Consider the following 50,518-nt stretch of genomic DNA (forward strand, 5'->3'; position numbering starts at 1 on the left):
AGTTCTGGAACAATGTCCCACCACAGTATCTAAATGATCCCAAAGTGTGCAGTGCACTGCAAACAGAGAACACCCTGAACATCTGCCTGTATATGGAGAGATCATTTTATTTTAAAAGTGTAGTGGATCACAGATCTTTAAACAGGGAAAACATAAAATGTGGTTGATGGGTATTGAAAAACGTAACATAAAATTGTTTATATTATGGTTTGTATTCTGATTTAGTATAATATACGACCCTTAAAGGCCTGGTTGTTTCATACTTTTTTATGAGGATTCTTGATTATCAAGTGCCTTGACTAAAATTATTCCAGTCATATTTATTTATTGTCATAGTGTTTATTTGAATGTTAATTTTCAAGCACAAATGTGTGAAGTAATTCTTTTTATGTACAGAAAGTAAAATCTTTATGTTACTGTACTATTAACATTCCTTTTCCAAGACCTGGTCTGTCATTAACAGCATACCTGACTTTACTGTAAATTATTACTGCAGTTTAAAGTGCAAGAGAACTGTAAATTTAATAAGACTTTGCTCTCAAGAGCTGTTGCTAAAGAAAAGAGAAAGTATGTTAGTTTCTTTGGTGAAGAAATTATGAAATGTTCTCTCACTCTCAATTTTTGAGGTGTTTATCTGTATACAATGTTCTAATATAAACACACTAACCCAATAAAGCCCACTTTTACTTTTGAGGACTTTATTCCCCAGTCTAAAATCATAATTTGAACCAATTCTAAGGATCATAAATGGAATGACAGGGATGGGAATACATACAGGTATAGAGTTCTGAATGATATACTGTACATAGTATATCATTCATTCCTACACTGTACTGTATAGGCTAGGTAAAATTTCAATGCAGAACACAATTTTAACGAAAAACAACCCTTCAAGAAGTGTTCTGAATTGAATTCTAATGATAAATAATACAGTTATTCACAATTGCTTTTTGTGTCACTGATCCACACTCATAACAGTGCCATCGTTTATACACGTATAGCTGAGAGTCAACGCGCCTCTCTGTGCGCGCGCTCGCGCTGGATGAAGAGCTCTAGTATTTCTGGAGAGTAGGCGGGATCGGGCTGGTGCTCTGATTCTCGCCTAGGAATGCACCCGATGTCTCCCAGTAGCTCCTGGACTTCCTAAAGATGGACACCTGGATGTGTGTGTATATGATAGTGGGACTTCAACTGTCAGGGAGTTTCGCATATGACGGTAAGAGACCCATCCAAACTGTTCCTGTTGAGTCTCGCGCTGTGAGCACTGATCAATCAAAATGTGTTGAGCAAGACTCATTAAACTGATGCAAAGTTAAGCAAACATCAGAAGGAACTAAGTCTTTGTGCATCTATGAGTTTTCCCGTGCTGTTTCTGCTAGCTTTCCTGTATTAGGCACAGTATATTACAACAGAGCTCAGAGTGTTTACGTGGACGATTTTGGGTCTGTTTGCGGGGGATGAAGAGGGTAAGCTCCCTAAATACAGGGGAAAGACACTGAACTCTTTCATATGAAAAGGCACTGATGACTTGTCACCAGTAGGACACTGCGCTCCCGGTCGATCTGCTCGATGTGATTCTGACATAATCTTTTGAGTGCTTTGTCTTTAAAGAATTAGTGGCGTATAAATAATGTTATGTCTTCTGGAAGTGGGTCAGCAGTGTGTCTACAGAATCAACAAAGCTTTACTGGGATGACTGTCAGCAATGCATTTGCAATATTTCCACAGACATGTTCACCGGTCTCAATCATCCTTTTTGTACAATTAATTTTGTGATATATATATATATATATACATACATACTGGCGTTGGAACCATTGAATGAGGGTGGGCTGGACCCACCCACTTTTGAAGACCAGTAACATTGGACCCACCCACTTTAACCTCTCTAATTCAGCAAATATTTGTGTACTTTTCAGAGCGCCTTTAGTCAAATCCATTCCACATGATGAATGCCTAGTAAATTAAACTCCATTTAGCTACAGCCTTGAATTTCACTCTGCTGCTTCCTCAGATCCATTCCACTTGGCTCATTCAGAGTACATATAAATTAAAGGGGTCATATGATGCTGCTAAAAAAGAACATTATTTTGTGTATTAACATTTATGCAGATGCTTTTATCCAAAGCAACTTACAGTGCATTCAGGCTAACATTTTTTTATTTTTTATTTACGTAACGTGTTCCCTGGGAATCAAACCCACAACCTTTTGCACTGCTGACACAATGATCTACCACTGAGCCACAGAACCATTATTTGGTGTAATGAAATGTGTTTATGCAGTTTAAGGTTCAAAAAACACATTATTTTCCACACACTGTACATTATTGTTTCTCCTCTATGCCCCGCCTTCTGAAACGCGACGATTTTTACAAGGCTCATCGCTCTGAAAAGCGAGGTGTGCTGTGATTGGCCAGCTATCCAATGCGTTGTGATTGGCCGAATGCCTCAAGCGTGTGACGGAAATGTTAAGCCCCTTAACATATTGTGATGTCCTGTCCGGCCGGAGCGACGAGACATAAACATTAAAACCCATTATAAACATGATATAAACATGATTTCTAGTCGTGTCCTCTTTTAGAAGGCCAAACAAAGTAGTTTCACTTTCTCAACGAAACAACATCACACACCGCTGGTGAATTTGACGAAGGAGCGTCCGGCGGGCTTGCAGCAACAAATGACCCCTTTAAATTCCATTCCGTGTTTTCACCACTCGCTCCTGCTGCACTCCCGCGACACAGCAAAGTACACAAAGCATCAGCATCTGCTGCTCATATACACCTAACCCTGCACGATACTTTATTTCAACTTTTCGATTATTTCCTTGATTTTTTTTTTATTGAAAACAAAAGGCTTTCCGATGTGCTATGAGGTGTGAAAAGGGAGAAGAGCGATTTCGGCAAAAGGCGGAAGCGAACTCGGGTCGCTCGCATCAAAAACACTACACAATCCGCTTTACCACATACACCACTGGAAATGTTGCTCAGCAGCCATCTTTTGCAATCTTGTCATGTTAGTGTGCGGAGGTGAAGTAAATAGATGCTGCCAACCACTTTGTGTAAATAGAGACACTGTTAATTAAAAGGCACCACACTACAGCAAATGGCATATACTCCTGTAAATTTTTGCTGGGGGAGGACACACCCACATTTAGTTTGCTTCCGACGCCCATGTGTATATATATATTATATTATTATTTATATAATTATTATATAATTATAAAATAACAGTTATTTCCTCATATATAGTAATCTTTAATTCCATGCACATTTAAAATGAACACTTTATTATCCTCTCATTTAGACACATGAGCAGTTTGTTCATTATCTTCTGTGTTGACAACAAAGGGACTGTACAAATAATAATAATAAGAATAATAATAAAACTAAGCAACTTTTAGTTGTTAAGTGCTTCTCAAGGATAATATTTCTTCTTGAAGATCTGAAGATTGTGTTTATGAGTCATTTGGAGGCCAAGTCAAATTTTGTGTCTCAAATAAATTGCTTATAAAGTCTCAAGTAAAAGGAATTAAAATAGTAATAATAGAATATGATACAATGACACTGAATTTACTTTACAGAAATTCTACATGCAAAATATGGATCAGCCAGTAATAAATCATCACTGGAGGCACTTATGGATATGCTGATTTGTGCTACTCACTGTCCCTCAGGCTTTGACACACTGCTACATAGCTGTGTTTACTTCTGCCAGAATGATCTGTTATCACGTGGTCTGGATCAGATATTGGAAATGTGACTCTGATGTTTTGATATTTTTCACATTTTAGAAAAATAAAAAAAGCTTTTTTTGTGTGTTCACTGTTCAGAGCTGGAGGCTCTGTCCACTTTTCCATAGCCAGATTATGGTTGATTCCTGATGTAACTAATGTAGCCTCATATCACATATTCAGCCAATTTATATGACATTTTTAGGTATTTGTAGCATTTTAATCTACTTTGTGTTTTGGTTCATGTTTGTCTGGTTGGCTGGTACTTTTTTTGGAGTATTTTGTGTATATTAGTAAGAACAAAAAGTACACTTTGCTTCCAGCAAACATTGTTTATATTTAGATTTCTATTCAGCAGAAGTCCAAGATTTTTTGTTTAGAGAATAAATTGAAAAAGCAAAGAGACTTGCTTGGACTCGCTTAGACGTGAATTTCCTGTGCTGCTGGAAACACAATTCAAGAAGCTGAAGAGATGCATGTGTTGTGGTGGTAGAACTAATTGCTCAAAATTACCAATTCATCTTAATTTCGAGAATCATTAAAAGTTAAATCACAAATGCAAATTTAATTCAGTAAAATGTTGACTGTGTGAGGTTGTGGCTCATGTCACTGGGTTTAGGTTGTGGTTGTGGTCCAGACTACAGTTTGTAAATGCACTGGAGGTCCAATTCATGAGTACAAGACCATCAGACTCTTTATTGGCTTTATTTGCATGTGTGAAGTAAATGTCAGTAAAATAAATGACGTTTTACAGGGTTCTGGTGAATTACCCCAAATGATGTACATTGTTTATTCACAAAGACTGGGTGGCTATTTGTGTTTGTGTATTTTATGGCCTTGTGAACACAAATAAAGGCTCATGCTGGCTAAAACTTGAGCATATGTTACAAGATTAAGACAGAACATACGCAGACTGTCCATGTGCTTTTAAGTAGTTGTAAAATGCCCCCTGCTCAAACTGAAATTAAACTGTCTGAACTCATTGTTTTGACTAATTTACAAAACTTTTTTAAGTGAGCTAGCTTGCTGCATATGAGAGAAAAAAAAAAGATCATAAGTTGAGAATTTGACCGTGTTGTTGTTTCTTTATTTAAATGTTGATCTAAAACAATAGTTTCAAAATAGAAAAGGAAAGTTCATTAAGACAAACTTGTGTGGAACTTTGCAAAGTTGATCTGGATGTTTGCTAAGGTGCTGATATTGTGCTGAGGGGTTCTGGATGATTCATAGGCCATTTTGCGGTGGCTGATATGAACATAATTAGTCTGTACTTGACTGTCAGACTCTAGTGTAGAATGAGGTTAACTAACTTCCACACAAATAAGAGTTGTGAATCTGTGAGGCTGGAGCCTGAGGGATCTTACTTTCTGATGACTAATGACTGCAGAACATCCATCCAAGACTAAACAGTTTTTAAACTAAACATTGCAGAAGTTGTGAAATCCTTTGTGATCCTCAGGACTGTGATAAAACAGAAGGTGCAGCAGAAGCTAAATGGTTTCGTTAAAATAAAGTTTTCTTAAATGGAAACTCCCTCCATTTGAAGTATTTATATGTGTGTGTGTGTGTGTGTGTGTGTGTGTGTGTGTGTGTGTGTGTGTGTGTGAGAGAGAGAGAGAGAGAGTGAGAGAGAGAAAGAGAGAGCGAAACTGAGCCAAGTCAGTAAGTATTCTGGGATATACAGCGTTCTGCTGAGCCTAACAGAATGGAACAGGAAAACTTATCTGCCAAATGGAGCAAAAACACACACACCTACACACATGATCCCTGTGGAGTGTTTTCCATGATAGAAGTTGGAAAACTGTGGTCCTGTCATGATTCGCCTCTAGCTCTGCATTAACATTGAGTCTATGTGTGTGTGCTGAGTCTCGAGTTCTTGTTACTGCATCAGAGGGAGCTTTGATCTAACTTGCTGTGTGATCTGCCATCCACACACTTACACACTCACAAGAGACAAAAGAACAGAACAAGAGGGAATAAAAAAGCAAATCAGCATCAATTTATATGCATTGAATGCAGGCTCTTGTTTTTTGTGTTTGATCCCAGTCCAAGAGGGTGATCTGTGGGTAGGCCTAATGGAGTTTTCCATGATTTTCTTTTCAAAGCTAGCCTTGTTTCACGGTTCTGGATCACTTACTTTCAGATTACAGTAAGTACAAGTCACAGGAAATAGATGGAATAGAACACTGAACCAATTTCTGAACATTAAGGTTTTTGTTTTTTCTACAGTGTTGTTGATAGAAGATGACTGTTGTAAAAGAGCTTCTGTCGTGAAAGTAAATAATTAGCAGCTACAAGTCTGACCTTTGAATGAAGCAATGCCAAAATCTATTCCATCTAGTCCTTCCATGCAAAACATGTTATCCTAATATAGTGTAACATGTTATTTTATGTGACTGCCATTTTTACTGCATTGCCCTATTACACCCTTTAATTCGCATCATTACCTGCAGGGGTCATTGTTGCATTTCATGCCATGTCCAGAAATGCAATAAACCCAGATTTCAGATGTTACCTATGTAAGCCTCAGAGTACAAAAAAATAATATATATATTAAAAAACCTTCAAAATTCACCAATACTATTATAATTGTAAAAAAGTTTGGAAAATGAAATACAGTTACACTTATAAAGTTTAAAAATGTCACACTGCTAAAGATAAAGTTTGATAAGGGAAATGAGATATAAAGTTACAAAATGCTAAATAAATTCAAAAAAGTGTCTGTGTGTGTGTGTGTGGGGGGGGGGGGGATTATACAATAAATGCATACACTGCATTCAGTAAAACAGAGAAAGCAAAGTTGGAGCTATTGCTCCAGTCTTTAGTGTTACATTATACTTCTGAAATCATTCTAATATGCTGATTTACTCAAGGAACATTCCGTATTATTACCAATGTTGAAAACAGTTTAATAATTAATATTTTTGTAACAATAGAAAAGTTGCTACTGCCAATTTAACGCATCCTTGCTGACTAATACTGTTAATGTCTTTAAAATAATTTAAATAAATCTCACTGACTCCAAACTTTTGAACAGTAGTGTACACAATTACAATTTTGCTTCTGAGGTTTACAGTTAGCAAACTGAACTTAAAAATATTACAACAATATATTACAACAAAAAAACCAAACTGTGGTTTGTTTGTTCTAATATACAGTAGTCATCCAGAATACAAAAGATTCTAGTTGAGCTGAATCTGAAATTCTGCGGTCATGCCAACTCTTTCTTGCTTTTGCTGTCCTAAACTGTTTTGCAGGCTCTGGATACTGGCCATACACTGATGATGAAGATGTGCGATACACAGGTGAACACACACAAGGACATACTAAATTAAATGCACATACTGATCCCAAAACCCATTACACAGAACTTAAACCCATCTTCTCTCAGTAAAACTCTCTTACCACATGATAACACATGAGCACTGCTGTCAGAACACATACATTCACAACACAGAGGACACTACATCTCTGACTGCCTGCTTAAGGCCTCAGTCCCCTGATTGCTTCCTCTTCTTCTGTGGCTGTGCTACTTAATCTTTGTTCACATTTCTCCATGCATGTCTGAATGATGGCAGTTGTCAAGGTAGGTTTATAAGGCCATGTTTTAGTGATGTGTTTTGGTATGACTCAGTGTCTTTCTTCAGTGTATTTGTGTACGTGTGTGATTACATATGTCTCTTTCTAGGCGTTCCATGGTGTGCCGCAGTGAAAGTTAAACATGGTCATGTCAGCTGCCAGACACCACGTGGAGAACGTAATAAGAATGTTCTGGGAACTCGGTGCAAGATCCACTGTAAGACGGGCTACGAGATGCACGGCAGCAGTGAGATCCTGTGTATGGCCAGCAAACAGTGGTCAGGAAACTATGCTTGCAGAGGTCTGACGTTAACATTCACACAACTCAATTATAAAATCATATTGCTTATGACTCACTTCAATGATTAAGATGAATTAGTGCATAACCAGTTCTGTATTTTATTACATTGAATACTCATAATCACAAATAATTTATTTTTATTTACTTTTTACGTTTTTTTTTTTTTTATTTACACTACCATTTAAAAATTTGAGGTTGGTAAAATATTTGAATGTTTTAAAAATAAGTCTCTTATGCTCACCAAGGCTGTATTTATTTGATCAAAAAACTGTAAAAACAGTAATATTATGAAATATTATTACCATTTAAAATAACAGTTTTCTGTTTGAGTATATTTTAAAATGTCATTTATTCTTTTGATAAAGTCAAATTTGCAGTAGCCATTACACCAGGCTTCAGTGTCACATGATCCTTCAGAAATCATTCTCATATGCTGATTTGGTTCTCAAGAAACATTTCTTACTATTATCAAATGCTGTATAATATTTTTGTGGAAACTGCTACATTTTTGTCAGGACTCTTTGATGAATAGAAAATTCAACTGAACAACTGAACTTCTTAAATAAAAGTATTATTTCATTCAAAAATGTAAAAATACTTAAAAAGACCCTGAACTTTTGAACAGTAGTGACACTTGGACCCTCAAACTTACCCTACTCACTGCTGTGTGTGTGCACTTGGATGGGTTATTGCAGAACACAAATTCCAAGTATGGGTCACCATACTTGGCCACACATCACTTCTCTTCACTTCACAAATCTGAAGGCATATCAAGACACAACCTAGTACTACCCACAACCAACCACATGTCAATCAGAAGCTATATGACACTTGATTTTATTTGGATTGGCAGCAGTGATAGTCCATTGATAATCCATTTTCACCAGGGCATGAATTATGTTTACAGAAGTCCGCTGTCCTAAACTGGCAATGCCATCTAACGGAGGTTATAAGTGTTCAGACGGATCATACTTCAACTCCCGCTGCCAGTTTTTCTGCTCACCGGGATACACACTTCGAGGAGACCTCAGCGCCTCCTGCCAAAGCAGCAGAACGTGGAGCGGTGGCAACAGTATGTGTGTAGGTGAGTTAAATAGTCATTGAGCACTCATTAATATTTCATTTACAGATATGGATCCATAACATAGTACTTAGGTGGAGAGGCAAGTAAAGGTGTTTTCTGTCCCAGATGTGGATCCCCCAGTTATTAAGTGTCCTAATATAAAGGAGAAGACCGCTGAACCAGGGAAACTCACCGCCAAAGTGACGTGGGACACACCCGAGGGCAAAGACACGGCAGACGGCATCCTAACAGAGTCAGTGTAACAGTTTTATCCTCACCATGTAGGAAAGTAACCATGTCAACGGGCAAATTCAGGTCTTTATGCAAAAATATTTGACCGATCAATGCCACAATTGAGAATCAAGTAATTTCTAGCTGAATTCAGATTTAAATCTAATCAACCTAATTAATCTATTCCAGATTCTTGTCGTGAGAAAGAAAGAAACTTTGTTTCTTTGTTTGTGTTGTAGTGTTATACTGAAAGGAAAGCCGTCAGGCTCGCACTTCCCAGAAGGGAATCATAAATTATCATACACTGTGTCTGACCGTGCTGAGAACAAGGCGACCTGCAGGTTCAATGTCCGAGTGAGAGGTGAGTTCTTTTGAAACTTTAGCTTTCTAAGCTACAAGTTACTCATGTTTAAAGTAATCAAAATACAGTCAAACAATTCTTTAAACATTCTTAGCTAAATTATAAGCATCTAAGAAATGTTAGCTACAAATCCTCCATGTAAATAAACTACCATTCAAAAGTTTGTGGTTGGTAAGATTTGTTAATATTTTTGATTTGAAAGATTTGTTAAAGTCTCTTATGCTCACTTTTTTTTTTTTATGCTTAATTTCAGGATTCTTTGAAGAATAGACAGTGCAAGAGAGCAACATTTATTTGAAATGGAAATCTTTTGTAGCGTTATGAATGTATTTACTGTAACTTTTTTTGTGTCAGGTTTATGCATCCTTGCTAAATAAATGTAAAAAATCTTACTGAGCCAAAACTTTTCAGCAATAGTGTAATTATCAGATGATATAATGTAAGCAACTACTGATTGGAAAAGATTGTTTTTTTTACTGAAAAAGCTAAATTGTTTTGAGAACTGGTAAACTACTATTACATTACTGAAAAAATGTAATTGGTTTATTTAGTTGCAGAACTTTGCATAATGTGCTGGAATTGTGGTGGCATTGATGTGTGTGTTATGTGCATGCTGCAGTGCGTCGCTGTACTCCTCTCTCTGTCCCTGACAATGGCTGCATGAAATGTGACAGCGCGGGTGATAATTACGGGGCCACGTGTGAATTCCGCTGTCTGGGCGGCTATGAGCTGAGGGGCAGCGCCGCCAGAGTCTGCCAGTTTAACATGGAGTGGTCTGGCCTGGAGACTTCCTGTGCTCGTAGGGGAAAAACACATTAACACCTCACAAACACTTACAATCAGCTTAGCAAGAGAAATTCCCTGCATTATACATTATACATCATTATATTTAAGATTACATTGCATACCTGAATTCATGAATGATGCTGCTTATTCAGGTAAAATATTCAAATTTAATATTGTAAGGCAGATTGTTAGAATAAACGATGGCAGAATTTTTATGACAGAATTATTCATTTTATTCTTATGAGATTAAACCTCACAAATCATGTAAAATTCATGATCTTGCTCTTCCTGTCCTGCCCTCTAGTGAATAACATCATAATCATTTGTTTTATTAAAAGCTATGAATATTAATGTTGGTGTACGGTCTGCTGCTGCATTACTGGACCAGTTCTATGAGAAACGCCGCATTCTGATAATCTCCGCCCCTTCAGCTGCCAATCACTACTACAGATTCCAAATGACTAATTTACAGGTATAAGATCAATATCTGCATTTTTATTCTACATTGATTGCACACTAAGGGCTGAGAGTCTGTGTGAGATCTTGTACTTTTTTTGTAAAAAATAATAATTTGTGTGTGTATAGATAGATATATAGATAAATAGATAGATATAGATATTTTAACATTTTTTAAATTTTAAATTATTTGAAAACTACATGGTATGTGTGTTGGAGCAGGGTTGGAACAAAACTCTACAGGGCTCCGGCCCTTCCAGGAATTGAGTTTGACACCCCTGATATAGATCATACTTTAATATACAAATAATTGTAAGATTAATCTCTCTCATATAAATAGAGAGAAAGAGATGAATTTTACAATACTTTGTACGATTATACATAGATAAGCAACTAAACTGGAATGATTTGTATTGTTTGTGTGTGTGTGTGTGTGTGTGTGTGTGTGTGGTTCAGCATGCCCAGTGTGGTCTGGACTTGAGACATGTGACAGTGATTGAGTTGGTGGGGGTTTATCCAGCTCAGATCGGCCGTATCAGTCACAGACTCATCCCTCCAGGACTAGCTCTACAACTCAGGTACTTCAGTACTGTATTTCAGTCATGTGATTCATTTTCTTCAAATGCTGTTTTGTATATAATGTCAAGAACTTATGAGGAGCTTTAAGTGAAATGATTTGAATATTACACACATCATAATGTACATCTAAACTAAATGTGTGTGTTTTGTTTGTGTGGGGCAGGTTGCTGCTGCAGCTGTCTCAGAACTCATTTAACATGGTGCTGCTGGACAAACAGGGAGTGGATAAGCAGCGCTACACTTTCCCCATCACAGCAGCAGAGATCTTTACCACCATTGACACGTTTCCGCTCCGCACTGAGGAGGCCACACTACAGAAAGAGGCTCGACAGAGCTGCTAGATGTTTATATACAGTACACACGTTTACACATCTGATCCTACTGGGTATAAAGCTACCAAACTACACAAGAGAGAGTCGGGTTAGAGATGCTACAGCTTTATCACATATTGAAAACATACATCTCTAAACACGAATCTCTGTTGTTAGTCTTTTTTTATGACGCTCTACTCTATTTTATTTGCCTGGTGTCTCTATTTATGTCAGAGTGGACAGTCTACTTTTTTTTTAAAGAAATACTATCAAAGCAATATTATTGCAATAAAGGCCTGTTTGATGATTGATATTTGAGAGCATGGGACTCAGCTTTCTTAGAATGCCAGTCATGTTTATCTTGGTTCTCTGGTTTGTCAAATAAATATGCTCAAATCAAATTAAGTACAACGGAGGTATGATAAATATGTTTTCAATTTATTATATATGGAATAATGTATTAAATGTCACAGTGGTGAAAAAGGGAGAAGGCTAATATTATTGGAAGTACTTTGGCATGGTGTTATATTACAATTTCTTACAAGAAATACAAGAATTTGAGATTTAAAAAAAGGTTAAACACAAGATCAGCCACCTTTGCCACCAAATAAATAAATAAATTAAATTTTAAAATAGATTAAAACAGAAAAGTTATTTTAAATCGAAAAAATATTTGTACTGTATTTTAATCAAATAAATGCAGCTATTATGAGCATAAGACTTCTTTCAAATAATATATATATATATATATATATATATATATATTATTATATATATATATATATACATATATATTATATATATATTATATTATATATATTATATATATATTTGTACAAACTATATATATATATATATATATATATATATATAACATTATATATATACATATATACATGTGTATGTTTGTGTGTGTCTGTATGTATGTAGAAAGAGAGAGAAATATAGAAAACTGCAAATAATGATTAAGACGTGGGGGGAAAAAAAGTGTAATGAAAAAGCAACAGTTGTTTAATTATAGTTTATTCTCTTTCTAAAGATGATAAAGTACAGTACAGAACAGTCCTAAACACTGTCTTCCTGATAAGAGTGTGGAAACAGCACACATACACTGAACATGCTGTGAATCAAACAGCTTCAGACAATTTTAGACACTGTAACACTTGGATGTCAGACATTGAGCCTTATACATGCCACAAAATCTAAATTTATTATACAGTAAGTTGTCTATAAGGTCTATTCACTTGACTGATGCTAACAAAAGTATTACAGGTATTAAGGACACATTCATGGAGACATCACAGTGAAATGATGGTTCAATAGCATCAACTGGGGAATTATCTATTAAACTCGGCTCAAAACTCAATATAGGGGCTCTAAGCATTGTGCTTATGCAGTATGTATGCATATGTATGTGTGTGTGTGTTGTGTGATCCTTTTCTATATTAAAATCTTTTTTTTCTATTTCTATACACTTTTATGCTATAAATTAAACACAAATCATACATTTTTATAGATAATTCTAATTTTAGTTTTTCTTTTAATTATTGGTTTCGATTATATTATATTATATTATATAGTCTTTTTCTTTAGTGACCGGTTCATATATTATATTATATTATATAGTCGTGATAGATCAGTGGCAAATGGGGAAATCTACCTGATAGCAATGATGTCAGTGTAATATTTGCATGCTGAATTGGCTAATCTCTATGAAACATGGTGTAGAAACATTTAATGGTGTACAAATGTAGTCTTCCTACTTTATCTACTTTACATTTGTGTTTACAACAATCATTTTACCAAAAACATTGGAATTTCTTGGAGGAACTGTAAATCTAGTTTAATATAATGAATTACATTGGCCCCAGATATTGTTTTTTTACATTAAAACTGTGGTAAAACTAGCTTTAAAATATAACAGTCAGCATCAGTCTCTCTCTAACCAAATTTACGTGTATGTGACGGATCTGATATGATTATCATGTCTATATAAATGTGCTCATAGAAACGATTGATTCTCATGTTAGCAAGTGTTATATGCAGCTGCTATCTGTGCAAATTTGATTTTTTGAATTTGTGTGTGTGTGTGTGTGTGTGTGTGTGTGTGTGTTTGGAGGAAGTGCTTTGTGTGTGTGTGTGTGTGTGTGTGTGTGTGTGTGTGTGTGTGTTTGGAGGAAGTGCTTTGTGCTTTGTTCTTTCAGGACAAACGTTTCTTTGATTGTTGATAATGTTCACTGTGCTCTTTTGAAATAGTCCTTATGTACTGTTTAGAGTTATGACCAATGAGCATTTGGTTAAAAATATATTAACACCTGGGCTGGTGTGTAGCTTGTCGCACCATTTACACCTGGTATGAGATTCGTCTCTTCTCAGCTGTTCAATCACAGGTTTGCAGTGCTATATGATGACAGGTCAGTGATCATACACTGCGGCAGAAAAGTACAACTCTGCTAGCAACATGTAGCTTTAAAATCAACTGTCCAATTAAAAAAAAAATTCAGTAAGCCTAATATCAACATAATTTGAAGCACACACTTTTGAAGGGTGCTTAATACAGGCACACAACAACAAAAAAATTGTGAATGCTGCTTGAAAATTTGTTTGTGCTTAGATTAAAATTTAAATGTATTTGGAAGAGACTTTGAACAATTTTTCTCTTCCTTTTTCTTTTTAATTTTTTTATGCTTTATCAACATGCAGTACTGCATTGACATAAATGATGTATGCAGTCATAAAAATCTGAGTTTCTTTCCTTTGAAATCTGATCCCATGTGGTCACAAGAGACACATTTGAGAAACATGTTAACATCAGATGTAAATGCCAGTCTGTCTCGGCCAAGAAGGCTCTTAATGCCAGGTGTAAATAGGACCTTAGAGGTGCATATGTGTGTATATATGTATATTTTGAGAATTTAGAGTGCATATGAATGTTGGAATGAGAATCTGGGAGAATCTAGTTTGAGTACTGCCAAAGAACATAAAGAGCACTTTAAAGTGTCTAGAGGTGATAAGATTTAATGAGTATTGCCAGGGAAACATTTTTTGTTTCTCTCTATGTTTTCCTCTTGGCCATGCTGGATCGCAGCATCAGTGTGCACTCTTGCGGGACCTCAGGGTTGTCAATCATGCGTTGCCATAGTCGCTGCTCCTCCCCGTAGGCATCGTTCCAATCTACTTCCTTCCCATAACTCAGACCTGCGGGTCATAAACAGGTCAGTCAACTGCTCTGTATGCAAGATCAAAATGAGAAGAAAATCTAGTTGTGCTGCTTGAATGTCAGACACCCGTGGGGGGGGGGAATTTAAACAGTCATTTTAAGAAGTTAAATATACTTATTTTACCTAGCTCGCTAGCTTGACAATGTTTTTTGGCTGTTTGGCTGTAATTCACACCAAAGAGCCCATTTAGTGTATCATGGAGAAATATTCACAATGAAAATTGCGACAATGGACTGTAATTAAGCTATTTTGAAATATTTTTACAAAAGCAAAATATGCATAAACAATGGCTTTTACAACTAATGGCTTCCTAAAACATTTTAAGAGATAGATTACATGCAGAGATGGATGTATTGATGAATGAATGAATGAATGAATGAATGAATGAATGAATGAATGAATGAATGAATAACTGAATGAATGAATACACAAATTTTAAATAATTTTTTAATTTATTTTTTTAGTGTCGTCTCTCATGCTAACCAAGGCTGCATTTTTTGATTAGAAATGCAGTAAAACAGTAATTATTGTGAAATATTTTGTGAATAAGTTCAGCAGGATCTCCCCGGAAACCTGCACGATGACTATTTTAATATATTTTTTAAATGTATTTTAAATATTTAAATAAAATTTAATTTATTCCTGTAATGGCAAAGTTAATTTTTCAGCGGCTTTTACTCCAGTCTTCAGTGTCACATGATCATTCAGAAATCATTCTTATGTTCTGATATGAAACCTTTTTTTGTAACATCTCATTCAGAACATTTTATGGTTATGTCTAAACTATCAGTACATAAACATATCACTGTCTAAATTTACATATCATTGACTTGCAATCAGTTTAGTGTGGTGTTGTTAGTCATTTCACAAAAGTTTAACCAATCCTAACATGGGCCATTTTAATAGAAGTCTTAAAGGTACTGTTGCAAAAACAGACAGTTTCATTAAAATGGCCAGAGAGGGAGGACATTTGTCTTGTAAACTGATTTTAATGCAAGAAACCTTGAGTAACATTGCTAATTATAAATACAGCAAAAGTGCAGAATTTGGCCGCTTAAATACATAATCATCAACGAGAAAACACATGATCTGATCATGAATGAGTGAAGATATGAATAAAACATATTTGTAACAGTAAATTAGTTTTGAATACAAAATGTGCTGCACAAAGTAGTACTTCATGCATCATTGATGACTGATTAAGGAGATGTTTGGAAATAACATTACAGTGGAAACAGTATTCAAGAACATTTGGGACTAAATGATTATCTTAATTTGAGCCAGAACATTTCACAGTCAACGCATTATGTTCAAATCTGTCCTATTAATGTGGGAAATATAATTTGAAATATGTAATGATCAGAATCCAGCAGGGATAGGAAGCTATGGTAAAGAAGCAGATGGTCTAATGAAAAAAAGATGTTGGACTATGTTATTCCTGAGAGAACTTGAGTAACTGAATTTAAACACTCTCCTCCCATAAATGTTGCATCTGAAAGCGAAACTCCTTAAAATGCTTATGCAACAAGGTCAGTTGGAAAAATAACTGTCTCCACGCCTTTTCATCACTAATGTTTCACTGTGTGTCTTTAGAAAATCCTGACAGTAGTTTTTTTTTTTCTGACAGAGGGTTTGTACTGATGCAAGCTGTTAGTAAATCTGGCCCCAAAACTATTAAAAATTGTTTTTGGTAACCGAAACAAACCTGAGATAAAATAAAATCTAAATATTAGGGGAAAAAACTAAACAAAAATGAAGCTGAACTAAAAATTCCTAAAACAAAAATAAAGCAATGCAGAAATATAAAAATAATAAAATGAATAAAAGGTTAAAATAAAGTTACTTAAAAATTTAAATAAAAACTGAAATACAATATAGCAATTATTATATTATATATCTATAATATAGCAATTTAATATTGATTTCTCTCAGTTCATATACTTATTTTTGTTTGCAGAAAATGCTGAATTCAGCATGTATGCAAAGCTTGAAATACATACCCTGGATTTCTAATTATTGATCTGATACAAAATTAAAGACTGTAGTGAAAAAGGCCGAGCTAAAGAAAGACTCACCTGTTCCTGCCCCGAGCCGCACACCACCCAGGAAGACGTTGCTGGCCAACGGCTCTCTGTCCCACACTGTCAGCTCCAGACACACGCTGTCCAGATCGCTGTGCTGCAGGCCGCAGTATGTGAAGGTGTGATTCCAGCGTGGGTTTACAGCACGCTTCACCACAGCCGTCTTGTGCTTTGTGCTTTTCTTGTCATCAGGCAGCAGGTATCTGATACACAAGAAGAAAAGGAGTGTGAGTTTGCGAAGTGTAAGGAGTAGGAGAGAGAGAGAGTTTACATAGTGCACTGTATATGGAGGAGAAATTGGAGGAAATCAACTCACCCTTTGACAAACGGGTCACAGGACCCTCCTTTGACGGCTGTCAGGCTTTTTGCCTCTTTAACCAGCAGCTCCACCATTCCTCCTTTAGGGAGAGTGATGGTCTTCTTCTTTCCTTTTAGAAATCCCTTTTTCACTGAGAAACAAAAGAGAGCTTGATTAAATCAAATAGCTCAAATAGGAAATTTAAAATAAAAATAGATTTTTTGTTTGTTTGTTTTTTGATGTGAAAATGGTCATGTTATAGATAAACTTATCTAACATAAAATTAACCTAGCATTGAAAGATTAAACATTTGTAAATTTACATTATGCATTTTTATTTATCATTTACATTTTTTTTATTATTATTATTATTTTTTTTATATACAATAAATAAATATTTTACTTTTATGGTATTTAAAGTGTTTGAAAAGCAGCAATTATATTATTAGTAGCAAAAACAATATGACAGATGACAGAAATTTTTAATTAATAATCATAAATTATTCTTCCATGTAATATAGTTTACAAAACTAACTGTAAGCTGTTTATGACTGATAACTGGCAACATAATAATTTTAGACCGTTCCATAAATAACTGATTGCCATAATAATATTCAAAAAATGTGCTTTCATTTAAGTCATAAATTTTAACAACAATAACAAGGTGGAGAAATTATGTAATTTCTAATTCTAAATCACACCTTGAACTTGGTCCAGAGGCAGGGAGATATTTCTCTCTGCAGGAATGTACTTCAAAACCACCGTCAGTTCCCCTTTGTAGTGCATCACTGAGTCCCCGTAAGACTCATTCTGACACAAACACACACATTTCAGTTTCACACTTATCCATGTCAGCGCACTCCTCTTTATCTCTCGCTGTTTCTGTGTGTGTGCTCAGCTCACCCTGGGCTGCAGAGCGAACCACTCCTCTATTTGCGTGTCAAACTCCCAGGAGTCAAAGGTCAGCTCGGTCTCCCCCAGGAAGCTGTTGTGTCCAAAACGATCATGATGCCACACAGAAACCTGCAGTGTGCGTGTCTCCAGCTGAGAGTGACTGACCACGTACTATACAGAGGGACAGAGACAGATAAGAGCCTTTAAATCAATATCTAATTTGCACCTTTCTCATCAATCTCAGTACAAAAGCTTGTGAGGCAGACATGAATGTCCTCTTACCCTCAGGTTTTCATTGAACACTGGGTTAGTGGTGTTGCTCTTGATGCTAGTTTTCCTCTTGCTTTGACGGGACTTGTCTGGCAGGAGATATGTTTTAACATAGCTGCAAACACACACATAATACCAAAATCATAATACCACAATATCAGCCTGTGACACCTTGGTAGTGATATTAAACTGACATAAGAGGCAACAAATAAACAACTTCAGACAATGTCAATAATTTGTGATTAATCTCATAGTCATTGGGTTAAATCATTTGTTTCATTTTAAATGAAAGAAAAGAAAAAGTGTTTGGTTTGGCAAATTATTTAGATAGGAATATATTTGGATACTGGATTGAATACTACATTTCTGTACTATTTAACACAACTTTAACAGCATTAAAGTTAGAAGAAAGCTTCCGGAAGACATCGATCAAATCTTTGATATATATATTTTTATCAGTTAAACAAAGATATTTATTAGATCTTAATATACTACATTTGGAAAAAATATATAATATTTTAGCAAAACATGGCTTCAGGAACATTTCCACTAATTCAGAATTTGAAAATTAGAGCATTAAAGGAGTAGTTCGCCCAAAAATAAATATAAAAATGGCATAAAGTAGTCCTTACATCCTTTCATTAATTGAAATAAAATAATATTGAATTATTTGATGAAAAACTAAAACTTAAAAAAAATTTAAATTGGAAATGCTGCACAACTAAAATAAAATACCTTTATGTTGATGTACTAAAACTGATAAAAATAAATAAACAAAATTAAATATAAAGCTAAAAAAGAAAAATAAATAAATTAAAAGGTAAATACAATACTAAATACAAAAAAAAGAATAAAAATGACACAACTAAATTACTAAATTACTAAAACTTAAAATGAAAATGAAAACTGAAATTATAAAAATAAAAGCTCAAAATATTAATACAAAACAATAAATACTGGTGAGTAAATAATGACAGAATTTAAATAAATTAATAAAATAATTAATAGAGATAAATCTAATGTTAATACATTGACATCCCAAATACATGCAGAGCAGAGATGCTCTACTAGGGCTTAAAGTGAGGTGTATAGTGTGAGTGTGTGTGTGGCCTTACGCATCCGTGCGTTGTCTCCTATCATCCCCGGTTGCTAGGCAGCGGCACTCGCGGATGAGCACGTTGAGTGCCCCTGTTTTATAGCTGTAAGAGATGTTGAGCAGGATCTCCCCGGAAACCCGCACGTTGCCATAGTCCCCTGTCTCACTGTACACACTCATCATACTGTTGATGCTGGTCTGGAGGGCACATATAAGGAGAATCTTTGGGTGTGCATCTTTCACAAGCTTGTGTTTTTGAATGTTGTGTGTATGAATGTCTCTTCAGAGGTACAGAAGGCCAAGAGAAAAACTGAAGCAAACAGAGCAACAGACAGACACACATCTGCACTCAAACACACACTGAACACTCACAGTGTCAGCATCTGAGTCAGGTACATTTAGGAAACCCCACTTTCTCTCCGAGGCAGGTGTGGAAGACTAGAATAAGACAGAGAGAGAAAGAGAGAAGAGAAGATTGATAGCAAGAAAAGTAGAGAAGTAGAAAAGGAAAAACATAGATAATATGACAGAAGACAGATTGCTGGAGTCAAGAAGGAGCTTTTTCATATTTGATTATGACTATGTCATGTTTACTCACCCTTATGTAATTTTCTTCCATAAAGGTAGTGTTTTATATTTTATTTTCACATGTAATTACTCAAACATTATCTTCAGTTTCATTTTCAGCTAAATGCAGGCTTTAATTTCTGTTTCAGTGTTTTGTAATCACTATTCCTTTCCATACAATAAAACTGAATGGGAACTAGAGCGGATAGTCTCCAAAAATTACAATAAGCACCATAACAGTACCATAAAGGTAGTCCATAGGTCTTTTGAAGCCATACAATAAATGTAAATTCTGGCAAAATACATCTTGACAATCTTGACAATAGATTTGAGAGCTATTGCACAATGCAATTTTTATAAATATTGCATAATTTATGTCTGTTCATTGAAATATATATTTGGAATATATCACAATAGTTGTTTGGATCACTTTAATGGTACATTTATGGTACTTTTTGTAGTTATTTGGAGCTTGGCCACTCTAGTCCCCATTCACTTTCACTGTATGTAAAAGAGCAGCATTAACATTCTTCAAAACATCTTCTTTTGTGTTCTTCAAAAGAACATCATGCAGGTTTGGAATGACATGAGGGTGAATAAAAAAATGACAGAACCGTTATTCTGTGAAAACTCTAGTTGCTAGTTTTTTGCTTTTCTCTTGTGTTCCCTCTTCATTCTGCATCTGACTCATCTAGCTATTAGAGACTGTGTGTGAGCTACGAGTTATGTCAGCTTTTTTGAAAGAGGCCACTTGTCTTCTTGTTTGCCTGAATTATCTCTCTTTGTTGAATCTTAATGCACCACCTGCATCTGTATGAGTGGCCGGAAAACTGAGAAATAAGACAATGATGCACTCAGTAGTTATTGTGTGTTTTATCTATGCTAAATTGTGTGTATATGAGATTGGGCGATAAAAAAATGCATGCATGGGTCTGCCAGGTGGGTCAACAAATTAAGTGATCTCATGTAACTGGATATTTTGCCAGAAGGAAGAAAAGCTAATATCCATAAGGCACAAGCTGGAACAAGTTTTAGAGTGTACGGGGTACATAAATATCAGAAAAAGGAGGTAAAGAGTTGGGTTTCTGGCTCCCCTTCCATAAGGCACACAGATAAAAGTCTAAACATAGAGTATACACAAGCAAAACAAAGAAAGAGGAACAAGTACACATTTTGTTTCAGTCAGACATCTGCACAAAGCCGGCAAACACAAATTGCAGCAAAGCTGTGATTATGGTGTTTTGTGTGTGTGTGTGTGTGTGTGTGTGTGTGTGTGTGTGTGTGTGTGTGTGTGTGTGTGTGTGTGTGTGTGTGTATTTCTGTGTAAATCATTATACCATTGATTGCGCACTGCAGACGCTCAGGTTGGTTTTATAGTGTGCTGATAACACGGCATCAATGTCCTCATCTGAGTCCTAGAGCACAAACACTGCCTTCAGTGAATATTATATTGAAAACAGCACCACTTCACTCAGTGATATGATATCAGAAATATCACATTACAGAAGGCTGTCTCTTATCATTTTAACTCCCTGCCAGGAAATCATATCCTGCACACAGGAAAAAAAATTATTGCAAGTGAGAAGTGGTTTAAGAAACTGTGTCTGAGATCTACCACATCGTTCAGGCCTGGAACAGAGCGGCATCGACTAATCAGAGGGTCTTCACTGAACCCCTCAACAGGATTACTGAGGTCCACCTCAGAGCGACTGCGATCTGTGAAGAGAGAAAGCAGCTGTTTTTAACCAAAGTTCTGGCCATTTTATATTTTATAATACTTCTATAGAAATACAGTGAAGTCCAAATTCTGAGACCACTTGTGAAATAGTAAAAAAAAAAAAAAAAAAAAAAACCTTTAAAAATTCTTATAACATCATTTAAGCAGAAAGCTTAACTGAAACATTTTCAGAAACAAATTTCAGAATGTCTTAGTATTTAGTATTTTCATGGAAACCCTGATAATCATGTTCTCCAGCATGATTTGAGAAAGATACAAAGAGCATCCAGTGCTTCAATGGAAGCAAGAACATCTGATAGTCTGTATAATAATGCTAACATGGCCTGAAACAGCAGTTCGCAACCGGGGATCGAGGCCCACAAAGGGGGGCCTCAACATTACTTAAAATAATACAAAACAAGCTAATACAAGTAAAAGTATAATTCTTATTTCAAATTCTTTTTTCTTCTTTGAAAGAACAGTGTAATCACTGTCTGGAAAAACGTGGATATATGAAGCAGCCTAATTAGTGTGTAAAAAAAAAAGTGTTATTTCTAGACCTATAGAAGTCATGTAAATTAATAAAATTGTGTAACTCCACAGGTATTTTCATTCATTTTTATTAATTATTTATAAATTGTGGTAGGAATTGTGAGTAAAAAATACTGTTTTAAAAATGCTTATTTTATTAGTGACCTAGAGTGCCAAATCTTAATAGAGCAATAGCGCAGAATCTTAAATATTTCTACATATATTTCTTTATTTTTTCCTTTCTTTTTTATTAATTTTTTAGAGAATATGTATTTAAAAAAAAACAGTAGAACAAGGGGCACACATACTGTTTTTGAGGTAAGCACAGGTTTACAAATTCACAGACACTGATTATTTTTTAGATTACAATACTCCATTTACATTTTGTCTACATATATTTCTATTTTACATGATGAAACTGTTTATTCCCATGTTTAAATGAAATTCTGAAATACACATTTTCAATGTGGTCTCAGACTTTTTAAAGTTTTTAATATTACATAACTAATATGGACAGTTTTGAAGGCAAATGTTATTACTGGTGTCAACAGCAGTAATGGTATATGTCGAGTTGTTGCCATGGTGATACCTGATGAGAGGGAGGCTCTGGATATGGCGATAGAGGGTGTGCTAGAATCTGTGTGTCTCCGCCCATCCGCCATCTTTTCAGGAACACGATCACTGCTTTGTATACTAGACACGCTCTCTGCCCCATCCGGCTGAATAAACACATTCACGCACACAGACAGTAAACGCTGCTTTCTTGTCATGCACGCAAATCAGTATACATGAATGCAACTATGCTATCATGTTTTACCCTGTTTCTTGCCTCCGTCTGGGTTGGTGTTTTGACCATTTGTGCTCTCATGTTATTGGGTACTGTTGGTAACCCTGATGATTCCACTGCAACCGCTCTCTTCCTAAAACACACAAACTTAATGAGTCTTAATGAACAGACACATGCTGGCACAGAATGAAATGCTTACTGCACTCAAGTATATTCTGCCTACTATTTTTCCAAATTAATACGTGAAACAGTATGCACTATGCAACAGGATTCATTTCAAAAAGTGGGATGCTATATTGTTGTCATACTCATTATACTGCATGTTCAAAATCATGGTTGCTATTACTCCTGGCTCATTTGTCACATTGTAAATGGTTGAGTGCATTGCATTATGTGATACAGTGTTTACAGTGTTACATTTTAGCAGTTCCAGGCATACAGAAAAAAACATAAAAAGCACAAATACTAATAACTGCAGGGATTGTATCGCAGTAAGTGATTCCAAGCATAGCCAGCTCACTGGACTGTGAATCATGCCCCTCACCCTTTCCTGTTCTTCCCTGCGCTTTTCTGGGATTGGGGCGTAGCTGATCTCTCAGGCTGTGGTGTGGACGATCTCTCCATCTCTGATGATATGTGAGCAGAGCCTCCATCTACATAAACAAAAACAGATATTCATAATAATAATAAAAAAGTAAGCTTAAAATGCATGGTCTTTTGACCATGTCAGAAAATGTGAGAAAAAAAATATTGTGGATAGAGCAATATTTTGAATGGTTTAAAAATGTCTTGATGGATTTGTTTATTAAAAACACTTTAACACTTTCACTTCACAAGACATTAATTGATGGATGAGTCGTGTGGATTATTGTGATGTTTTTATCATCTGTTTGGTCTCTCATTCTGATGGCATCCATTCACTGCAGAGGATACATTGGTGAGAACGAAATATAAAGCTTAATTTGTCAAAATCTGTTCTCATAGAGAAATAAACCCAACAAAGCAAAGCTCTTGGATAGTCCGAAGGTAAGTATATAACATCATTGGAGAAGCGTTAATTAAATGTCACTGTTTTGGTCAATGATTTTGTCTGTTAAAAATATTTTGTCTGAAATTGAACATTTGTGTTTATTTTGCTGTCGCGTCCTTATATTTTCAGTTGCCAGAATTCACTAAATTTTTTTGTATATACTGAAAGATAAAAAAAGCCTGGAGAGCAAAATTTTCCATTATGTCAGGGCTGTCAGTGTGTATGTATGGCAACATTTACAGGCACTGGTTGATGGATGTCTGTGTTGACACAAACTCTGATTTGGTCTCACCTGGAGGACTGCTGAGGATTGACTGTTTGACTACATCACTGCTGGTAATGCTGGCATGTTGAAACCTCTTGGATCTCTTTTCCAGAAACCATTCTCCTGTAACCACCTTCAGCTCCCTAAATCAGCCAGTCACACGCAGACAACATTGTGTAAGCACCAATCATAGACGTGACAATTACAGCCTAATTGGTTCACCTATTAAAGAGCCTACGAACTGTTGACATTTCCTTCTGAAACAAAAAGCTGGGGCAGAATATGTACAAATTTTGTGGTGTCTTATATCTATCCACCATTACAGACCGCAGTGTGTATGGATGTTGTGTGTGACTCACGCAGTCTTCGCACACACAGTGCATTTGCAGTTGCTGCCTGGAGGCGTAGCAGTGCAGAAGTTGCAGATGCGCCGATGACAGATGGTACACACATTGCCCCTCTGCAGGATGAGACCCAGAGCACGCAGACATATAGCACACTCGCGTTGATCCGCTGAACTACGCCGCCCGGCTCGCTTCAGTTCCAGAAGTTCATTTTTCAACTTCCTGTAGAGGCACAACTGCCATCACTGTTGGGGAGTAACTAAATCGTCACCTCGGGATTATAAAGTTCTATCTGCCATTTTTGTCAAAATTGAGTTATTCACATATTATTATTCTGTAACAAATTATTTACATTATGTGATGTTTTTTGTTTTGTTGTTGTGTGTGTACATTTTGGGACTGATGTATGAAAGAGACTGGTTCCTTGTGACGAAATAATGTGTGTGTGGAAGACGCTACCTGATGCGTTTCTCCTCTCGTTTGCGGAGTTTCTCGTCTTTCTGGAGAACACTCAAGATCATCTGCCTTTCGTGCTCCAGGAGGAAGGACAAATTAAGTGACTCAGTTGTTTTTGCCATGACCATTTAAAGATCTACTCACAGAGCTCCAGGAAAACTTAGCCAATCAAACTGGCCACAAACCAATAACAATTATGCTTCATGAATGCAGCTGGACTCCTCAGTCAGAATGAAGGATTGCTTCAGTTCATCTACACATCCCAAAAAGGTCATCTGCCTGGTCCTTCAGACGATAACATTCATCTTTTGACAATTGTGGCAGGTCTTGCGATCCTATTGGTCAGTGCATTGTTAACCTTTTCACCTGTTGAATGCCTGCAAGCATAACATCCATATAAAAACAATCAGTTGTCAATCAAGGTATTTTAGGTCTAATACTTATTGTATAACTACTAGTGAATCATGATTCACATTATAACTTAGTTGAGGTCAAAAGAGTTTAATATAATATATATAACATACAGCAATGTTCAGAAATAAAAAGACACTCCCAGTAGGAAAAAATAAGAAAAAAAAAAAAAAAAACTTCTATTGAAACCAAGCTGCATTTCTATCAGTCTGCTTGTAAGAGTCAGAGAGAGAGGGTGGAAAATGTTAATGAAAAACCAATTATTACTCTTTTCCTGCAAAAAAAACAAACAAAAAAACCTTTGACTAACAAATTACTTCAGAGGGGGAAAATATTTTTAAAAGTATGACATGACTCCTTTAAAACATAATGATTTTGCCTCTCATATCAAACGTTAAACACAAAATAGTTACTAAATTAAGGAATTTAACTCAATTACATATATGTATAGAGTGCCACAAGGATCTGTCCTAGGTCCTCTGCTATTTTCAATATACATGTTGACCCTTGGTAATATTATTAGAAAATACGGGATTAGTTTCCACTGTTATGCTGATACTCAACTATATATCTCAACAAGACCAGATGAAACTTCTAAATTATCTAAACTAACAGAGTGTGTTAAAAATGTGAAAGACTGGATGACCAATAATTTTCTCAGATTAAATTCAGATAAGAAAGGGATATTACTTATTGGACCAAAAAACATTACACAGAATCTCTTAGATTTGCAACTAGACGGATGTACTGTTACTTCCTTTACAGTCAAAAATCTGGGTGTTATATTAGACAGTAACTTGTCTTTTGAAAATCATATTTTCCATGTTACAAAACAGCATTCTTCCATCTTAGAAACATTGCCAAGCTACGAAACATGTTATCTGTTTCTGATGCAGAAAAGCTAGAGTTTATGCATTCATGACCTCTAGACTGGACTATTGTAATGCACTGCTAGGTGGTTGTCCTGCATCCTCAATAAACAAGCTACAGGTAGTCCAAAATGCAGTGGCTAGAGTCCTTACCAGGTCAAGAAAATATGATCATATTACCCCAATACTACAGTCTCTGCACTGGCTACCTATTAAGTTCCGTATCAGTTACAAAATATTATTACTTACTTAGGCCCTTAATGGTTTAGCTCCTGTGTACCTAACTAGTCTTCTACCACGCTACAATTCATCACGCTCCCTAAGGTCACAAAACGCTGGACTTTTGGTAGCACCTAGGATAGCAAAGTCCACTAAAGGAGGTAGAGCTTTTTCGCATTTGGCTCCCAAACTCTGGAATAGCCTTCCTGATAATGTTCAGGGTTCAGACACACTTTCTCAGTTTAAATCTAGACTAAAAACACACCTCTTTGGCCAAGCATTCAAATAATGCATCTCATAATTTTGGACTGCACTTATATCTGATCAAATGCGCATTATTATTCTTTAGCTTGGGTTAAACTAATTAATTTTACTTGGCTGGAACAGCAGCTACGCTAATTATGTCTCTATTTGTTTCTCTGCTTTGCCACGGGATTTACATCCTGTGGTAACTAGGATTTACACAAGCTCCAGTCTGGATCCAGAACACCTGAAAAGAGATGATGCCAACCCCTCAGAGGACCTCAGATGATGCTAACCCTGAAACAACATACAGAACTACCACATTTTGCTATAAGTTTGATTGCATTCGCTGTTAATAGTGTTAATCGTCTGTTTGTTTACGTCTTTAATTGATTTTTCCGAACATTTCTGCCGTATGCACATAAACTGACAGTCATCACTGATAAGCTACTACTAAATATTGTAGAAACTTAATTTTCTGTAAAGTTGCTTTGCAATGATTTGTATCGTAAAAAGCACTATACAAATAAACTTGAATTGAATTGAATTGAAAATCCAAAATTATATATAAGAATAATTCAGAAGCAAAATCAAGCACTTTTTATGTGGTTCAGCATGACAAACTATATTATGGATTATGTTGATCTTTATTATCTGCTTTATGAATAGACTGACAGTCCGGATGTCAGTATGAAAGCCCAGCCAAACCGATGCAGCTACATCTACCATTTAGGTTTTTATCTAAAGTGACAATACACTAATTGCAGTGGCAGTCTGCCAGTGGCAATCTGGGGTGAAGTGGCTCACTCGAGAGCACAAGAGTAATAGAATGGGACAGTAATCACTGTACATCATGCATACTTGGGACTGAACCTATAACCTTTGCATTAATAGCTAAAGCTTTCCATAAATAGGGTAGATAATAGAGCTTGAAGTCAATTAAATAATGAAGCTGTTTGTTCTAATAAAATAAAAATAAATCAGAATGGATATTCTATTCTGTAAATTAAAGAATTTATTCTTACAATAAATTCAGTAATAAGCGTTGAATGACTCAGCATAGCAAATTCATTCAACACTATAATAAGTGTAAAAAATTAAGAAAATGGAATAAGAATATTTACTTCTCTTCCTGCCATGCTGTAAAAATGGTTCCAAAAATGTCCTTGACATGAGTTTTATGGTTTTTCTGATAAAATACACCAGAGGGAACATCATGCTATAAAATGATTGCCTGAAATTCTGCATCTGAAAACTATGTTTTTGCTAATTAAAACAAGTTAATTATTAAAGTGTTTTATTCTATTTATATGATATTTACAAACCATTTTTAAATTATTAACATTTTAACTTTTAACTATTGCATTTCTGTAACAACATACATATGTTTAGCTGATATTCATTACTACTAATAATAATTAGAACATTACTTGATTATTATTATTATTAGAATATTATTGTTAAAAGATTTTATTATTAACATAAAATGAGCTTATGTATGCCATTATTTTGATATTCACATATGATTAAAATTGTTGGATACAGTGAAGACAAACAAAACCATTGAGCTGATTGGGTTAAAAGGGTTCCATCCTATTTTATGTTAAATATAACAGTTTGTCTAACTTATTGCTTTAAAAACATCATGGGATACCGATTTGTATTTTTAGACAGTGCCAGCTATGATCTATAACTATTTCAATCATGTTCACAGTTGTCTTTGCTGGAAGCCCCATCGAGACGGAAGCATTGTACTGGCTTGGATCTGTGGAGGACTTTAATTTCCTGTTTGAAGTACTGATTTATGGGGTCATATCCAACACCCAGCCCTGTCTAGTATTTGCAAGAACTGGGTTAATATACAGCAGTAACTGCATGTGTGTATGCCATCTCATCATTGTTCCAGGTTTGTTTGAAATCAATACTGAGTGACAAATGGGGAGAACAGAAAATATGTGTTCCTGTGTGTGTGTGTGTGTGTGTGTGTGTGTGTGTGTGTGTGTGGGCACGACTCGCTTTCCTATATTCTGTTGTCTGTCTGACAGAATCTGATACACCATGTCTGACGGGCCAGCCTGCATAATCAGAACCTTCAAAAGCTGTTCTTCACACCATCATTTACACTTAGAAAAGTGTCTGCCATCGGTGACACAACCACACAGGTACGTCTATGTGTCACACACAGGTGACAAATTATTTGTAATGTCGCAGCAAAAATTTGCTTTAAGCTGAACTGCATGTGTGTAAGTTTGTGCCTTTGTGTGTAACTGAGGTTCTTGTTCCATTAAGTGTCTGACTCACCAGGAAGACGTGGAGCAAAATTAATTCAAATTTCTCATGCGAGAACTGTTTAAAGGGACACACACACGCACACACAAACCGTGATCGCTGAAAGAGTAACTTCAGTATTTCCACTTAGGAAAATGACACAGCATGAGCCAGCAATGTCTAGCAGCACTAATTAAAAAAATCTCCTCTCCCCCTTTCTGACATCAGTGCCAGATAGTTTTAGTATGAGTTTGAGTCTGAATGTTGGTGTGTTCATTATACACTCCTGAGAAAGGTGTATACTGCTGAGCTGCTTTAATAAAAAACTTACAGGGTTACAAAAGGTGTGGTAGCTCTCTGGAACCCACCCTCAGTACACACATTAGTATACACAAAGCCTTGTATAAACATACATCAACACACAGCTCTCTTATGTTGTCAAACAATATACAGTACCGTTCAAATGTCTATGGCCAGTAAGATTTTTTTTAATGGTTTTGAAGACAACGTTTTTAAAAATACAGAAATATTGTGAAATATTATTACAATTTATAAAACTGTTGTCTATTTGAATATATTTTATATAGTCTTCTTCAGTGTCACGTGATTCCTCAGAAATCATTCTAATATGCTGATTTGGTGCTCAAGATACATATCATGTTGAACATGTTGATTTTGCTGCCTAATATTTTTGTGGAAATCAGTAGGGCTGGGCGATATATTGCATGCGATTGTCACGTCACATGCATTTCGTCAGTAAAGCCGATTCCCTGAATACCGCTAAATCGCCATCACCTGCTTTCAAATGGAGCAGCATTTAATAGACAGAGCCGGAGATCACTGACAAGCTACGCAATATCACGTTCATTATCGAAGGTGATTCATCTGCGACAATGAACGCGATATTGCGTAACTGTCACTTTTGATCAGTTTAATGCATCCATGCTGAATAAAATGATTAATGTCTTTAAATTTTTTTTAAAAAATTCTTACTGACCCCAAACCTTTGAACAGTAACATACTTTTAAGGAATAGTTTAACAAAAAGAAAAAAGAAAAGAAAAAAAAAGAAATTGCTTTCTTTCATCTATGGAATATAAAAGGAGATGTTTAGATAAACATGCACACTGCTCTTTTTCAATGAAAGTGATAAACTCAAAAGCATCTGCCTTCATCGTTTGTGATGTAAGTCATAAGGATTTGAAATAACAGGACAGTGAGTAAATGCTTTTCTGTTCAAATTTTCAAATTGTTTTCATTTTAATGTGTAAACTAAATTCTTACATAGCAGTACAATTCCACACTGGCACATACCTGGACTAATTAAAGACGCAACACCCACAAGCACCGTTATTTCATTGCTACCCATGGCAGGCTCTAGTGAATACTAAGACACCAGACAGGAATAATGCTCCCTTCAGGGAAATTCCTATTTAATAGCTAGAAATCAACTTTATAATGTGATGTGAGTTCAAATGATTTTGGTGGGGAAAAAAGGATATGGTTTCATATTTGTTTATCTCTTTTTCACTTACTGACAAAAGACAGGACGTTTTCAGCCTTAGTGCAACCTAATGAAGAGCACTGGATGCTCATTTGGTTTGTAATTGGTTCTTTATCTGTGCATTTTTTCTTTCTCATGCTGAAATGTATTTGCATAAGCTTGTCACTTCATAAATTGCTGAATGTGTAGCATTTTCTGACAAGCTTTTTTGTATTATCCATCAACAGTACGCTAACCACATGCAAAAGAAAGTAAAATGTCAACACTTTATTGTGACATGCCTCAAAATTCAGATTTTAGGATATTAAGACACTGTGATGCCATTCATGTGTAAATACTATCATCCTGACATGACCTGAAAGCAACATTAAAGATGACAAGCATGTTGCAAGAACCATGGGAAATGTAGTTCAGTGCATAAATCTCAAGAGAGCAAGTCAACAGCTCTCAGCTCAGTAATCACTCCTCTAATGATGGAGACACATTCACCAACAACACCTGGTTTAATGGAGATTAGACTCATACATGTTTTATGCCTTTCAGAGTGGCTGCATTAGCATAAAAAAGGGATTCAAAGCTATGAAATGCAGATTAGCAAGACAGAACTGGTTCTTGGGTAGTTAGTAGCAGTGGCCGACCAATAAGAGATTTTGAGTATTCAAATTTCAAATATCAAAATCTAGACGGCAGGGTGGAAAACGCCCAATATAATGCCAATATACATGTTTATAATATTTAATGACAGAAATTACATTATATTACACAATAAAGATCTCAAAAGATCTTTGTGTAAAGAGCTGACACATACATTAACAACTTTTTAATCACCAAATGAACATGGTCTATTTCAAAGTCATCATTTATGGCAAATATATGGTTCACATATTTTAACATGCATGAAAAGGGGCAGATATAAATGAAATTATGTTGTCAGACCCAGTATGAAGTATACCATGGACTAGTGGACTAACGACATGCAATGTAATTGCCCTTCTCTCCAGCTGTGCCCCTTTGAATCTTTAATGCATGCACTTTATTTAAACACACATACATACAAATCAATAGAAAATGCCAGTTATGGAGAGTAAGATTGTGAGAGTTAAAAAGAACATCAACAATCTGTGCAGTTAATCATATGGTAGAGCACTTTATATTGTCCCTCTATCTGTGATGCTGATTAAACTTTTCAACCCACATTCTCTTTTTTTCAGGACCAGTACACATTAAAATTACAAAAAGGCTTTCAGTCTTTTTAATGAAATTGATTTAGTTTTTATGGCCCTGCTGCCACCAATGTTTCCTGTCTGTACAATTAATAGTGAATGGTTCTCTTTCTGATATAGGGAAGATATGTGACCAGTATTAGTCGCTCTATTACAAATATCATGGACATTCAGTGATTTCATGGGGGTGAAATTGCACCTCAAATACATATACTCTGTTCAGATGGGTCCAGTTGTTTTATGTTTGTTTTTTTATTTTATTGTTTAAATACTTTCATTGTTGCATATTCATATCTGCAAAAGCATCTTCTAAATGCATAAATGTAATATATTAAATCTAATATATTAAATAGAGAAAAAATAAAACATTTGCTTAAGTCTCCTTCTTCTCAGGTTTTTACTTCAGCAATCTCATGTCTCCGATTACAGAATAAATCTCAAGAGTGTCGAAAACTCTAAGATTTGCCAAGATATGCTATCAGGAAAGAAATGTCAATATAAATAAAAAAATAAAAAATAAATTCAAATTACCTGAGCTATGCTATTTATAGCCTAGCTCTATACTCATACTGTATGTTATCCATTGTCACATCAGCGTCTACTTTTATTTCTTCTAAGAAGTTTTAGAAGGAACATCTAATACTTAAATTAAACATAAATAAGTGTCCTGAGCTATGAAAGAGTATGAACTTCTGAGCAATACAAAGTTCCCAATACAATGTCAGTCAAACTGATGTGCTGTTCCTTCAGCTGCCTCTTATTCTGATTATGTCTTACTTGGGTATAAATAACTAATGCTTCGGAAAACAGAAGTGATTTACTGTATGTTGTTTCTCATAGTAGGCTACACAAAAGATGGCACATCGCATATTAAACAGTTATCAGCAGGATGTGACAAGAGGCTACACAATTGGGACACATAAGACATTTTGTGCCCAATACTTTAAACCAGCATTTATCTAATTTACACAGAAATTGACTTTCAAAAATAAACCTACCCTCTTAATATTCACTGGAGTAAAAAGTGGGACAACTAGCCTCATATAAACTGTGCAATAAACATCACCGATTAAACCTTGGTGACACTTCTGAACTTTAACAAAAATTGCCTATACAAAAATATGAAAACGACTTCAGGCTACCTCGATAAACACAAAAACGCTCTGCTGCATTGCACCTGTTCAAACACCTGGTGAGACGACATTATATGAAATACATAAAACAGGCTTGTTTGCCAGGGATTATCCTCTGACGCTGACTTTTGTGGGGTTTAGACTGTTTAAAGATGATGTAACCGATGTATAAAGAAGATACAGACAGTTGAAGAGGAGACAGATCGGGAACACTGAAGTTCCTTCGTCCATCTCACCATAGAGCCGCGTTTATTCCGTCAACCCGCACACATGAAACACACCAGGATATAAACTGATGTCCTACCTGCCGCGGCGCTCGCTCGTGAAGATCCCGGGAACTGCACTCCCGTTACATGTTCAAGAGCAGATTTGTAGTGGTGTGTTCACTGCAGCCCGAGCTCCGAGCGCGAGGCAACCCCCTCCCCACGCACCGCACTAGTCGCTGGAGATGTTCATTGCGTGGGAGGAGTTTGCGCTCCCACGGATTCCCCGTGACCGTGTACAAACGCGCGCGCGCGCGCGCGCACACACACACACACACGCAGATAGCTACGCGTCTGCATTATAGGAGTGCTAGAATCTCTCTCAAACGCTGCGCAACGGAGACTGGAGCGGAAATATTCTCAGAAGATAGATAGATAGATAGATAGATAGATAGATAGATAGATAGATAGATAGATAGATAGATAGATAGATAGATAGATAGATAGATAGATAGATAGATAGATAGATAGATAGATAGATAGATAGATAGATGTTCATTGTTTGGTTTATTTTAATGTATGTTATAGTTTTACCAGCCTCTATTTTCTGAGCCACCATTTGTTTACTATTGCATAAAAAACTAGCATACAAAACACGTATAAACTAAAGAATAGGTATAATTTTAAAGCCATTTATAGAGTCTGTGGTTTATCATAATCTAGCCTGCAAAATTAAGTGAACAAAATTTGTCTCACTTTTGTTACAAAGCTGCCACCTGGTGGTTAGTTCAGGTAATGCTCGTCTACAGAGTTGATAGACATTTAATATTGAAATATATTAAATATTATAAATTAAAGTGAGTGTTCATGTGCGCATGTAGACAGTGTGTGTGTTTGTTTGTTTGTTTGTGTGTGTGTGTGTGTGTGTGTGTAGTCCTGGTAGTCCCTTCGTTATGGGGACCAAATCCATCTTTGCATTTTTGGTCCCCATGATGAAACAAGCTCATAAAGAATGTAGATTTTTTTTTTTTTTTTTTTTTTTTTTAATCTTAATAGCAGAAAAAAATTATGTGAGGGGTATGTTTAGGGGTAGGAGTTATGGTAAGGGGATAGACAAATAGTTTGTACAGTAAAAAAAAAAAATCATTACATCAATGGAATATCACCATAAAACATGGAAACCCAGCATGTATGTGTGTGTGTGTGTGTGTGTGTGTACCTATACAGTCAAGCATTCATTTCAACAAATTAATAAGTCTTCGAATCATGTATAAAAATATTTATTACAAAACAAAAAAAAAGCTACACTTTTACAAAAAAGATTATTTACAGATAAAAATGTATACAAAATGTTATTCAAAAAGAACAAGATTACTATGTGAATCGTGTTTGGACACTAGACAGGGAATGTTTATGTTTGTGTTAATGATAGAGAAGATAACTGTGCAGGGTATGTGGTAAGCAAAGCATCTTGGTTTTGTTTAGTCCTTTTTGTCCCAGGGAACGTCGAATACACCATCTGCACAGCTGAGACAGGGAACATGGACCTGCAGAACCAAACCAGAATCAGTATCGCAGCATACAGAGGGACAATGAGTGTTTATATTTTATGTGTTTATATTTACCTGTAGTATGCAAAAGATGTTTGATGCTCTGATCTGTTGTCAACTCCAAAGGTTTCTTTCCCTCAGAGTTCCTTGACGTCCGATCAGCCCCGTGCTCTAACAGTAGCTCCACCTCCTTTGCCCCGCCCACCCTGGTTGCAGCATGTAAAGGTGTGTCAAGGCCCCGCCCACACTGCACATCAGCGCCTGAGAGAAACAAGAAGCAATGTTAAAATTCCCCCCTATTTTTTTTTTTTTTTTTTTTTACTGTAATTTTGGTATTATTAACTAAAACCTTGAGAACCTCTCCTATTTTACTACAACATTTGAGTCCTGATGCTATTTAATAATCTATTCAATAATGTAACCTATTAAATGCATACTTATACCTTCATATACATACAGCACTGTATATACTGCACTGTATATGTCTATGTAGTTTGTTTGTATTGCCTGTTCAGAATTTCATTGTACTAAGTGTACTGTACCCTGTACATATGACAATTAAAAAAAAAAAAAAAAAAATGACTGATAAACTTTGACTTTTAAAATTAAACTATTGAAAATCATTTTAGGTATTAAAATTAAGCTGAAATAAAATTATATATATAATGATCATAATGGCACTAAAAATTCATTTATTAATCCATTGAGAGTGACATGTCTGACCTGAGATTAACAGGCTCTGTACACATTCTGTTGCCTTGGATTCACATGCACAGTACAGCGGTGTTCCTATGCTGGGAACCTCCATGTCCACATTCACACCATGAGACAGCAGCACTTCAACACATGCTGTGTGACCTAAAACATGTACACATAGACTTCCGGTTTACTGATATTCCAGTGTTTGCAGTGCATTGCAAATTCACACATATCATCACACATACCTCTCTTTGCTGCTTCATGGAGAGGTGAGCTCTGCAGATGAGCTGGATGGTGGACAGAGCTGTACATCAGAATGAGGCTGACCAGGGCGGGGTTTCCACTACAGCACGCACTGAAGAGAGGAGTGGCTCCATCAAAAGAGACAGCATTGGCCTGAATGCATATATATGTTAGCCATTAATGCATGTTTATGCACAGACAATGAGCAAAATAAAGGCAGATACTGTAAATAAAGAGAAAGGTGTATACATACATCAGCACCATGCTCCAGGAGAAGTTTAGCACAGGTAAAATGGCCCCCAACACATGCTTCATGCAGTGGTGTGATTCCATCTAATGTAGCCATTCCCACGTTGTACCCCTTTACACATGTAAACATGGACAATTAATTTTCTTCATTCATAAAAGGAAGTATTTGGTTCATACAAAGTTTGTTCTTATAACAGTTACCTACAAAGTACCACTTGGATTGGTTTTTATATTGGTGCGATGAAACATTTGTAAGTGTGGTTTAAGTGTTTAAATGGTTTATTTATTTAGCTTTTCAGTTTGAAAAATGTTATGCCAGTATTTCTTCCATCAGTACCTGTGAAAGGAGTCTTCGCAGTGGCAGCAATCTTCCTTGCAATGCAGCATCATGTAGAGGTGTTCTGTCGTCCCAGGAACCTAATAAAACAGAGACAGACATTTACACGGATATTTAAATGAGGACATGATATATATTCTTTTGTTGAGTTTAAGATAAAAATAATGTTTATATACAGACAAAACCAATCCCACTCCTTAAAGAACACTTTTTGCATTTTAAAAGGATAGTTCCTCCAAAAACGAATATTTTCTTATTAACTCATCCTCAAGGTGTTCCAAACCAAACTGTTGATGGTAGCCATTGCCTTGAAAGCCAATGGGTCGTATATGTTTTGAGCATATGCATAACCCACTGAGTCACAGCTCTGACCTCAATGAGAGGTCAAATTAGCAAACATCCAGGGACAATTTCAACCCCAAAGTATAATCAAGAAAACCAAGTAAATTTATTCTAAAAGCAATCCCTATCTTTTAGAATAAATGTATCAATTTAAAGCACTTCAAACTAAACTATTCAAAACCAGTCCAGCTAAAAAATGTAAACAGGCTTATCTAGATCATCATTCCAAGCCAAATTCAATTTCCTTTTTCTATTTTCAATATATCTAATTGTATAAATGAATTGTATGGAACACTGACTTGATGCTACTTTCATGGTACATGTTTCATACTCCAGTGGTGACAATTTAGTGGATATCACAACAATGAAATATTTTAGTGTAAAAAAAATTAATGAAGTAAAAATAGTAAGAGCTTGGTCCTTGTGGTAAACATAGTATGCTTGACTACTGAAAACATTTAAGAAGAGAGAGAACACCAGAAGTAGAGGAGGAAAACTCACCTGCCATTAGTGTATTACACACTTGTCCTCCGTACAGGTTAAACCTGTGATCCCATGGCTTACTCCAGATGCTCTCTTCAGCATGAACCACAGCCATCTTTAAACTTCACAAGAAGAGACTTCGCAGGAAGAGAACAGTTGAGATAATGGAGCACAGAGAAACTCAGAGGAGTTTATATGTCCTTCAGAGAAACAAGAACCCCCCTTGGCAAGAATGCACCTCCCACTGTTATCAGTGATATGTGTTTGAACCCCCATCTCCTCAAACTCAAGAGGTGAGCATCCCCCGCATAAACACACCCCCTCAAAATGAGTCGAAGGGACAGAGGAGCTAAAACGGTGTTAAAAACATACAAATACAAAACCCCTTTAAGCAGTCTCTCAGAGAACAAATCATTGAAATAAATTAAACTTTTGTTACTGTAATTCAAGACCAAGTAGGTTCCTCTTAAAAGTACAAACTTTGATCTACAACCTCAAAAATAGATATGATTTTGCAAATACAGCAAGTGAAATGTAACTGCATATGTAATTGGTGATACAGTTTATACCTCTCCAGCAAAACATGATTTACATGCAGTGTTATGCAGGGACAGGACCGTTCTAGCTGAATAGGGTGGCTATTGAATGTGCATGTGTTTGAAAGCAGACAGAATGGGCGATAAGTGTGTGTTAACGGCTCCTGGTTTTAGCCTTGAATGGATGAGGGCGTGTATTATCTGCCCTGTTTTGAGGTTAGCATAAGATTCCTGATCCAAAGAGACCCTGACTGTTATCTACAACAAAAACAACTACTTTATCATAAGGTGCCACACTTACGCTCAACAGTTGCATATTTAGAGTAAAATTGTACATGCATTTTATGTTACTGTGTGGACAAAATCCTAAAAGCACCCACAAATGTATTCATATCAAAGTAAAAAATAAAAGAATGTAAACTTATGGCATGTTAATGAAGTTTATTGTGTCAACAAAAATAATTCAAATTTACATCTTTTCTCAGGTAGTATGAACCTTTGTGCATTATAATCATTTTCACAATACTCACAGAGGTCAAAATAAAACACCAAAAAAAAGTAAGAGTGAAAAGTAAAGCATAGTGCGCTATAATGAGTGTGCTGCATGTGAAATAAATACATTCACACCATTAGATAAAGTCAATAAAAAGCAGCAATGGAAATAAGAACAGGCTTAAAGAGAAACAAGCACTGTCAGATATAAGAAATAAACAGATAAGATGCAGCTTACATTTCATAGCTCCACTAGAGCTCAAAAACTGCGTGTTTGGTATTAAAACCTTTAGTTTGGCTCATTTATATCAGTCTGAATCACATCTACACCATACAGATATGCTGTGAGATGAAAAAAAAAAAGTAAAGGTAATACAGGAAAAGCTGGCACTGTTTGTCAATTATCTTGAATCTAGACATTTAAAGATATTTGTGCAACAATTTCAACAAGTTTAGACCATTTTCTGATAGGAGTTTAGTTATAGGCATGTTTTCAATGTGTAAAAGCAGGCGCTGTACTATAGGAGTGGCTGAGGATAGCTTTTAAAAGCGTTTTCTTCACCTGAGGTCACTGTTTTATACAGGAATGTAAACAGTAGTCAGCACATGTTTTGATGTACCATAGTGCACTATGATAGTACTACAGTACTAGTTTTAGTTCAGTTAATTCCTCTTCTAAATAAAGTTCATCATGAGCCTACTGTGAGGTCATGTTAGTATATTAGTCAGGACACAGCCGGGTTCGGTGCTTTACTTTTCTTCTTACTAAGCTGCTGCCCCATGCGGCTGTGGGGGCCTGATGAGTCTACAGCAACATCAATCAGATGATCTGGGCGGAGCCACTGCAGGAAAAGCAGGAAGATGAAGTTGATAACAGCAACAAAGGAGAAAATGGAGCCTGCCACGGCACCACAGTGAGAGCGCAGTCTATGCAATCGTGCAGACAATGGCAAAACGGGCTCCCTGCACACCCGATTATACACCTGAAACAAACACACAGATAATAATTAATAATAAAACATACTACCATTCAAAAGTTTTTTTTTATATATATATACTTTTATTAGCAAGGATGGTCACAGTTTCCAGTTTCAGCCTTGGTGAGCATAAAAAGGGCCTTTCGCACAGCTTTAGTTCCAGAACTAAATGTACAGCACTAAAGTACTTGGACGATTTTGCGCGAACTATTTCCCAGTACCATTTAAAGGGTTGCATTCGCACTGAGAGTGTGTACTAGGACGTGACGTAAGCCAGTCGACAGCGATGTCATTTGTGCGCGGCTTTCAACAACGTTAACAACAGAAGGATGGAGGATGCTGTGATCGGAGCTGTGTTTTTGTTGTGTCTTGCAGGTTTCACAATAATGGACATGGAATGTTGACGTATACGTAAAGCGATTGAAAGAACAGAAAGGAGGACTAAGAGTCTCCAACGACAACTTGCAGTGCTACATTTGCTACAAGTGCCTGCACTTCAGCGTCTGTATATTTATCGCTGTTCGTCATACTTGCGAAATAAGTTGACACAATGTTTACAGTATGTTACACAGTGTTTTAAATCATGGCGGGTGAGGGCGTTTTTGAACGCGTCTGGCCAATCAATTTTCAACTTACTTCACGGGTAGTACCAGTTGTGCTAATTTGTAGGAGCTAATTTTGTTTTCAAAAAAAGGCAGTCCGGTACTAAAAATCGCACCCAGTTCCTGCGGTTTGAAATCGCCCAAAAGTGGCTAGTTCCACAATTAGTTCTGGTACTATGAAAAGGTTCCTGCGGTGCGAGAGGCCCTAGTGACATCAAAAATGATAAAAAAAACCATACCAATCATTTATTTAAAGTTAGTGTACATCCAGCAAATATTTCAAGTATGTTATTAAAACTCACCTTTTCTGTGCGCTCAGCAACGTTTCTCCAAGTGTACAGTGTTCGGACCTTGCGGTGGATGGTGGCAGGAGAGGCCACTTTTTCTGCACGTATACTTGCAATTACAGTTTCCAAGCCATCACAAATTGAACGAACTGATGGTTCACACAGAGTTACCAACTCATCAGGCAGGACTTCAGGTATACCTCCAACACGGGTGCTCACCACCTGTACACACGCAGGCACACAGAGCAGTGCTCATTTAGATTTGATCACTGATGAACCTCCATAAATCAGGGCTCAACAATAAGGATGGCATGGGGGCCAGGGGTTTCTTTTCTTTTGGTAAAGAAAACAATGTAGAAAAAAAAACATTCAACAAAACAATATCTATACATATTTGTAGCAAAAATTAAAGGAACAAAAATAACCAATAAAAAAGTATTATTTTTTTGTGTGGGAAGGAAAGCAAACAAATCTGAACTACTAGTCTGACTGGGCCAAAAGTCCTTGCTGTTGACCCCTGTCATAAATACATTACATGTATTATATTTTCATCCAAAGAAACTTACAACATGGAAACCAGTTAATTGTACATTTGAAACATGCATCAATCTAACATATATTGTGCATTACATCACACAATATCCTTTTGTACAACTTTAAGTCAACATGAAATGTCATTTGTAACCCATTTTACTTCCATAATGGGATTTCACTCATATATATTAATAGAAAAAAAAAACATACCTGCAGCCCACAGCTGGCTCCTTCCACTATGGCCATACAAAAGGCCTCAGTGAGAGAAGTGTTGAGAAAGATATGACCCTGAACAAGAACATCCCTCACATCTTTATGATCCAGAGCTCCCAGCAGACGAACCCTTTAAAAATAACAGAGTAAAGAAATTATACGCAAACTCACAGCTAGAGATCCTTTCTCATGCCCACTGGATTTCTTACCTGTCATGAAGCTGATATTTCTCACGAACCTCTTCCAGTATGATTCTTTTGGGTCCCTCTCCACCAATCAGAAAGCAGAGATCTGGATGCTTGCCACATAATTCAGGAATGATTCCACTTAGTAAATCAATCCCTGCAAAACAACCGGCCAACAAATGAGATGATGCTACAACCCCCCCTAAAAAAATAATTAAAATGCAATTCATATACAGAATGCACCTTTTCAATGATAAGCACCTTTTTATTTCTGAAATGAATTAATAATAATTAGGGATGCAACGATTCACTCAACTCACAATTCGATTTGATTCACGATTGTATTTAAGACAAATTATGAATCAAATGTGTCCTTTTATTATTGCTTGGACAAAATGTTGTACATTTCTTTGTGAAATTGAAATATAACCATAATAATATACTAATATAGCACTTGCATATTATTGCTCTTTTGTTGGTTTTGATTGCTTCTATTGTCCTCATCTGTAAGTCTCTTTGGATAAAAGTGTCTGCTAAATAACAAAATTTAAATAGAATGTAAACGTACATAACAAAACTAAATTGAAATTTTTAAACAAGCCCCCAAATCAAATAAATAACACAAATAAAGTAAATCTCTTCATTTAAACAAAATAAGGCTTCATCTGTGCTCTTTCCATTTAAAATGAGAGGCAACCACTGCATTTTAATCATGATCCAAACAAAAATGCTGCATACATGTAACGAGCAGTTTTTAATCTAAATTAGATGGTATAATTTTGAAATTTTGAATCAAAAACAGAATGGTTTGACTTCAGTTTTGTGAAAATATACATAAAAATATCTGCATGAAACAGTCGATGAGCTGAATGAGACGCAGATTCACTTTCTGCCAGCAGTTGGCGCTTAAAGCGTTTCCTTGGTTTCTGTTGTAAACGAAGCAACACTGCATTTATGAACTTTAATATGCATTATACAGAGGCAAAATGAAAAGAAATAATACCATCTAAACTTTTCTAAAGACAGTAAGTTCCCCTCAGACATGCATTAATATAAACTCCTACCCCTAAATGAGTTGCGATTTGTTTAGCATCTCAACTGATTTGAATCGTCACACATTTGAATCGATTTTCAACTGGCTCGTGGAGTCGTGGTTAATCATTACATCCCTAATAATAATTAATTCTAGATTTATTAAAAATATATATATATATATATTTTTAAACTTTTGGAGGTTTAAAAAACAATTCAGGGTGATAGTACAACTGTCCTGATATCAATTAGCTTGACATAAGCTTTTATTATTATTCTTAAAAAAAAAAAAAAAAAAAAATATATTAATAACTAATGACATTCAGGGGTTAAAACAAAACTTGAACAAAAAGCAAAGCCTGAACTTTTTTCCGGGGCTTGAGGGTTGCGGGGGCGGGCACATACACAGAGTTATTTGGCAAACAAAAAAATAATATGATTTTCCTCTAAACTAACTAGTAACGTATCTGCCATTGCCATTAGCCCTTGACAGGCTCAGACTACAGATTATGGTGAGATATTTGAAACAGCAATAACAAGAAAGGTTACTCGCTACAATATGGTGCAAACACATGTAACATTTAGGATGCTTTTGATATCAAGTTTTGCTGGTTAGCTTTGTCCTTGGCAGGGTACAAGATGTCCTTGATAGGGTACTTTGTCCTTGACAGGCTACAATCTAAAACATGAAATTTCTGAAATTGTTTTGTTCAGAAGAAATAATGGTAAATTAAATACTAGGAAATGAATATAAAATAGGAAATATACAAAGACAGTTTACTACAGAAAGCTACTGTTCAGTACAAACAACAACAAAAACGGCCCAAGAACTGGTAACTTAAACAGGGTTCGTACAGATACTGCAAAATAAAATTCCAGTACTTTCAAGGATTTACACAACTTTTTTGGATTTCAAGGACTAAAATCAGATCTCACTTATTAATCAATATTGTTATTATTTTTCAAATTCTAATAAATAAACTAATAAAACAAAATGGTACAAATAAAGTGCAGCAAATGCAAAGAATGCAATGACTATGGCAACTTTAACATTTGAAAGGATACTATGGCAAAGTTAAAGCTTTCCTTATTCAAATTAATTTTTTTTTTTCATGGATATAACATCAGGCACCAAGGTTTCCCCTCAGTTATCACAACATGAATTCCGATGTGCTTGTACTGTTTCTTTTGCGACGGAGAGAGAGAGAACAATAAAAGACGTTTCAGATGCCGTAACAAAAGTACAAGCACATTGCAAAAATAAAAATGACAAAATGTGTTCGCATTCAAATGTAACATCTGTTCCTGATTCCATTGACACCGCGAACCATGCAGCTATTTTTATTTGATTTTTATAATCTTTTAAAGATGCTATCGGTTACAATTAGCGTTTGCTCCATTTTTGAATTTCTGTACAGAGAGGTAACACAGTGATGTATAGATCTTCTACTGGTCACACGTCTTCAAGTGATGCGAATTCGCAGGTCAGAGTTCACCAAACTTGAACTTTGGAACGCAGCGAAATGCGAAATTTTTCACATGAGCTTGCATTTCCAGTCTGATGCATTCGCATGCGTATGAATGGAAGTCAATGGAACGAAAAGTGAGCACCCCTTCACACGCAGCCTTTCTGTCAGAGCAACTGAAGGGCGAGCGCAAGCCGCTTTGAACTGAAACTATAAACTATAGGCTACTAGGAGATAAATATAATGCAAAAATTATTTAAATGCAAAACATTTTTATTTTTAGAACCATTAAAATGTAACTTTTATTGAAATTGATATAGATTGTCATTGCCCCCACACACAACCTACATATATCAATACATTATTCTGTAATGCAAATAAAAACGCTATCCTCTACCTACCTTTCCTGTAAACCAGTCGACTGATGACCACAATGGTGATCTTGCTGTTGTCACGGCGAGAGGGGTCAGGGGTGAAGTCAGTGGGGTCAACAGCATTAGGGATGACAGAGACAATTTCAGGGTCCAGGGCGGCCCGCAGTACAGTGTTCTCTTTACTAGTGTACGACACACACACAATGTGATTGGTGTCACACAGTGAGACAGTCAGAAGCTTATTGGTCAGTACAGAACTCAGGTCCGCAAATCCAAAGAGAGAGTGATCTGTGAATACGGTGTTTAGTCCCATAGTCTTGGCGTGGAACAGAGCATCATGGGCCATCGCGGAGAAGGAGCTGTGAGCGTGCACGATTGTGATGCGTTCACGCACGAACACACACCGGAGTAACGGCAAACTGTGGAAGCAGGTGGTTGCTGTGGACTGATTATACATGACCTGAAATGAAATGACATGAGGATGAGAGTGCGTAAGGAAGGTTGAGATGTATAATATGACCTTTGTAAACAAATATAATACATTGTAAAACACACCTGCAGTGGTAGGTAATACACCTTCAGTCCGTTGATCAGGTAGCGAATCCCACGGCGGTCCCCATACGCATGTGTTGCTATGACCACTTTGTGGCCCTTCTCTATGAGGCACTGTGAGAGCTGGTAGATGTGACTCTCCACGCCACCCATGTTTGGGTAGAAGAAGTCTGACACCATACAAATCCTGTGCTTCAGGCCCTGCTCATGCTCAGAGTGCCGGAGAGTGTTGGAGGAGTGTGTGTCCAAGGATGGGGGCGTTTTAGGTGCATGAGTGTGACCTCTCTTTCTGTGGCCCATGGTGATGTGAAATCCTCAGTGCTCTCCCATACAAAACATACAGATCCACCTGTGAACAAGACAGTCACACCTCTGCTGTCACACACTTCAATAAAGGTTATATAGTATATTGTGGTTTAATACGTAACTACAGCACTGCATTGTTGTAGAGCGTGCACTCATAATTTCATCCACCGTTACGGCTTATTATGGTGATGTGACAATAGTGATTTGATTTAATAGACGGAGACTTAGACAGGCAGGAGGATGAATTGAAGTCTTAAGTTAACACGGATTTAACACACTTTACGTACATTAACATCACGTTGCATTTACATAAATGTAAATAAATGAAAAAAATGGTAAAAAAAAACCACTCACTCAGTCAATCCCGGGCTAACAGAAAATTTCACTGAACGCTGATTTAAGATGTGTGCTTGATCTAGGTTCATCTCTAGCACGTTTTAAATCAATCGTTAATTTGTAAAGCATCGACATCATAGAAATGTAAGGATTTCTACTGTATTTCCCTGGAATACAATATAAGCAGAACAGCAGACGGTCATGTCTACTTCCGTACTTCCGTGATGTTCGGATTCTTCTTCCTCTTCTATTAAGATTTAGGCGATTGGCAAACCACTTTTGGTGCATTACCGCCACTGTCTGGTACGGAGTGTGGACCATCTGTGCGCTATCAGTGAGGCAAGGATATGGGATCAGAATCCCGCCAAATGTATTGCAGTCATAGATCGAAAAATAATAAGCATGAATAAAACATTTAAAAACACATGTAAAATAATAACGCACAAAACTGAAAAAGCAAATGCAATTTTTTTTTTAAATAACAAACAACGCGGTCATGGATCGTAGAAAAATAATAAGCGTGAATCAAAAATGTAAACACATTTAAAATTATATTGCACAAAACTGAAACATGAATTCAAAATTTTCCAAATCGCAAACAAAATCAGGTTTTCTGCTCATATGTTATTTTTTTTGTGTGCTTGTGGTCTTTTCCCCTTTGCTCTTGTTTCCACGTTCTGCGCTTGCTTTTTCTAAATGTTGCAGTTAGAGTTTCATGTAAATCAGGGCGGGCTTCAGCATCACCATTGGGCCACAAGTTCTAGATTGACAGCTGCTCCTCTAGCCAATCAGTCCAAGGGGGGAGTTGACGTCACTCCAATGCGACTCGTGGCTGCTGTGGCAGGTGTGTGAAGCTGGATAACCAGCGTCAGCAGGCAAATCCTGGACGATCTCAGGTAATTAGCCATATATATTTTGTTAATGGGTGACAGAAACATTCCCTTTGTGTGTTATGATATTTTCTGCAAGCTCTGTGTAGTCCGATATGTAGCCCGCTAACACGTGTCTTGTTAGTTTGGTTTAGTGAGCAATACTTTATATTTTAGGCAGTAGGGCTGCACTATAAAACGCACGCGATTTATTTTTTTACCAATTTAGATGTGTGTTTTTATTAAAGTTAACACCTACCCCAACCCCAAACCCTTACAGTAATGCAGATACATTTAAAAATCATTGTTTAGCACGAGAAAAAGGACGCGATATTGATGTGCGTAAACCCTGGTAGGAAATGTCAGGACACCGCCTTCACTGACAAGACGCGCATTAAATATCGCGTGCAATTTATCGTGCAGCCCTACAGTGCCTAAAATATAAAGTATTGCTTACTAAACCAAACTAACAAGACACCTGTTAACGATCTAGATATCGGCCTAGTCGGACTACACAGAGCTTGCAGAAAATATCATAACACACAAAGTGAATGTTTCTGTCACCCATTAACAAAATATTTATGGCTAATTACCTGAGATCGTCCGGGATTTGCCTTCAGACACTGGTTATCCATTCTCACACTAGATCTTCACACTATTAATCACGGGATTGGGACGGGACAGAAAAAAAAATGTCAGCGGGAGTGGGCGGGACCGGGAATCGTAATAACACTTTGATCCCCAACTTTGTACACAAATATAGCCTACCTTTAAAATAAACTATAAACTGTAGGCTTATATTTTAACTTTTGAACTCAATTCTACTTGCCCTGTGTCTTTATGTTCTCCTCCTGTCTGCTTTGGTGTGGCTGGTTCAGTGAATGACCTGCGCGTGAAGGACAGATTGTTAATGGCTGGTCTATGTGGTAATACAGTAGCCTACATCGGGCAGGGCATCCAAAAGCCCAGCTATCATTCCTAGACCTCAAATATAGCTTTTCATCTAAAAGATGTATGTAGTCACAACTTTACATGGCCGCTCAATCTAATGTTAACCCACAGAAATGTGTGCTATTGAAGTGTGTGCGCAAACTGAACAGCAGCGCGCTCACAGCAGGACAGATGGAGGCACCGGTGCTCTCACTGGCTCTTAAAATACTCCGTAATCTTTGGTCATACAGATAAAAGTAATAAATCTTTCGAATCCGTATAGGTTCATTTGTGTGCACTCAGAATAACAACGAAACGTTGTGCTTCTGTAAAATAATTAAAGCAAACGATGCGGTTTCTGTCGTCTCGGTCATGTGAATTTGAGCGAGAAACTTCGAAACTCTTGTATGAAAAATAAATCTATAGACAGAGAAATGTCTACGCTGAAATGAAAAAAAAAATGAAATAAAATAGAAAACGTGTGTTAGCATGGATGTTTTACATTAAATGTAATGTGTGTGCAATGTGCATTAAGATGGCTTTCAGTTCAATAAAAAAACAAAACTACATTTTGAATTTTTATTTAACTAAAGTGGGCATGCTGTGATCTTTACTGTATTTTATTTTTTTTATGACAGATTCCGCCAAAAAGAAATACAACATAGTGGGAGGGAACGTGTCACGGTGTCTGGTTTGTGTATCCCTGGGTGTCCACTAGAGGTCTCACTTCCCCTTATTGTCACCCCACTTTAGAACTGCATTTCCCATAGTCCTGTCTGTTTCATCACTGCTCATTGCACTCAGCTGTCCCTGGTCATTAATCATTGCACTCAGCCAGTTCCTCGTTAGTATTGTAATCACCTGTCTATATATACCTGGTTTGTTTCTGTCTGTGTCACGGAGTCCTTGTTTAATGTCGAGTAGTATTCATGTCCGTCTACTCTTGCCTTGCCTTGCCTTGCCTTGCCTTGCCTTGCCTTGCCTTGCCTTGCCTTGCCTTGCCTTGCCTTGCCTTGCCTTGCCTTGCCTTGCCTTGCCTTGCCTTGCCTTGCCTTGCCTTGCCTTGCCTTGCTGTCATATTTATGTTGTTTGGATTATGTTTGGTTTTGACCCCTGCCTGGACTGTTTACCCTTTTGGATTATCCCTAAATAAACGACTTACCTGCAATTGGTTCTATCACCGTGTCTCATTGGATCCGTGCCGTGACAGAAGGACTCCGTCAACACGAGAACCAGCGGTATGTCTGCCCATATCTCATCCCCAGCCACAGAGCGGGAGAGAGGCGGTTTTGAGGGAACTCGCCTGGTGATTTTTCGGGGGACCAGGGGAGGTCGCCGAGGAGGGAGTGGCCGAGAGGAGATTCAGCATCGCTCTCAACCATGGCCCCCCTTTGACCCGGGGCTCCTGGGGAATGGGTCAGAGCCACCATCTCACCATGGCGAGCGGAGAGGTGAGAGGAAGCACACGCCCGCCATGGTGGCGTCACTGCCCAGGATGGCCGCCAGCCCTGCGCCACAGCACAAGATGGCCGCCAGCCCTGCGCCACAACACAAGATGGCCGCCAGCCTCACACACCGAATGGCCGCCAGCCCAGCGCCACAGCGCCGCTGCGGTGCATGGCCACCAACCCCGCACCACGAGGCAGGATGGAGGCCGGCCTCACACCTCAGTACCGGATGGCCATCAGCTCAGAGCCTACGCCCAAGATGGCCGCTGACTCATTTTTGGAGTATTTCTCCAGGCTGTCACAGACCCCGGAGGTTTCCCAAGACTGGTCACATCGAAGCTGCTGAGCCAGCACCACGACACAAGATGGCCGCCAGCCCTGCGCCACAGCACAAGATGGCCGCCAGCCCTGCGCCACAGCACAAGATGGCCGCCAGCCCTGCGCCACAGCACAAGATGGCCGCCAGCCCTGCGCCACAGCACAAGATGGCCGCCAGCCCTGCGCCACAGCACAAGATGGCTGACTCAATGCCTGAGTCTTCCGTCAAGGTGCCACCGACTCGCCATCATAGAGGGCGGAGGAGGAAGAGACAGGCGTCTGCCGTTCCTCAAAAGCCCGGAGGACGTTCCCGAGCGGGCTGCTGCCGTCCAGGAGGACGTTCCCGAGCGGGCCGCTGCCGTCCAGGAGGACGTTCCCGAGCGGGCCGCTGCCGTCCAGGAGGACGTTCCCGAGCGGGCCGCTGCCGTCCAGGAGGACGTTCCCGAGCAGGCCGCTGTCGTCCAGGTGGACGTGCCCGAGGTTCCCGAGGCGGGGCTCGAGGTGGTTCTGGAGGCCGAGGCGGTGCCCAATGTTGTTCCCGATGCCGAGGCGGTGCCCGATGCTGTGCCCGATGCCGAGGCGGTGCCCGAGGCTGTGCCCGATGCCGAGGCGTGTGCCCGAGGCTGTGCCCGATGCCGAGGCGGTGCCCGAGGCTGTGCCCGATGCCGAGGCGGTGCCCGAGGCTGTGTCCGATGCCGTTCCGGAGGTCGAGGCGGTGCCCGATGCCGTTCCGGAGGTCGAGGCGGTGCCCGATGCCGTGCCCGATGCGGAGGCGGTGCCTGATGCGGTGGCCGAGGTGGTTCCCGATGCAATGTCCGATGCCGAGGCGGTGCCCGTTGCCGAGGCGGTGCCCGATGCCGAGGCGGTGCCCGAGGCGGTGCCTGATGCGGTGGCCGAGGCGGTTCCCGATGCAATGTCCGATGCCGAGGCGGTGCCCGATGCCGAGGCGGTGCCCGATGCCGAGGCGGTGCCCGATGCGGTGGCCGAGGTGGTTCCCGATGCAATGTCCGATGCCGAGGCGGTGCCCGATGCCGAGGCGGTGCTCGTTGCCGAGGCGGTGCCCGAGGCGGTGCCCGATGCCGAGGCGGTGCCCGATGCGGTGCCAGAGACGGTGCCAGAGACGGTTCCCGATGTAAGGCCCGAGACTGAGGCTGTTCCGGAGGTCGAGGCGATGGCCGATGCCGAGACAGTGCCCGATGCCGAGGCGGTGCCCGATGCAGTGCCAGAGACGGTGCCAGAGACGGTTCCCGATGTAATGCCCGAGACTGAGGCTGTTCCGGAGGTCGAGGCGGTCAGAGACGGTTCCCGATGTAATTGCCGAGACTCCGAGGCGGTGTCCTTGTCCAATGCCGTTCCTGAGGCCATTCCTGAGGCCGTTCCTGAGACCGTTCCCGAGGCGGTGCCCGATGCCGAGGTCGTTCCCGAGGCGGTGTCCTTGTCCGATGCCATTCCCGAGGCGGTGCCCGATGCTGTTCCGGAGGCCGATGCGGGGCCCGAGATGGTTCCGGAGGCGATACCCGTGTCCAAGGCCGTTCCCGAGGCGGTGGCCTTGTCTGAGGCCGTTCCCAATGCCGTTCCCAATGCCGTGACCTGGCCATCGCCACAGCCTGCTCCTTACTGGCTCCCCGATTGGCAGGTTCCGTTCGGGCCACTCAAATGGCGAATTCCTCCCTGGCCGTCTGCACAACGAGAATGGACTGATCCACCGTGGCCACCTGAACTGCCTGGTCCCTCGTGGTCTCCTGAACTTTCGGGTCCACCGTGGCCACCTGAACTGCCTGGTCCCTCGTGGTCCCCTGAACTTTCGGGTCCACCATGGGCCCCCTGATCTGACCGAGCCACCTGGGCTGCCAGGGGAACCATCGCTGCCGGTCCCAGTTCCCCTACACGGGCCTGGCCCGCCATCCCTCCCCCTGTTCTGCCTCCACCAGTCCACCTCCCTCCTGGTCTCTTTGTTTTGTTTGGTTTGTTCTGAGGAGCATCTAGAAGCTGCTCCTTAGAGGGGGGGTAGTGTCACGGTATCTGGTTTGTGTATCCCTGGGTGTCCACTAGAGGTCTCACTTCCCCTTATTGTCACCCCACTTTAGAACTGCATTTCCCATAGTCCTGTCTGTTTCATCACTGCTCATTGCA

General features: G+C 38.0%; 4 protein-coding genes across 8 annotated transcripts; 1 reads left to right on the plus strand and 3 right to left on the minus strand.

The window, feature by feature from the left end:
• Positions 1 to 1,053: 1,053 nt before the first annotated feature.
• On the plus strand, positions 1,054 to 11,710 carry LOC109102351 (sushi repeat-containing protein SRPX-like). Of its 3 annotated transcripts, XM_042763831.1 has the most exons (11): positions 1,148 to 1,216; positions 6,988 to 7,035; positions 7,309 to 7,316; positions 7,419 to 7,610; positions 8,518 to 8,694; positions 8,800 to 8,926; positions 9,144 to 9,265; positions 9,885 to 10,064; positions 10,390 to 10,523; positions 10,964 to 11,085; positions 11,250 to 11,710. In XM_042763831.1, the coding sequence occupies exons 4-11, from the start codon at positions 7,544 to 7,546 to the stop codon at positions 11,425 to 11,427; spliced, it is 1,107 nt and encodes a 368-aa protein (XP_042619765.1). In that variant the 5' UTR covers positions 1,148 to 1,216; positions 6,988 to 7,035; positions 7,309 to 7,316; positions 7,419 to 7,543; the 3' UTR covers positions 11,428 to 11,710. The 3 variants fall into 3 exon arrangements, with proteins under 3 accessions (XP_042619763.1, XP_042619764.1, XP_042619765.1); XM_042763829.1 differs by lacking the exon at positions 7,309 to 7,316 and having other exon boundaries at positions 1,054 to 1,216; XM_042763830.1 differs by lacking the exons at positions 6,988 to 7,035; positions 7,309 to 7,316 and having other exon boundaries at positions 1,054 to 1,216.
• Positions 11,711 to 13,547: 1,837 nt separating this feature from the next.
• LOC109064926 (synaptotagmin-like protein 5) lies at positions 13,548 to 33,346 on the minus strand. 2 transcript variants are annotated; one of them, XM_042763832.1, is made up of 17 exons: positions 33,127 to 33,346; positions 24,957 to 25,330; positions 24,513 to 24,719; positions 24,181 to 24,296; positions 23,403 to 23,511; positions 22,889 to 22,991; positions 22,661 to 22,790; positions 21,439 to 21,539; positions 21,161 to 21,238; positions 19,629 to 19,694; positions 19,276 to 19,454; positions 18,173 to 18,275; positions 17,900 to 18,061; positions 17,698 to 17,806; positions 17,016 to 17,148; positions 16,694 to 16,902; positions 13,548 to 14,595 (listed from the first exon to the last, which is right to left on the minus strand). In XM_042763832.1, exons 2-17 carry the CDS (start codon positions 25,079 to 25,081, stop codon positions 14,453 to 14,455), a joined length of 2,073 nt encoding a protein of 690 aa, XP_042619766.1. In that variant the 5' UTR covers positions 25,082 to 25,330; positions 33,127 to 33,346; the 3' UTR covers positions 13,548 to 14,452. The 2 variants fall into 2 exon arrangements, with proteins under 2 accessions (XP_042619766.1, XP_042619767.1); XM_042763833.1 differs by lacking the exon at positions 19,629 to 19,694 and having other exon boundaries at positions 33,127 to 33,344.
• A 942-nt stretch (positions 33,347 to 34,288) lies between these two features.
• LOC109083990 (ankyrin repeat and SOCS box protein 5-like) lies at positions 34,289 to 37,058 on the minus strand. The gene is made up of 7 exons (XM_019098714.2): positions 36,947 to 37,058; positions 36,104 to 36,183; positions 35,771 to 35,878; positions 35,520 to 35,670; positions 35,299 to 35,433; positions 34,651 to 34,836; positions 34,289 to 34,572 (listed from the first exon to the last, which is right to left on the minus strand). Exons 1-7 carry the CDS (start codon positions 37,041 to 37,043, stop codon positions 34,448 to 34,450), a joined length of 882 nt encoding a protein of 293 aa, XP_018954259.1. The 5' UTR covers positions 37,044 to 37,058; the 3' UTR covers positions 34,289 to 34,447.
• Positions 37,059 to 37,890: 832 nt separating this feature from the next.
• On the minus strand, positions 37,891 to 45,072 carry LOC109083992 (phosphatidylinositol N-acetylglucosaminyltransferase subunit A-like). 2 transcript variants are annotated; one of them, XM_042763834.1, is made up of 7 exons: positions 44,839 to 45,072; positions 44,182 to 44,501; positions 43,654 to 44,086; positions 40,779 to 40,911; positions 40,567 to 40,699; positions 39,838 to 40,044; positions 37,891 to 38,939 (listed from the first exon to the last, which is right to left on the minus strand). In XM_042763834.1, exons 2-7 carry the CDS (start codon positions 44,476 to 44,478, stop codon positions 38,682 to 38,684), a joined length of 1,461 nt encoding a protein of 486 aa, XP_042619768.1. In that variant the 5' UTR covers positions 44,479 to 44,501; positions 44,839 to 45,072; the 3' UTR covers positions 37,891 to 38,681. The 2 variants fall into 2 exon arrangements, with proteins under 2 accessions (XP_042619768.1, XP_018954261.2); XM_019098716.2 differs by having other exon boundaries at positions 44,182 to 44,527; positions 44,839 to 45,071.
• Between the last annotated feature and the right edge of the window lie 5,446 nt (positions 45,073 to 50,518).

This window comes from Cyprinus carpio, chromosome A9, assembly GCF_018340385.1.
Source record: "Cyprinus carpio isolate SPL01 chromosome A9, ASM1834038v1, whole genome shotgun sequence".
Lineage (NCBI taxonomy): Eukaryota > Metazoa > Chordata > Actinopteri > Cypriniformes > Cyprinidae > Cyprinus > Cyprinus carpio.

Coding starts and splice junctions, on each gene's coding strand:
- LOC109102351 (XM_042763829.1), top strand. CDS start 1,150: ATGGACACCTGGATGTGTGTGTATATGATAGTGGGACTTCAACTGTCA. Junction 1,217..6,987: donor AGGGAGTTTCGCATATGACG/GTAAGAGACCCA, acceptor ACTGTTTTGCAG/GCTCTGGATACTGGCCATAC. Junction 7,036..7,418: donor TGAAGATGTGCGATACACAG/GTGAACACACAC, acceptor GTCTCTTTCTAG/GCGTTCCATGGTGTGCCGCA.
- LOC109064926 (XM_042763832.1), bottom strand. CDS start 25,081: ATGGTCATGGCAAAAACAACTGAGTCACTTAATTTGTCCTTCCTCCTG. Junction 21,239..21,438: donor TTCCAGGCCTGAACGATGTG/GTAGATCTCAGA, acceptor TTTGTGCTCTAG/GACTCAGATGAGGACATTGA. Junction 18,276..19,275: donor AGGAGACAACGCACGGATGC/GTAAGGCCACAC, acceptor GTGTGTTTGCAG/CTATGTTAAAACATATCTCC.
- LOC109083990 (XM_019098714.2), bottom strand. CDS start 37,043: ATGGCTGTGGTTCATGCTGAAGAGAGCATCTGGAGTAAGCCATGGGAT. Junction 36,184..36,946: donor GTGTAATACACTAATGGCAG/GTGAGTTTTCCT, acceptor CTGTTTTATTAG/GTTCCTGGGACGACAGAACA. Junction 35,879..36,103: donor TGCGAAGACTCCTTTCACAG/GTACTGATGGAA, acceptor ACATGTGTAAAG/GGGTACAACGTGGGAATGGC.
- LOC109083992 (XM_042763834.1), bottom strand. CDS start 44,478: ATGGGCCACAGAAAGAGAGGTCACACTCATGCACCTAAAACGCCCCCA. Junction 40,912..43,653: donor TCGACTGGTTTACAGGAAAG/GTAGGTAGAGGA, acceptor GTTGTTTTGCAG/GGATTGATTTACTAAGTGGA. Junction 40,045..40,566: donor GAGCCAGCTGTGGGCTGCAG/GTATGTTTTTTT, acceptor GCGTGTGTACAG/GTGGTGAGCACCCGTGTTGG.